At 44.2% G+C, this 72,089-nt stretch overlaps 1 protein-coding gene across 1 annotated transcript; it reads right to left on the reverse strand.

The window, feature by feature from the left end:
• Positions 1 to 11,034: 11,034 nt before the first annotated feature.
• DIPK2B (divergent protein kinase domain 2B) lies at positions 11,035 to 46,353 on the reverse strand. Its single transcript, XM_006213402.4, has 5 exons — positions 46,010 to 46,353; positions 37,333 to 37,597; positions 16,295 to 16,468; positions 13,212 to 13,500; positions 11,035 to 12,066 (listed from the first exon to the last, which is right to left on the reverse strand). The coding sequence occupies exons 1-5, from the start codon at positions 46,240 to 46,242 to the stop codon at positions 11,726 to 11,728; spliced, it is 1,302 nt and encodes a 433-aa protein (XP_006213464.1). The 5' UTR covers positions 46,243 to 46,353; the 3' UTR covers positions 11,035 to 11,725.
• Between the last annotated feature and the right edge of the window lie 25,736 nt (positions 46,354 to 72,089).

Here is a 72,089-nt window from a genome sequence, read left to right on the forward strand (position 1 = left end):
GAGTTGCATCTTCCTGAAGGTATGACTCTTGAAGCCTTCCAGCCTGCTCTCCTGTGAATGCCTGGTCCTGTGCGTGGTGCACAGCTGTCTCTTGGGACCGTCCTTTGCCATCATCCAGGGACCTTTCTCCCTTTTCCCTGTACTAGATCCTTTGTTTTTATAGCTCAGGTCCCCTTTATCTTGGTCTATTGAGCCCTTTTGGTAGAACCCACCCTCCAATAGCTTCCTAAGGCAGAGTGCTTGAAAATGAAAAATTTTGAGAACTTGGATGTCTGAAATTGTTAGTTTGAATAGATGTAGGACTGACTGATAGTTGCTTGGGTAGAGAATTGAAGATGGGAAATAATTTTCTTTTGGAAATTTGAAGTCATTGTCTTCTGGCTTCTAATATTGTTGGGAAGAATGAGGCTGTTCTGACTCTTGACCCTCTGCATGTGACCATCTGCCTCGCTCTCTGACCACCAGAAACTTATAGGGTCTTTCCTTTGTCCCTAGAGCTCTGAACAGTCACCCATTGTAATGGGCACTCCCAAAGTTCTTCCAATGTAAACAGTAATGGCCTTTCATTCTGGGATTTGTAATTTTCTTGTTGATGATTTCCTCCTCTGTGTGTGTTTGTGTGTATTTCTCTTTGTGTATCTGTGGGTGTGTGTCCATGTTTGTGTCTGTATCTGTATTTGGATGTGTGTGTCTGTGTCACTGTATGGTGTCTGTTTCTATATGCATCTGTATCTTTGTGTATCTTCTCTTTGCAAGTCCTATCATTGGATGTTGGACCTCCTGGACTAATTCTATAATTCAATTTTTTTCTCCCATTTCTAGTTTGACTTTTTGCTCTAATTCTTGAGAGTTTTTCCACTGGCCCAACCTGGGAAAATTTCGATCACCAAAATAAATGATAATAATCAATTACAATCACTGAATAAAATAAGAATCCCCAAGTCCACATGTATTTATTTAAATGTATGAATAAGTAAGTAAAAGGGAAGAAAAGTTTTTTTTTTTACAATAGAGTGCCAACTAATAAATACAAAAGGAATAATAAAATTACAAAATCACCACTTGGCAACCATCATAGTAATAATTGATTCAGGCAAGAATCATCAATGGATGCTAAAATGAGTGGGTGTGAGTTTGATGAATACAAGACATTTACACAGACTCAAAGTATTTCCACTCCAACTACATAGTAAATGTACAGTGGAGAAATGTAGTGGACCTCACCCTAACCAACTGAATATTACCAATAATGGGACAAACAGACCTCGTGTGTCTTCTGATAGGCTGCAGTGAAGAGCTCACAGCATCACTTCTGAGGCATGCCTGCCAAAAATGAAAAAAAAAAAAAAACAAACCCAAAAAATCTAAATTGAATTATGAGGGAACAACAGACAAACTCAAATTGAGGGAAATTCTACAAAATACCCAGTCTTTCCTCTTCAAAGATGTCAAAGTGGTGAAACGCACACAGAGGCTGAGAAACTGTTCCACATTACAGGGGACTAGAGAAACATGCCAACTAAATGCAATATATGATCCTGAATTGAATCCTGGGCCAGAAAAAAAAGTTTTCTTTGAAAGACATTATTGGAGAAATTGGCAAAATTTGAATATGGCCTGTAGCTAAATAATAGTATTGTATTAATGTTAATCTGATTTTCAGAATTGTACTGTGGTTCTGTAAGCCTTTATTTAATTTTTAGGCTATATATATATACTTTGAAGCATTTAGGGGCACATCTGCAACTTATTCTAAAAGTGTTCCGAAAAAAATGGAGAAGGTGGGTGAGGGCTGGGAGAGAGAGAAATGGAGAGGGAGAAAATGGTAAAGCAAACACAGGGAACAATTTAACAGTTGGGAATGTGGCTACAGGGTATATGGGAGTTATCTGTACTATTTCTCAGCTTTTCTGAAAGTCTTAAAATATTTTAAAATGATATTAGAAAAAAAAGAAAAGAAATAAGGAACTAAAAATGACTGGATGCTCTGGACAGCCAGTGGGGCTTGCCAGCTGTGACCTTACGTGGCTGGGTGGGGTCGTTGAGGGGCTCCCGATGTTGGGATCTTTTAGTCTTTTCCCAGGAGGCTCAGTCTTCAGTTCTCCTGCCTCGAGGTGGGGGCGAGGGGTGGGGAGGCTAGGCTATCAATGCAGGGGAGGGCAGGGAGCTGGCAGCCACTGTGCACACGTGCCCTTGATCCTCCAGTTTTCAATGTGACTTGCTGCCCCATTCTCTGTGTTGTCCATGAAGACCCTTGGATTGACTCTCCAGGGGAGAAGGTTCTACTCTTCTGTTGGGTCTTGAAGGGCCATCACCCGGCCACTCCCTGGCTATGAAGGGTGGAGGGTGAAGAGAAACCTAGGATCCAATTGCTTCTTAAAATGGCCTTCTAGGACTCACCCTTCTTTTTGCCTTTTCCCTCACTTCCTGAGGGCTCTAGTGCCGTCAATTCCTCAAACTTTTGAGAGATTTTTGTGGAATAATTTGGGATGTTTCTCAGCATCCTTCGCTGCCAGCTTAGAATTCACTTCTTTTGGTTCTGTCATCTGCTTTCCAGCTTTCAAAATTTTGTTTCTATTTTTCTCCTTTCTCATTTCCCCCTGTGTGATACTTTATGCCCATTAAAAATTCCACTTACTCTCATTTTAGGAGGGGTTACAAGTGTTCAACCCATGATTTTGAACAGTCAGTCTGTGCATAAATTGCTCTGCATTCTTGATTACTTCCTTTGGACAGTGTCCCAGAAGTGAAATGATTGGGTAGAAAATGCAATCCTTTTTGAGGCTCTTGATGAACATTGCCAAATTGCTTTTCCATAGGATTCTATATTCACCAAGTTTCCATGACTTGCCTCTTTTCCTGAAATTTTGCCTGCCTTGGGTAGGATTATTTTTTAAAAAATATACAAAACTATGTGTTTTGGCATAATTTCCCCCGAAGAGTGATTTTTTTTTCGGAGAGGAGCTCCAGGTAGGGGCATGAAGCAGAAAGGTGGATTCAGCCAAGTGAGGGTGGGGCTGGGAAGGGAGATTTCAACTCATGTGAGACGCCCTGTCTACATAAGACACCGTGGTTTGTATGTAGAAGGCAAGAAATCAGAAGTGAGCATGTGAGCCCCAGGTCTCTACTGCCTTCCAATGTGGTAGGGGCAGCCTGGTTCTAGTACGGCCCCATCCACTTGGGCAAATTGAATAAGAGACCAGGAGAGAAAGAGCAATAATAATGGAAATGGTGCAGTGGTGCTTTTATTCACTGAGCATCTCTCTGGAGTAAGCCCTAAATGGGAGACCCGAATCTTCCTTTTAATTCAACTCATGTATTTCTCATAGTCAGGACCATCTTGTCACACATGTAATGCTTTTGTGTTTTGGGATGTGTCTTTTGTTTTTTATATAGCACAGCCTCAGTGTGCAAGCCAGCTTCTTCACCTGGTAACGAACAATCTCTGCTTCATGCGCTGAGTTGCTTTTTTGACTTTTTATTTTGCAAGAATTTTAGACTTACAAAAAAGTTCCAAAATAGTATACAGAGTTCCTTCATCCAACTGCTCCTGACGTTAACATCTTACATAACCATAGTACAATGGTTGATACTAAGAAATTAACATGGATACAAAACTATGTGCTAATCTAATAGACCTTACTGGGATTCCACCAACTGTCCCACTGAGAAAGAGAAATGTGGACCACAGGAGCTGGGAACTGGCCTGGCATCATCAGGCCTCCCTCTTGGTGTTGCTCAGAGCTGGCCTGGCCCTCCCAGCGGGGTCTTTGCCTTCTCCTTGAACACAAACAATTTCTCAGCTCACTAACATTAAACAGGGTCACTCTGTGACCATGATGAGTCAAGACCAAGCAAGGCTACTCCGTACTCATGTATGGAGTACATGAATATTGTTTAAACAAAATGACCAAACACCACCCTCCCATCCTGTCTACTATGAGTGCCTCCTGCTTTACTAACTACAGTGTTAGCCTGCTTCATTCCTCCTGCTTGATAGATGAGATTTATTGAGATGGCCAATCACGGATTTACCCCCATTTCCTGACAGCATCGTACCTAGAGCAAAGCCCCGTTTCCTTGAACCCTCCCCCAAATCACCTAAAGCGCCCCCATCCTCCGTGAAGTCCTTTCAAACCCCCTCTTACTGAGACACCTCATGTTGCTCCATGGTGTGTGTTCTCCCTTGTTTCAATGAGCAATGAACCCAACTTGTTCAACTACAAGTGTGCTCCTGGTGAGTCTGGGCTGGTGGGTTGTGACATCACTGATGTCCTCTTCCTGGTCCAGGATCCAACTGAGAACCTTATGTTGCATGTAGTTCTCCTGTCTCCTTAGTCTCCTCCAGTCTGTGATAATTCCTTCGTCATTCTTTGTCTCTCATGACAAGTTGTAGCTTGTCCCTCAATTTGTCTGATGTTATCTCATGATTCAATTGAGGTTTTGCATTTGGGGGAAGAATAGCACAGAAGTCATGCTGTGCTCTTCTCGGTGCATTCTGTCAGCGGGTACATGATGTCTATGTGCCATACCATTGGTGATTTGACCGTGATCATTGGTTTAAAATTATCTGCCAGCTTTGTTTTGCAGAAATTTACTATTTTTCCCTTTGGGAGTAATGAGCATATTGTAGCGAGATAACTTTGAGACTATGCAAGCATCCTGTTTCTCATACTTTGATCTACTAGCTTTAGCCCCCACTGATGATTCTTTGCCTATAAAAATGATTGCTGTGGTGTTTGCCAAGTGGTGACTTTTCACTCCCATCATTTCTTCCACATTGATTAACTAGAATTCTACTGTAAGGACCAGCTCTTGCCTCCCCCATTTATTGACTTATTTTGTTGTTTGTTTATATCAGTGTGGTCTCATAAGAACTGGTTTTATTCTATAGGTTATAGTCCATTACTATCATTGTTTATTTTATAGCTATTTGGCTATTGGGAGCCCCTTCAAGTTGGCTACTGTGTCCTTCTGACATGCCCCTAGTTTTTTGAGCACTTCCTTCCTTTCTGGCTACACAAGATAATTCCAGGCTCGTCTTGTGCTTTTCCCTGTCTTAGTTGTGGAATCAGCCATTTCTCCAAAAAGCTCTGGCTCCTTTTACTGAAGAAACCAGGACCTGGGCACTGGGTACTGGGGCATCATTGCTTATAGACCCTCTCAGAGACAGAGCTAGGAAATATATTTCCATACACTCACATCTTTATCTATTCCTATATCTATCCATATCTGTGTATCAAAAATCCTGAGTTGATGATAGCTCCAATTCCAGTCTAACATCACAGGATTCAAAATTGGAGGTGACACTATTTTTTGAACCAGCACCTGGAGTGATGGAAATAAAGCAAAAATAAACAAATGGGATCTAGTTAAACTTAAAAGCCTTTGCACACCATAAACAAAACGAAAAGACAACCTACAGAATGGGAGAAAATGTTTGCAAATGATGAGACCAACAAGGGACTAATTTCCAAAATATACAAACAGCTCATACACCTTAATATCAAAAAAACAAGCAACCCAATCCAAAAATGCGCAGAAGACCTAAACAAGCAATTCTCCAATGAAGACATACAAATGGCCAATAGGCACATGAAAAAAATGCTCAGCACTGCTAATTGTCAAAGAAATGCAGATCAAAACTAGAATGAGGTATCACCTCACATCAGCCAGAATGGCCATCATTAAAAAATCTGCAAATGATAGATGCTGGAGAGGGTGTGGAGAAAAGGGAACCTTTCTAAACTGTTGGTGGGAATGTAGCTTGGTGCAGCCATTATGGAAAACAGTATGGAGATTCCTTAAAAAATTGAAAATAGACTTACCATATGATCCAGCAATCCCATTCCTGGGCATATATCCAGAGGGGACTCTAATTCAAAAAGATACATGCACCCCAATGTTCATAGCAGCACTATTTACAATAGCCAAGACATGAAACAACCCAAATGTCCATCAATAGATGACTGGATAAAGAAGATACGGTGTATATGCACAATGGAATACTATTCAGCCATAAAAACGACAACATAATGCCATTTGCAGCAACGTGGATGCTCCTGGAGGATGTCATTCTAAGTGAAGTAAGCCAGAAAGAGAAAGAAAAATGCCATGTGATATCAGTCATATGTGGAATCTAAAAAAAAAGACACAAATGAACTAATTATTTATAACTTAGATGATTGATTTCTTGAATATGTGTAAGCACATTTGACTGTCCTTTATGATTGGATTACCGCATTCCGTTGATTCTTATTTTGTGGTTTGCTTTATTTCTTTGATAACTATGTAAGTTTAAAAAGCAAAAGCTCTAATTTGTTCTTAGAAACAATGATCAGTACATATATGTAAACTAAAAAAAAATGTATATATGTGTTTACCTGCAATATAATGTATATCTGCAGTTGAACTGTAATAATTCTACCTAATAAAACTGAAAAAGGAAAAAAAATTAGAGGTGACACAAAATTCCCTCTTTCCTTCCTTGTAACTCCTTTCTCCAACGATGAGAAGCCTATCTGTCATTATCCACAATACATTTACTTACTTGCTCAAAATCTAAAGTAGTTTCAGAATTGCTAACCCAGATCCTCCTGGGAGAAATATTAACTAGAGCACAATCTTTGTATGTGGTTCTTTTTTCCTCTCTCTTTTGAAATTGAGGTGAAACCCACACAATATAAAATTAACCGTTTCAAAGTGTGGGTACAGTTCTTTTTGTTTTTAGTCTTATACTATGTAGTCAAAATGCTTCCTTTCCAAGTCACTGAGGTCTGTTCCTTGATGTACTTATTTTGTTCATTTGTAACACAGTTGGGTCCATTTGTTATTGTTTATATTTCATTTGAGTTCAAGCCACATCCTGGTTGATCTTAATTATTTACTTGTGCGTTATGGGGGAAATTCCCACGGTTCTAAGAGCCAGAGTTATACCAAAAAAATATACTCAGCAAAGTTCTACCCCCTCCTCATCCCTACTACTCCACTCCCATTCCTCCCTTTTTCCACCCCACTGACACCCATCCCCTGTAGGTAACCAATCTCATTAGCTTCTGGTTTATTCTTTATGTCTATATGACTTTATGTCTATATGTCTATATTTTGCATCATAGGTGAGCAGATCCATAAATATTCTCTTATATCTCCTTTCTTCCATGAAAGGTAGCATCCTATAAATACCCTTGTGTGCTTTGCTTTTTTGCCCTCACTTCACAGTATATCTTGCAAATCATTCCATACCAGTTCCTAGAGATCTTCCTTATTCATTTGTAGAGCTGCACAGCGCTCCACAGTGTGGATGTACTGCAGCTTATTTGACCACTCTCCGGTGTACGGGCATTTAGGTTGTTTCCAGCATCGGCAATGACCGACAATGCTGCAATCAATAACTGTGAAGCACTGACTTTGGTAAGATGGACTTGGCACAGGACCTGAAACGTGCCAATGGGCGGGCCACTTAGTCCTTCTTTGCCAGCCTATTCCTCCAAATTGCCTTCTTGAAGGGTCATTATATCTGCAAATTCGGGGCCCCTCGCCTGGGTGTTGACTCTTCCATGCAGCCTGCGGCCGCAGTCATTTTTCAATAATGACACAAAGAGCTGTGGGCAGAGCAGAGGAGACGTGTGTGCACGTGGGCTCAGCTGTGCCATTATATACGGGCAACAGGCCTGACGTGGGCAGAAAAGCCACATCGCATGCACAGGCAGTGAGCCAGGAGCTTTCCACCGGCCAAGCTGGATACTTGGATCTGTTGGACGCTGAGCACGGGTGGACTTCCCAGGGCTCCCAACGTTACCTGCTTGAGAAGGATCCCCTTCAAATCCTGGTGGAGGGCCAGGCTGGAGAGGCAAGTGTACTGGCTGCCCAGCTGTCATTGACAATCAACCCAGAGTCTGGATGGTGAGCGGGAAGAAAAATGGCCCCAGTCAGACCGTCTGGCAATCTGGTGGTTCCTCTGGGCTGGAGCAGAGCCTAGGGGCGAGGATCAGGGTCCCTCCCGAGAGGCTGCAGCAATCGCCTTGGCTGTGTCAGCAGACCTTCCTGCCGGGAAACCCTCTGCTCTTTCCTTGCATTCACTTTCAAATATAGAATGCCCAGATGTGCCAAGCTCTTAAAAGACAATGTATTATTTAAACAGGCCAATAACCCTGCCAGGGTAAATCTTTTTCTCATCACTTTATAGATGGAGGAAAGGGAGACTCAGAGAGGTTAAGCAACTTGCCCAAGGTTACACAGTAACCAGCTGAGTCATGATTTGAAATTGGGCCTGTCTGATTCCAGGCTTCTAGATCTTTCCAAAATGAACACAAATCCAACAAAGGATTTATTTTAACTCTGTAGAAGAAGCGTTCAGGCTTCTGCAGTCACTGGTAGGCAGAAATCAGATGCTACGAGGAGGGCTGGGAAAGCAGGAGACCTAAAAATTGTTGATTTCAGCAAATTGCTTGCACCAGGTTCCCCATTTGAAAAGCAGGACTCGACCTCAGGGCTCACTGCAGGCATTGGAGTGTGTTCTCCTATGTCAGATGGCAGTTATTAAATATTTTATATATCATCTCTGGCCCCACGGTTACTGCCCTTGGTTATGAAAGTCAGGTGAGTTCCCGGTAAACCCCAAGTACCGTCTCCGCAGAGGTGAATCAGGATTCTCGGGCACCCAGGGCTGGCTTCTCAGGCATGTAACCTAGACAGTTGCCTGCCCTTAGTTTAATGCTCTGCTGGGCCCCATGTTGCAAGTCTCGATGCCAGGAGGCCCCACTGTTTCATTTTGCACTGGGCCCTGCAAATCATGTAGCCAGTCCTGTAGGCGAAAAGACAGTGGCTGGCAAAACTCAGAAAAATAACCCTTCCAATCAGAGTCCAGGGGACTGAGAATATACTACAAGGATTGTGTTCTGGCTGAAGTCTCTTGGGTGTCAATTTACTTGTCTCCTGGCTACTGAAGGGAAAGAGCTGGGCTCCAGGACGTGGCTGTGTCCTGTACATGGCCAGCATGGTGTCTTTGTCCATTCGGGCTGCTGTAAGAATACCGTTGACGGGGTAGCTTAGAAGCAACAAACATTTATTTCTCATAGTTCTGGTGGCTGGGAAGTCCGAGATCACAGCACTGGCAGATCTGGTGTTTGCTGAGAGCAAGTTTCTTGGTCCCTAGCTAGGACCTTCTTGCTGTGTCCTCACATGGTGGCAGGAGTGAGGGAGTTCTCTGGGATTTCTTTTATAAGGGCACTAACTCTATTCACAAGGGCTCCATCGTCATGACCTAGTTACCTCCCAAAGTTCCCACCTCCAAATACCATCACATTGGGGATGAGGATTTCAACTTACGCATTTGGAAGGGACACAAGTGTTCAGTCTAGAGCATGTGGTGCATGAAAAACACCAAACAAAAAGGACTGAAGAACACAGTCGTTATTCTCAGCAAGAACGTTTTCCAAGCACCTGCTCTGTGCCCAGCCCTGTGCTGGCTGCTGCGGGGAACAAAAAGAGCTGGATAGGAAGGCACTGCACAGAGTCTCTGGAATACCCTTGGGATTAGCCTCAAATGGGCATAGGCCTGGGGCTCAGGGGTACAGACGTGGGATTCAGAAAGGGCTCGCTGGGGGCCGGGCTGTCAGGAAACGTTTTGGGTCAAGGCAGGACTCAGGGTCTTAAATGATGCCCGAGGCTTAATAAGTGGAGGAACAGAACCATCCAAGCCTCACCCCGGGTTTAGCTGCATAACACACTCCCTGCTGGCAGGTCTGGCGTTGGAATCCGTCACATTAGACTGAAGTAGGGGAGCATTGCAAGTGGGGTTCTCTGGAAGCAGACACTAAGATGGAGTTCGGGGTATGCGTTTGTTTCCTGTGGCTGCTACAACAAATTACTCCAAACTGAGAGGCTTCAAACAAGAGGAATTTATTTTCCCAGAGTTCTGAAGGCCAGAAGTCTAAGATCAGTTTCACTGGACTAAAAGCAAGGTGTTGGAAAGGGTGATCAATCCTTGTCTCCAGACCACACCGGTAGGCAACTGTCTCAGAGACACTGAGACAGCCCAAGCCTGCCCTTCCGGAAGCTTGGCCTGTCATCCTCACTTTCACAGTTGCCCCGGAAGTAGTTGGCCTGTAGCAATCCGAAGGGAAGCCCCAAAGGCAACGTAGCGCACCACAAAATTAGACTATTCTTTGCTCGTTTTTAAATGTGACCGAAGGGACCAGGATTGGACAGGACAAAGGCTGAAGGGGGAGGCAAGAGGAGCCTGGACTGGCAGCAGGAGTTCTGAAACTATCTCAGCAAGTCATTCTTTCTCCATGGGCCTCAGTTTCCCCGTCTGCAGCATGAGGCTTATGAAGCCAGACATCCGGACCTTAAAACTGATGATTCAGAGGTAGAAAAAAGGAGGCCAACTGACAGGTCCCAGCGGGTAGAGGACGGACAGGGAGGCCGGGCAAAGGTCCCAGGAACCCCCACTAGTGTTTGAGGGGCCCGGGCAAGGGTATACATGGAGGACCCACACACCACGTATTGCATAAAAGATGTTTTGTTGGCTGACCTGGAAAACACATTTTTAGAACGACCTGTAAGGCCAAGTTTGAACGAATATTCTCAGACTCGTAGTGTCCTACACTGGAGGCTGTGGTGGGGAGAGAGCTGGCCCTGGTCCCTGGCTGTGGCTGCGATCACAATGTCCTACTCATAGACCTCAGACTCTGGGGAGCAGAACTGGCTGAGCATCCTGTGCTGAGGTTTGAAATCTGTCCTTGCGGTTGGGCTGAGGCCACGCAGTTCCCTGCAGCAGGGATAGAAGGGCCATCCCTTCCTGGGTGGCCACTCTGATGGCTGGCTTTGCCCTGAGGACCCCTGACAGCCTTGCCGAGCCTTCCTTCGATTGCCTGCAGCGTGGCTTGATGGCGGGCCCAGTTGGCTCTGGCTCCCTCCTCCTTCCCTTCCAAACAGGCATCTTCCTTAATGCCATCAGTCCGGGCTTGACAGCTGGTTCTCAGAGGACCTGGACAGGCACATGGGACCCCCAGCCCACCCAGCCCACCCCTCTTCTCTTCTCACCCCTGGCTCCTTCTCACACCACGAAGTGCCTCTCTAGGGTCCCGGGCACCCAGGGTGTGGTCCTGTCCACACGTCCCCTTGGCCCGCAGTCTCCTCACCCCGTGGCAGTGTGGGGAGCGTGACAGAAGGGCTGAGCCCGGGGGCACAGGGAGCAGGGAGGGGGCTCCTCTTGTCCAGGTCTGAGGTGCTGCCGGCCTGGGGCCTCACCTTCCCATCGTCCTCCCTCCATGCCAGCCTTTTGACCTTTATGGCTCTGTCTCCTTTGCCCTGCATGTGCATGCTTCTGGAACATTCTTTGCAACCACGTGGGCTGGGGGGAGGGAGCACATGTCCCTGGCCCTTCATACCTCTGTCTTCTTTCACTAACTCCAGAGTCTGGTGGAGAAGAGAGAAAACTGGGGCTCAAAGAGGCCGAGTGAGGATGCACCCCCGGGGCCTTCTGATGCCCACCCCTGGGTTCTTCCATGATGTCCTGGCCTGTGGGGGTGATCACGCCACCCCGTGTCATGCAGCCGCCCTCCCCAGTCATTGGCCTGTTCTTCCGCCCCTGGGAAACGGATGCGCATGTCTGCCGATGTCTAAGCGGCTGCTACGGCTTTCATCCTTGCAGTCCAGCCAGTCGACCGGGTGATGGAAGGCCAAGGACGTGGTCCCCAGAGGCCAGCAGGGCTCCAGCCCCTCAGAACTTGTCATCATACTTGCAGTCTGGGTAGCGGTAGGCGAATCTGGGGTCACAGGTTCTCAGGGGCCTCAGGACGTCCTTCAGCTGCCTGGCAGCCCCGAGGACCTCCGAGTCAGGGCGGGCGCCCTCCCCACACCGAGCAAGCGCAGCGTCGATCTCCTCCTGCACCGGGGACGGGAACTTGGCCTGGAGAAGCCGAGGCAGCACCTGCCCGCACACCAGCACCAGGCTCTGCTTCTCAGGGACGGTGTCGCAGGAGGGCAGCTCCACCTGGCAGCCGGAGACCAGGCAGCTGAAGATGTCTTTATTCTCTTCTGCCCTGGTGGCTGCTTGGCTGCCTAGAAGAGAGATGGATGCTTTTACACACCCTACCACCTGTATTCCTTGGGAGGGGGGTGGGGTGCTGCTAATGAGAATTACTGGGCAAAGTGGTTTAGTCTCTTAGCATCTCCTGTCAGCAGGAGATGCAGGGCTCAGGGACACAATGGCCCCCTGTTGAGAGCCTGTGGGGAGCTCTCACTGCTACAGTAAGATGAGGCCCGGCACGGAAAACACACTTATCCCTCCCAGAAATTGGGCTTCTAATTGTAGGGCTCACACGCATAGTGTGATTATTACTGAATTAGGGAACTCAGGAAATTCCTAGGGCCAGTTGCATTTGCCCTTGTTAAATACAAAGTCCAGAGAAAGAACAGGGAATCCAGAATATGCATTCAACTGATATTCAATGGTTCACATATCCCAGATATTCTGGACTCAACCTCATTCCTTCTAATTTGAGCCTTCTTAGTAAAGGCAAATCAGATCATGAGTAAGTGTGGTTTAATTGGTCTATCTTTGGAGGCCTTCTCATGTAAACAAAATCAGAAATTGGAGGTGAAAAATCCTCTGTCCCATTCTCAGGCTAAGAAAAGTCTGGTCACCATTAGAGACTGGGATGTTTGAAGGGTTCTAGGACCCTGGATGCATCTGTGCACATCACGAGCAACACGATTCATTCATACACCTCATTCGGTGCCATGCTTTTCAATTTGAAACCTTTATAAAAAGCAAAGGTGTCAAAATGGGTTGTGAAATTAACCAGTGAAACAGCCAGATAGTTCAGATAAAGTCTAAAAGCATCTGATGAGAAAGGCTGGGAAGGGGGAGACGGATCTGGGGATGTACATGTGTGAGGAGGGCAGGCCAGGACCCCATGCCACCCAGACCCAACTGGACAACAGCAGTGCCCTTGGAGGGTGCAGTTGGGGCCACCATGATGCAAATCTCCCCCTACCCCATGGACAAGATCAAGTCCAGTTCCCCTTTGGAGCTGGAGCAGAGACTCCAAAGAGGGAGAGGGACCCCCCTCTTCCTCGAACTTGAGCTGCTCTCACTGTGACGCATGGAGACTGGTGAGGCCCAGTGGGGCCACCCCCTTGTCACCCCTCCCCAGCTCCTGTTCCCTTCCGGCAGCTGCTTAGCCAGAATCCATGCTGGGTACCTTCCTGCCTGTCGATGACGCCCAGTGCACTGGCATCCCGGATGAACAGATGTCCGTTGTTGAAGATACCAAACATGGCCGCATCAACGCGGGTGAAGTAGAAGAAGTAGTTCAAATCGTTGCTCCTCAGAGACTCCAGGACACCCAGGAGCTGGTAAGCCAGGTCGGCCGCCTGGTCTGGGGGCGCACCATAGAATTCCTGCAGCGGACTGGTGCTGGTGCTGACCAGTAACCGGCCACAGGAGCCCACGTACTTGGGCAGCGGCCATCCCTCAGCGCCTGGGAAGATCTGCCAAGCCGAGAGGAGGAGGCAGTAGAAGATCAGAGAGAAAAGAACTGAAGACAGCCCCCTCCGCACCCTCTCTCTCTCTGCCTCTCACCACGCGCAGACAGAAAGATCAGCCTTACACAGGTACCCTCCGTGTCAAGACACATCAGCAAAGCATCCTTTAACCTTGTTCACACCTCTTGGAATGCGGCAACACTCTGCTCCCCGCATCCTCTCCTGCCCCGCCGGCCAACCACAACTTGTTCATCCCATTGCTGATGGAGGGATTCGGAAAAGGAAGCTCTTCTTTCCATACAGCGGGTCACATTTCAACAGAGTTGCCCCAAGCCAGGTAAGAGAATGCCGATGTAGCACTTTCCGTGACTTTGGAAAGTATTCAGGATTCGGGGAATGTGTTTATTTTAAGAGTTGCATAGGTTGAAAAAAATAAGACCAGCATTTCAGATTTTGCAAATATCACTGCTTAGGAAGAGGTTATGGGGGCAAAAAAAAGAAGGTCAACTTCAGGCTAATTGATTGATTTATTTATATAACTATATGATTTTCTCTTTTTTGTAGGGGGGGAGAGGTAATGAGGTTTATTTACTTATTTACTTTTTAATGGAGGTACTGGGGGCTGAACCCAGGACCTTGTGCGTGCTAAGCACGTGTTCTACCACTGAGCTATACCCTCCCCTCTCAGTGCTGATTTAAAGAAAAAGATTTTCAAAAATAAAAGTGCAGGCATTAGGTTCTGGGAGAAGGCAAAAATCATGACGGTGGCCCTTGGGGGACTGAAGTTTCGGGGACCACTGCACTGGCCCGGGATGGATCTGCCTGGCCGGGCTAACTACATACTCACAGGTGCTCCCCCGCTGACTGGAATGTTCCAATAGCCTAACACGGGCCTAGGGAAGCACACAGCCCCAACCAGTCTCCTGTCTCCTTGTAAGAGCTCCAAACGTGTGGATTTGTGAGACGAAAAAGAGAAGAGGGAGTCCTGGCTGGTCTTTTTTTTTTTTTTTTTTTTTGACTAAAATAGTCAAATAGCGAGGCAGCTGTACCTAGAATGGCATTTCTTTAAACTATGGGAGAAGTGACAGGAATTATAAATACTTGGCACTTTTTTTTTTTATTTTCCTTCTTAAAAAAACAAAGTCATCCCCCTTTCTGATCATTGTTCTCTGGCTTTGTGCCATTTTAGCCCACTCGCCATGTTGGGAAAGAAGCTTTCTTGCTTCCCCTGCCCACTGGAACTGCTCCCACTGTGTGCTGTGCAGGGAGGCCCCTGGCCCCCCTGGTGACGTCTAAATGCAGCTACGAGTCCTCCCTGGGCTGGTGGCAGATGCAAGCCATGCCCTTTTTGGGCAGAGTTTAGGGTGGATGGAGGGTCCCAAACCAGGCCTCTCAGGAGCCAGGGCTAGAAGTAGCCAGGTCACCTGCCTTGGCCACCAAGGCTAGGACAGTGGGAGAAGAAGACCTCTGAGGGTGCAGGATAACCAGCGATTCCTTCTCCTCTAGGATTTAAAATGCCCGCATTACTGGGCAGGTTTTAGCAGAAAGAGCATGTGGACCTTGGGTCAGACAGCTCTGGGTTTAGGTTCCATCGCTGATAACTGGCTAAGGGACTGTGGCCAAGTCACTTCACATCTCTGAGCGCCACTTACCTCATCTGGAAAAGGGGACAATAATAATATTCCTCTGAGGTTGTCGAGTTGTTGTAAGCATTAAATGAGATCATGATGTAAAACATTTAACACAATGCCTGGCACATAGCAGGTGCTCAGTAAATGACTTGTTATACAATTAGTATATCATAAATTAAAAAATATAATAATATATTATAAATAATTATAATACATTATAAATCATTATAATACTATAATACATTATAAATCATTATAATACATATAAGTAATTATAATACATTGTAAATATAATACATTATAAATAATTATGATATAAAGTATAATCATTACTATATTATAAATAATTATAATATAGTTAATAATAATTATTAAGTGCCATCATATGGTTTCTTCCCCTTCCTCTACCTGCACCTTCTCTCTCTTCTCTTCCTTCTGTTTTCCTCTTTCCCCTTTCTCTCCTCTCTCTCTTCCTCTTATTCATCTTCCTCCTCCTTCTCCTCCTCTCCTTTCTCTTCCTCCCTCCTCCTTTTTCTGCTCCTCCCTCCCACTTCCCAGTTTCCTTTGTGCCCATTATATAGTGTCCTGAATATTGGGACCTGGGGAAACCAGTGTGATTAGACTCCGGGTGTTCTATGGATGCTGGCCGACTTATTAAGCGGCTGTCTCTACTGACTGATGCAAAGGTGCATGAAGGCAGGGGCCACTATGCCTGTCTTGCTGACTAGTGTATCCTCAAGTTTCAGTGCATCCTTGCTGATTTGACCGTTACCTTATTGATGGGCTTTTAGGTTACTTCCATTTTTTTCTTCTTTCTAAGCACAGCTGCAGAGCACATCTCCGGGTGGGCCATTCTTTGGTTATTTCCTCACCTCCTGAGCTTGCTCAAATCTTACTGATCTTCGAGGCACACAGGTCAAAGCCCTTTTGGGCAGGGCTGCCTCTGGCAGCAAAAGTGGCCATTCTCTGCGGACCCGGCTCCCCAGCTCCGACACCTCTTTCCTCTACAGCAACCACAGCCTTCTCCCACTGCGGAAGCCAACACATATTTACTGAATGCCACAAAGGTACTAACGTGGGCTGGTGGCCCCAAGGTGTACAGTGAAAGGAGAGAGGGCTCAATCCAAGGCCCGCCCCCTTGAAGTCCGACGTGAACCCCCTCCCCGTACCTGCAGGAGGATGGGATGCGCGTTGACAGAGAGCGTGTAGAGCAGACGCAGCTTGTCGCGGTCTGTGAAGTGGTCCATAAAGATGCTGCCGGCGTCGGCCACCTCGGCATAGCGCCGGACCACACGGTCCAGGAGTCGCTGCGATGGGCAGCGCAAGAAAGGGCTGGGCAGACCCTGCAGGAGGGGTTGGGAGAGACCCCGGGAGGGGGAGAGGGTGCTGAGCGCTCATGTTGGACCCGGCTAACTCACCGTCTTCCAATGAAAGGCAAAAGGAAAACCAAACCCTGGTCTTCTGTTGCCCCTCCCCCTCTCATGGCCGGTTTCCTCATCTTTGTGTTTCCTGTCTGATGCCATCCTTAGGGAACCAGCCAGCCGGGCAAGGCCTTCCTGGTGTGGTCCCAGTGACTGGGCTTTTGCTCTGTTGCACTATCACTGAACAGGGGGCTTCTGCACAGGGTGGTACCCAAGAGTGATTGTCACGCTTCTCCACAGTCCCTAATAGCTGGTAAAACAGTCAATGAAATTTAACAGGTTTGTCATTGCTCTGGTCAGTTTTCTGTGTCAACCCGGCCAGGCTATGGTGCCCAGCTATTCAATCAAACACTAACCTAGGTGTTGCTGTGAACATATTTTGTAGAGGTGGTTACCAGCCAGTCAGTTGACTTTAAGTGAAGGAGATTATCTTTGATGACGTGGGTGGGCCTGATCCAAGAAGTTGAAAGGCTTTATGAGCAAAACTAAGGTTTCCTTGAGGAGGAAGAAATTCCACCTGTGGACTGTAATGTCAGGTCCTGCACAAGGGTCTCCAGCCTGCTGGCCTGTCCTGTGGATTTTGGACTTGCCAGTCCCCAAATCTCAGAAACCAATTCTTTGAAATAAATCTGTTTATAAATACACATGTACATAAAATATAACATAATATTATATGTTATATATAATTATATATTATTTACATGCAATTATTTTATATTTTTGTATTTTATTAATTATATTATACTAAATTAATAATATATTTATTAATATTGCTTAATACATTAATGGTATATATTTATATAATATATAAAATATAATATATGCATTACATATATGTAATACACATATATATACACTGGCATCAGGGGAAAAGCACTTGTTCTTTGAGGAAACCACAGCAACTGAGATGGAAATCTAGACTTGCTTTCGCTTTTGAAGCCTCTAGTAAAATCTGAGTACACAAGACGTAACTTCCCCAGTGACCTTCGGTTGGCTTTTATCCACATCCTCCAATGTGTTTGCTCAAAAAACAGCACCAGCTATCAGCAGTGTCCTCATTTAAAGGGTCCTTACCAGAAGGGAAGCATGAAAGTTACATTGTCTGGACAAATGATTTTGTAACTCTCAAGTTACTTAAAAAGTAAAAGAGCTATGCTGGTTTTTCCTCCCTAGAAGCTAGAGATGAGAGAGTCCACGAGAGGAGGAAGGAGGTCTCCTCAGAGCAGACCACAACTTCAAAGTTATGTGGATCTTCAATAATCTTGCCAGAATTGCCCTAGGCCTTCTCAGGTTCCATGCCATGGGTGAGATCTGCCCAGTTGGAGGGTCCCATCGGAAGGTTTGTTAGCGCTAGACCTTTCTCTTCTCCCTTCGTTCTGGAAGAGCATCTGATAATCTGTAAATTCTGTAAATTCACTAAAAGTAAAAACTCATTTGTTGAAGATTTCCCTTGGCCTTTCAAATTGAGCTGACCAGGGCACCCTTCTTTCTGGGAAAGCTGACTTCTGATTTTTTTATTTTCCTCCTGGTGTCACTACGTGTGTGTTCATACATTTCCACATGTAACAATGGTGGCCTGTAGGGGCAGCGACATAAGCTTTTTTTTTTTTTCTCTTTTACATTGTACAATTTCATAGTGTTTGTTTTTTGGGGGGAAGGTAATTAGGTTTATTTACTTATTTATTTTTAGAGTAGCTGTCGGGGATTGAACCTCGTGCATGCTAAGCATGCACTCTACCACTGAGCTCTACCCTCCCCTGCTACAATTCCATAGCGTTTGACTATCTCACAGTGAACATGTCCAGGATGGCCATTTTCTCTTGGTGCATGAAACCTCTGTCCTCTTGGTGAACTCATGTAGTGATAACCAGGAAAAAAAAAAGTGTTGCACACCTCAACACTTTTCACGTGATTTAGTTGTTAAATATGCTTGTGAAGCAGGCTTTAGGTTAATTGCGTCTCATAGTTAATCGTGTCATACTTAGAACAATGACGAGTCAATAACTGTATTAATTGTAGATAATGAAGCCCCAGATTACTCAACATTTTTCCTTCAAGCTGCATCGTATTCAAAACCATGAAAAGCCCTGTTTGGTTTATGTTATGAAGAGAAACAGCTCACAGTTCTTTTTCTACTTCAGTAGATGGATTCTTCCCCCTGCTCTTTTATTAAAATTCTTTCCAATCTTTTTTTTTTTTTTAATCTGAAACATAGACTCAAAGTGAGGTTTCTTGGTTTGTTAACTTTTCATTCTACAAGTGCCGGCCGCCACAGTGATAACCTTGGAGAAACCATTTGGATGCTTTTAAAAGTTTAGACGTCTAAGAATGTCCTCGTAACTCTTAGTTCATGTTACTTTATGACGCAGATCATCCCAGCAGGTGTTAATGGTACTGGAGAAGGGAGGGAAATTTGGACAATAGATGGTCCCCAAATTATTTCAATTTTGCTTTGGAATCCATAAGATATGGTAGATTTATGATAGGCCCCTTCCCCCATTAGGAAGTTTCTCACTGCTACTGTTTGCCTCATCTGATCAATTCAGTCATGAATGGAAATTTAGTCACAAAGGGTAGAAACAAGGATAGGAAGTCAGCCAAGAGTGGGTCTAAAATTTGGAGTTGGCCTTGGACCATCTGAGAGTGGCTGTAACATGCCCAGGAGGGTTGAATGGCTGTTAAAATAACATTAGATCACAAACTAAATAGACTTGGTTGGGTGGGGAGAGGGATGTAAAATGCTTTCCTTGCACTGGAAGGCCTGTCTCTGACAGAACTCCTGTATCCATGTAAAATAGAGCCTCTAACTCTGGTTGCCATCTTTTCCTTGGGTATGGCTTCCGTTTGTTTAGATTTTTTTTAATTCAAGTATAGTTGATTACAATGTTGTGTTAATTTCAGGTGTACAGCATAGCGATTCATTTATGTATATATGTATTCCTTTTCATATTCTTTTTCATTATAGGCCATTACAAAGTATCGAATGTATTTCCCTGTGCTATACAGTAGGACCTTGTTATTTATCTATTTTATATATAGTGCTTAGTATGTGCAAATTCTGCATTCTTGATACTCTGCAGAGTTTTTGGGTTGAGCCCTGATGGAATGTTCGAGAAGTTCTGTTTAAATTGATGGGGAGGGTTCCAGGACGGGAGTAATGAAGATTCCCCACCCCCTGAACTGGTGGAGTCATATGGCTTTATCCTTTTTCCTGCCTCCTGGTGGCTCTTCCCCATATCTGTCCACTGCCTGCTCCCCCCTCTTCCATCTTGGAATCCATCGGCCTAGGGAGGGGGTGTTTGCCTAGAAGGGTGGGCATCCTTCACCTCCAACTGCAAAGGTGAAAAACTGGATTCGATACTACCTTTGAGAGGCACTGCGATGTAGTTACAAGCCTGTCATGTAGAAGCAAGCTGCTTGGGTTCAAATCCCAGCTCTGTCACTTAACAGCGGCATGACCTGGGGCAAGCCCTTTAATTAATCTGTACCTCGGGTTCCTCCTGTGTAACTGAAAGATAGTAATTAAGGGGACTATATGACTTACGTTCTGAACCTGGATATTTTTGAGAGTGAAAGGGATGCTATTAATAATTAAATCAGGACAGCTGGCATATGCTGGGACTGTCTCAGGCAAATCTGAATGTATGGTTACCCTAGTACTTATGGTACCCATCTCATCAGGGCATGGGGCAGGGGTGAAATCTGCGGGAAAAGTGTCTGGTGCACGGGGAGGGCTCTGTGGGTATGTGCTATTATTTGTCCCAAAGACAGCACCTTTCCCACGTGTCCCACTTCTGTAAGTGACCCTACTATTCTCCCAGTCTTCCAGGTTAGAATCTCTGGAGCTGTTTTTGACTTCCTTGTCTTAATGGCCGATCTCTCCCATCTTTGATTCCCCGTGTCAAGTTGTGCTGTCATCATTGTGACTGCTAACATGCCTTAACTTGTGTCCATTTGTGACCTCAGTCACCTCTCCCCCAGCTTGCGATCCCTCTGCGCTGAGCTGGCCCCGGGGTGTGCCTTTAGGCAAGTCCCTTTCCCTTTCTGAGGCTCTTTCCTCATCTTTCATGCAGGCTTGAGATTGATGCCTGGCTTACACCAGGGACATCACTCCATTGACCGGCTCTAGCTGGGTGTCTGGACGCCGTAGGCACCTGCTACAGTTTTCCTGAACGCATGGTAAACGTCTCACTGTGCTTTACTGACTGTGGAGTGCTTTGTAAACACACGGTACTGTTGTCAATTCCAAGGCTCAATGGGGTCAATGATAATCTGCCCCCTCCCCAAATTTCACAATAAATTGGATCTCTGAGTAGGAAACAAAGTTGCCTTTGGAGGGTCAAACAAATGAACTTCACACTGTGACTAGGGCTGACCCAGGATTGTCTTTAAATTTGGAAAAAAAATAGTTGGGAACCCCAGGAAGCCCTATTCGGGAAACTGGAGGTAACGTCAGAGAAAAGGGTTGGGGGGTGAGTGTTATCATCTTGTCCCCTATTTGGAGTGGCCACGTAGACATAAGAGATTGCTGAGATTGGGCACTCAGATGGGAAATCCCGAGAGTCAGGAGTTGACCTCGGGGCCTGGGGAAGAGGGTACCCAGCCCATGGCCTCCAGCAGTGCAGCCCGTGGGCAGGTGGCCAGGCCACTGAGGATCACTTGGCTGACTTCCCTCTCGGATCAGCCCACCCGACAGGCTTCTGATATGAGTTGTCTTCCACTGAGGAACCCTACTGGGTGGTGGAGCCAGGATTTGACCCCAGGCCTGTCTGAGCTCTGCTTTCTTGCATTGAACCTCAGCCTCCTTGTTGGGCTTTCTGTCTGGCATCCTGCCAGGTGGTCTGGTCTCAAATGCAGGACCTCGATCCTGTGTGTCCTCATTTCTCCAGGAACCCCGAGCATCGGTGGGGACACAATATGGCGGATGTCACACCTCTTGGATGTGCCTCTCCCCCCTGCTTTCTTCTCCAGCAGCTGTGTTTTTTGGGGGGATCCTGCCTTACTTTTGCCTCCCTGACCTCGCTCCTTTGCCCGTCCCTCCCTGCATACCACTTCTAGGTCCCGTTTGTGGAAAGATCCATGATCTTCAAATCACTTTTCTTTAGAAACGCAAATTCTCGGAGCCTGCCCCAGACCTGCTGAATCAGAAGCGCTGGGGCTGGGACCCAGCAATGCGAGTGTTAGGCAGCCCTCTAGGGGATTCTGATGTCCGCTCAAGTGAGAGAACCACTGTCTTATAGAATAAAGTTTAGTCCCCCCACCCCGCTGCCCAGTCCTACCACTGCAACATTTACCCACTGCTCTTGACACATACTGTGATCAGGGGTCATGACACTTGCTACTTCCCACAATTGCATCTTATTCTCACTTTCGTGGCTTTGCTCAGCATGCTCTTTTGTTCTCTGGAAGATCTGCCCTGGTCAGGGCTACCTCCCCTTGAATACCTGTGCCCCTAATGTCAAAGCTTTGGCAGCTGAAGCCTTACTTGGTGGTGATCATGGCCCCTTCTTCCATGGTGCAGTGCGCATCTTGGATGACCCTGCTGGTGGAAGTGTTGACTAGCTTCCTCCTTCTATTGGAGTCTGTCTCTGTCTTCCCACCTTGTCCTCTATCCTCCTCCATTCCAGGACCCTAGAGGCTTTGCCACAGAAGCATTTGTGGGCTGCTCCAAGATTTTCACTGTGGTGGATGAAATAATCATTGTGGCAGGCAATTCAGCTGATAGTTGGGACAGGCAGGGAAGCTGACACAGAGTAAAACGCATTATTTCATGGTCTGTCATTTTGATTCAGGTATACCAAAGCTGGTCATAATTCTCCACTGGGCCATTTCATTTTATAGGCTGCTGTTTTTTTCCTTCTCTCTCTTTCTTTCTTTTTAAATCAAAAGACAGGAAGCCAGTGCTTATGACAACTCATTTGTGCACGCAAACTTGCAGAAACTTCCGTAGAAGCTCAGTGGCTTTTGCTGTGCAAAGGTCCTGTGGTCCAGGAAGCCAAGACAGAATTCTGATTGTCAGGAAAACCTTCAAACCAGCCTTGAGTCTGCCTGAGGGAAGGGCTTCCAGGCTTCTTTTTACTCCCTCCCCTTCCATTGAGGTTGTACCATCTGGATCAGTCAGGATTCAATCAGAGAAGCAGAATCACTAGATTTTTTTTAAAAGCAGGATTTGAGCTTATACACTTATACAAGCAGGTTGAGTCGTCTCTGTAAGGCTGTTGTTCTCCCAGATGATGCTACAGCTTGAAGTCCATAGGCAGGCAGTTGGGAAGGGAAGACAGATGCAAAATGGGGGGAGATTAAGGACAAGGTTGAACCCACAAGCACAAGATGGAGTTCATGAGGATGGACTGAAATCCATGCCAGTTCTTACCGCCCCTGAACTTGATGGTGTGGAGACCTGCAGAAACTGGGGCCCTTGGGTGTGGTGGTAAACCTAGCCCGGGAGTCAGAGAAACTGAAGGAAGAGCCAAGGGAGAGGCTGAGTTGCAGACCTGGCTGCTGCCTCACCCCCAAGGGGAGCCAGAGCACACAGGCCACACTGTGTGTCAACCACAAAATGGCCACTGTTGCCCTTCTGCCCTTCCAAACCCTCAGTAGAATCTTCTCTATGGCTTGCTGTAACCGGAAACATAAGGGAAGGGAATTCTGGGAAATGTAGTTCAGCCTGGCCACTTTGCCACATTACAAAGCCACCACAAGCCCTTTGGCTTCTTTACTTTTCTCTTGGTGACTTTTCTCTTCTTTGAAAAGTCTCTCACTGGGCTCTGACCACCGTAAGTGTATATTTGGGGCATGGAGGCTTACCGTCCTGGGAAAAGCTTGACTAGAGGAGCAGGCTTGGATAGGCAGCTCTGGGTCGGGGTGGCGGGTGAGGAGCACTCCATCGGACAGAGCTCGGATCGGAGCCGGTGATGGTGATGCACTGTCTGGTTGGTTCCTGATCGGCTGAGCCTCCTTTCTGTCTCCAATCCCAACCCCTATTTCCAGCTCCCCCTCTTTACTGCCCTCACTCCCCTGCAGCCTGTGCTCAGGCAATCTGATGGCTTCCTGAGGTATGAGGGCTGGGGACATTAAGGCGAAACAGACAACAAAAAGGGGAGGCCATAGATTGTTCACCATTGGGTAATGGGCAGGACTTCAAGGAGGATGGAGAGAGCAGATGGACCCAAGGACAATGAATGTCAAGAATGAAGTAAGCCCCGTGACTGCAGCTGTCTGATCCTACAAAAAGCAGGTAGCTGCACGTACAGAGTTCTTTAGACCCAGAACCCTGAGGAAAGGATGATAGTTTTAGGTTGAAAAGAAGGTACCAATCTCAAGGTGCTATAAGGCAGTTATATTTACTGGTTAATTAACAAATCATTTATTGTCTAGAGACCTCTTCCACCAATGGCATACATGCTGCCCACTGTCTTGTCCCCAGAACTGGAAAGTGCCACAGATAAATGATCACCTGCTGAATCTGAGTAAGCGACAGTGTGCAGAAAGTCTCCACCACAGCCGGTGCCATTTTGGGGGCCCCTGGATGCAGGGTCACCCTGAACCACTGACCTTCCCAGAAGCCTCTTGGTAGGAGGCAGTGCTGACCTAGAGAAAGTGATTGAAGGGCACTTGGTCCTTGCCCTTCACCTTTCCATTTGGTGTCTTATCTTCTCTTTGAGGCACTGTCCTCAGAAGTGCTTGGGTCAGCTTACCAGGCAAGCCCCTGGAGGAACAAACCACCCCTTGTCCTCCTGAGCAAGAGCCCTGCCACCATCTGTTTCTTCCTCCCCTGCCCTGGCTCAAAATGCGTCAGTTATCTCTCTTCCGAAATAACTATGGAGAGATCAAGCCCTTGAAAGGCTAATGGAAAAATGTGTCACCATCCCTCCTTACCCAAATTAGGTGGACCTTTCTGGTATCAAGACTCATATTCCAAGGAGTAGGAGCCATGGGATTTTCAGGCTTGTTAACACCTGAGTCACGCCAGTAAAGATGCTCTCTTGGGGAAAGACAGGACTTTCAGAGACTCTGAAATCTCTAGATGATGACTGGGGTGTTAGCACTGATTGGATCGAGAGTCACCCTGAAGCCATGACTAGTGAGTGGTGAATGATGTCCTATTCGTTCATGACTTCGATCACTCCTTCATTTCCCAAACAATTAGAAAGCATCTACTCCATGTCAGATGTGTGTGAGGAAAGATATTGATGGATGAGATGCAGTTCCTGCCCTCAAGCACCTTCCTGTCTGGTCAGAGAGGCAAAAACAGAAAAGAAAGGAAGAAAGGAAGGAAGGAAGGAAGGAAGAAAGGAAGAAAGGAAGAAAGGAAGAAAGAAAGAAAGAAAGAGGAAGGGAGGGAGGGGAGGAAACCAATGCCATGTACTCTATAAAGAGTGCTTTTCTGGTCTGCTGTAAGTATGTTATTAATTCAGATTCTCCTCTGGCTGCCATGCCAGGCTTGATTCCTTTCATATGTACTGGGCTGAAAGCCACAGGTATTCCCCACACTTTCTTCAGCCTTGAAATCCTTGAAATAGTATCCAAAATGCCAAAGCCTTTTAGAATAAGGTGAGATTTTCAAAAGCAAGAAAGACGGCTTTCAGAGCTATACTTAGGATTTGGATATATGAATGCAATAGCACCATTTTTTTTTCTCTCCTAGAGAGTAGATTAGTTTGAGATTTTTAGTTCTGGACAAAGTAACTGGTATCAGGCTTAGCTTTCTGATGTAAATAGCTCTAAAACCTGGACACAATACATAAAACAACTTGTTTGCGGGCATTGGACCACGACCAACAGAGGGCAATGATCCTTGAGAGAAAGGATGCGCGCGAGCTGAGTCCCACACTTGTGGGATCTCTTCCTCTGAGGGCATTTTCCAAGCTGCAGTGAAGGGTCTGGCGAGGTAAGGGAAACCGTGATCAGAATCTGGGGGCTGCCTGAGTAGCTGGGATTTGGGAGAGCAGGGTCCTGTAAAGGAAAAGCCACAGAGAAGAAGCAATGAAAATATATGTAAAAGTTCCCCTCAGATCTTTGGCCAACTCCCAAGTGGCACAGGAACAGGGTGGGACTCTCGAGCCCTACAGAGGACCACCCCAGAAGGCGAGGTCACTGAGCAGAGATTTTAGAAGCCACATGGTGCTGGCGAGATGGAGGCTGGAGTTTGGGCTAGACAGCTCAGTTAGCATCCTGGGCTTTTGATGGGACCTCAGGAAGTCCACAGTCCAGTAGTAAGGCTCATGTCTTACCAGCAAGGACCACATCCTAGGAGTCAGGGCAAAACTGCAAGAGACCCTCACTAACGCAGCCCAAAACCCAGCATCAACAGGATTAAGGCAGTGGTTCTCAGCTACGGGGCAATTTTGCTCCCCCAGGGGTTGTTTGACAACATTTGGATACAGTTTGGGTTGTCACAACTGGGGGTTGTGATGCTACTGGCATCTAGTGGGGAGGGGCTAGGTACGTTGCTAAACATCTTACAATGCACAAAACAGCCTCACCTCCATACCCCCAGCAAATAATGATCCATCTCAACGGGGAGGAGACCGAGAAACTCTGGGTTTAGGTGAGCAATTTAATTGGCTGCCAGAACAAAACTCAACAATCTTTAGGAGATGATAACACTACTGAGAACCTCTACAATGTATTATCTCCTTAAAATCCAGGAAACAACCCGAAATTACCCAAAAATGGGAAGAAGCAAGAAAAACTATTGATAATCAAGAAAGTAGAAAACCACCAACAAACACAGAAGTAGAATCAGAGAGAATCCAGATGTTAGAGTTAGCAAGTAGAGAATTTAAAGTAACTATGATTGAGATTTTAAGAAAATAGAAGAAAAAGACAGACGAAATTAATGAAAGGGAGAGAATTTCGACAGAGAATTGGAATGTATAAAGAAATTAAATAGACATTTGGAAATACAAAATGCAATATCTGAAATTAAGAACTTATTGACTGGATTTAACACCAAACTGGGTACAGCAGAACATAAGATCAGTGCGCTATATACGAGAGACAATACATGGAAGCTTCTAGAAGTAAACAGGGGGCTACCTTTGTAACCATGGGATAATCATTGAAAATAAAACAATTAATAAATTGGACTTCACTGAAATTAAGAATTTCAACTCATCAAAAGATACCACTAAGACAATGAAAAGGCAAGCCACGGACTGGGAGAAGATATTTGTAATATACATATCCAACAAAGAACTCATAACCAGAATATAAATATAACTTTTACAAGTCAGTAAGGCAGACAGCCCAATAGAAATGACTCACTTATGCCCGCACTTTACATAAGATGAAGTCAAAGCCACCAATAAATATATGAAAAAGGTCTTTATATTGTAAGTACTGAGAAAGATACAAACTCAAACCACATGAGATATTGCTAGACACCCACCAAGGTGATTAGAATGAAAAACTAAAAATATCAAGGGTTGATGAAGATATGAAACAATGGAACTCTCCCTTCCATTGTTAGCAGGAGGAAATCAGTACAACCACTTTGGAAAACTGCTTGGCTATGTTGACTAAATCTGTCCATATATACATGCTCTGCCCAGAAGCTTCACTTTTGTAAACTTAACACTCTCCAACTGACATAGACAAAAATGTTCACAGCAGCCTTAATTTACAATAGCCCAAATTAAATACAACCCAAACGTTCATCAACGGTGGAATGATAAATTGTGACATCATCAGACAGAGGAATATTCTACTGCAATGAAAAAGCAAACTACCGATTCTTGCTGCAATATGGATAAATAGCATGGCAACACATTGAGTATATACTGTGTGATTCCATTTAAATGAAGGTCAAAACTAGGTAAAATTAATTTGTGGTGATTTAGGTCAGAATAGTGGTTACCATTGATTGGGAAGCAGTAGGGTGATCCCAGTTTGCCTGGGACTAAGGGATTTCCCAGGATGTGGGACTTCCAGTGCCAAAGTAAGGATAGTCTTAAGAAACTCAGATGGCTGGTCACCCTAGAAGGGGTATTTTTAGGGAGGGGACATGAATGAGCCTTCTGAGGGGCTGGAAATATTCAGTAGCTTGATGTGGATGGTGGTTACGTGAATGAACACATGTAAAAATTTATCTAGCTGTACAAGAAAGGTTGATGCATTTAAGTATGCCATTTATACTTTGATTTAAAAAGTTTGAAAAATGCTGTATTTTACAAAGCATAGGGTGCAAAGACACTAAAGGCCTTTTGAAAGGGCTCATGGGGAGAATTTTGGTGGGTAACAGAATGAAGGTCCAATTTTCATTCTTTTTTTTTTCTTCAGTTTTGTTTTGTATTTTGTAATTTTATTGCTATCTCCTATTTTTAAATTATGAATTATTATTGAATGCTTTTTACTTCTGAATCAAAAGAGATAATCATTACGGCTTTTCTTCTTTTTTAATTATTTAATTTTATTATTATCTGGGGGGTAAGGAGGTAATTAAGCTTGTCTATTTATTTATTTACTTTAATGGCGGTGCCGGGGATGGAACCCAGGACCTTGTACATGCTAAGCATGCACTCTACCACTTGAGCTACAACCTCCCCCACCGGCTTTTCGTCTTCAAATCTGTTAATATTATAAATCATTATTCACTTTTCAAATGTTAAATCAATCTCTCATTTCTGAGCTAAACCAAACTCAATCATAATCACTTCATATAGGCTATTGAATTTGTCGTAGGAATATTTGAAGGGAGAATTTTGCATTGATGTTAATGAGTGAGAGATTGGCCTCTGAGTCTACCCTTCATACACTGGTTTTATTCATTTTGGAATCAGCATCCAGCAAGCTTCTTAAAATGCATCGTTGAGTTATATTTCCAGTGTATGTACTATAAAAATAAGGATTACCTTTTTCTTCGATGTTTGGTAGAATTCACTTGTTAAGCCACCTGGGACCAATGTTTTCTTTCTAGTAATATTTTTAACTTCTAATTCAATAGTACTAAGATTTTCCACTGCCTCTGAAGTTGACCTTGGTACCAGTTTTCATTCTTAATGTTTGCTTGTGTACTTTGACAGGTATTGGACCTTTGATTTGAAAAGAGTGGAGCAAACAAGTGGCGAACAGGAATGGGACATCAGACTGCAGAAAGCAAGCCTTCATTGTTCGGAATGAGTTTCCCCACCTGGAATAGTCACAGAGACCTTGTGAACGATACTTCTGAATCTTGGGCAGTGAAAGCAGAGAATAGAAAAGGCATGAAAATCCATTGCTGATATTCAGAGGAGCAAGAGGTTAGATTTTTTTTTTACCAGTTATTGGATCATAGGAAATACTCTAAGACACGGTATTAATAGGATGATTTTCCTCTCTAGGAAACAAAACGTGATGCTCTTAAGTACTTACTGAGGATTCATTTAACCAAATCATTCTAGACTAACTTAACTTTTTTTCTTTGAGCTGGTTATTTGACTTTTTATCAGACATGCAATCGACTTAAGGACTATATAACTTTAGTGAGGCATTCAATGGTAACTCTAGTGATAACTCTTAAAGGAGATGTGGAAGTAAGATTTTGACTGCGTAGAAAATTAAGATGATTACTAGTTGGTTAACTGAGTTTACCTAACAATGAATGGCCTAATCCTTACAGAGCAAGAAGGTTTTCTCTTTGGCCCTGTTCTTTTTTTAAAAAAATTTTTTATTGAAGTATAGTTGATGTACAATGTTAGTTTCAGGTGGCCCTGTTCTGTTTAATGTTTTTATTAATGTCTACGACCTAGATAAAACTTGTGTTCATCAAAATTGAACATGATGTGTAGTTGGGTTGACAGTAACTATCAGTAGCACATTCAAGTTGACAGGCTGCTGTGATGGATTTAATCTAAGAAGATCATATTTAATGGGATAAATAAATGGTTCTGTCCCTGAAAACTAAAATCTCGCTGTAGAAGGGGTTTTAGCTGACATAACTTTTAGTATGTATCAATGTGAGGGGGATGACCAAGATGGGAAAGAGAACTGGGAATATTTCGATTGGGAAGTCAGAATTTTAGGAGGTGAATATATGGGAGGGGTAAATGTCATATGTAACTCCAAGGAGGAGGAATGATTTGATAATTTACATGAGTGAAAGCTACAAGAAGACAGATCTGAGATGAACTTCCTAACGATCCATTTGGTTCAAAGAAGGAATAGACTGTTTCTGAAGGCAGTAAGTTTTCTGTAGGGCAAAGGATGCAAATATTTTGAGAGTTTGAACTGGTGAGCTTTCAAGATTCTGTCAACTCCAAGAATCTATGATATATGTATGGTTTAGTGGGTAGAAACCTTTCTTGATCTTTAACAGATTGATACATTGCTCTGTGGTCTGCTGTCTTATGTTAGGACCAAATTGACATGCAATTCCCCATTTTGATATCTTTTTGTATTATCCCTCCCCATTAACGACCAAACTTATATTGATAGCTGCCTAACACAACACTGAATTGACTTCCAGTTTTCCTCTGAGCAGCGATTTGGCAAAGGTAAATCATAGATTGTGGATAGATAGAGTTTCAATCATTGTTACTTTCTTGATATGATTACAATTTCAGTTATTTGCTCTGTGGTTCAAAAGATAATGTTTTTAAATTCCTGGTTTGGTAGGTTCTGGGGATTTCTCCCCTCTGCTTTTTTTTTTTAAATTATTGTTAATGTCTGATTTTATTGCCTTTTAATCAGAGAAAATGGTCTTTGATATTTCTACTTTTTAAAATATATTGGCTGTTTTTGTGGTCCGATAAACAATTTTTAGAATGTAACCAATATATCAATTATTTCTATCATTAATTTTTCAAGTCAATATCTTTATAAATATGTTATATACTATATAGTTTAACCTCTGTTTACTTCATATTATGTGGACACACATAGAGGCATCGCCGATCCCCAGGACACTGAGCCAAGTCATGCTCTAGCAAAACCACTTGTTCCCGAGTGCATCGCAATAGCAAGGAAAACAATCATAGAAAGAACAAAGGATGGCTTGATTTATTTAAGAAGGAGCTTGGTTGGCTAACATCTAAGTTCAGGGAAAGCTAAAGCCCCATGAAGACACAGTTGGCTCTGGATGGTCCGTCTTGGTGATTAACCAGGCTTCAGTGATGCTTTGGCTGGGGGCTGCCTCTATTCTGCATTTGAGACTCATTTGGAGGACCCACTGGCAAACTCATCTCACGTATACCTTCCCTCGGTCATCTCTTGCCTCCTTTTTCTTTCCCAACTTGCCTGTGTCAAGGCTGGGGAAACCTTTCACTATCTCCTTTTCACTCATGAGATCCATCAAGAATAATTTAGGAGTCATTTTAGAGGACAGTCTGGATGATCTATGAATCCTTTTTCCTTGAGTTTATGATACAATGGAGATCGGGAGATGAATAATTCAGTCACTGTCCCATTCCAAATAATCCCTTTGCCACAAATGCCAGTGATGACAAAGTCTCTGTGGTTTTAATCCTAAACAAATCCCACGATTTCAAGTCTTAGTTGTTTCAACTCTCAACAATTCTATGATTGGAAGGAGAAATGGACTGGAGGTTGGGGGATGGTTCACATCCCTGCCGTAACCTCTTTCCAGTTGACTCCTGAAACTCCCATGACAACAAAAGAGATGCACCGTGACTATTTGCCAAGGGTCTCGGGGAGCAAAGTCTCATGAGCTCACAGTCACAGTGTACCTCTGAAGGGGCTCTATTTTCTGGAGACCTTTCAGCCCAAGGATGTGCACTGATGTCCTGGGAATATTGCCCTGTGTGAGGGCCCCTTTAGTTGCTTAAATTTCCTTTTCCACCAATAGTCATTTCCTCTTTGACTCCAGCATTAGATAAGTGTGAAAATGTTACAGTTACCAATCAGCTGTTTTCCTTTCAGCATCGTTATAACCATGTTATTATTTTTAAAACAAATGCAACTCTTTCGAAGGGTCCTTGACCTGGTAGTTTGTGAAGGATTAAAATACTTATAGTCTGAAAACTAGTTGTGACTTCAATATAAAATTTCCATCTTCATTCAAACACTTTATCATAACCTGTCTTGGTATCACAGGATGAGTTGAATACGGTCTGTCTCCCTCACTGGGGTGTCATCTCCAAGATCAGGGACCTTGTCTCGAAACCCTTATACCCTCCTAGAACCTAGCATATATCTTGCAAATACCCCTTACGTATTTTTGAATTAAATTTAAACAAAAGTGTATTTTATTTGTTTCACAGTTACCTCTAAAGCTGTATTCTGATTAAAATGCTTAACGTGCATTTTGGTTAATTTGCTTATTTTCCTTATTGTATCTATGTTAAAAAAAAAAAATCGAGCCTGAGGAAGTAAAATTACTAGCTATCCTCGTTTAAACAAAGCTGCGTAACACTCTCTACCACCATCTAGTGGGACGAAAGTCTTCAGGGCCATCCAGCCGGTTCCGCGTGAGGAAGAAACAGGGTCTGGATATTAACAACGTCAGTAGCGCGTCAATATCGCGTCAGTAGCGGCTGGCAGTTGAGGGGGTGGGAGGGGGACTCGACCGAGGATATCTGTTTTCCTCTGATTAGCCACGTGCTGCTGAGGGTGGTGGCCTTTTTGCGTTTGGCAGAGGAAACCCTCTTTGTGATTTTGTGAACAAGCACATCGTGATAAACTCTGGGTGCTGTTCTTGGCCGTGACTGTGTCTGTGGGCTAGTAATTTAGGCTGGTGGGATATTCCCATCAGAACAATGCAGCTTTTAGAGGAGAAAAGTCATGGTTTTATTAGCATTAGGGGGACACACACATACACACACACACATAAGCAATACACACTGCACTGTTCCACCCTCTTGCTGATACCTGGTCCTGTCCCGTCTCCTCAGCAGCCCTTTACTTGCGGCTCAAGAGCAGGTTCTTAATACAAAGCCGCACTTGGCTTTGCAGGAGGCAGGCCCCAGACTCGCTGGCTCAGCCTTTGCTGGCGATCACGGAGGCTTTTCATCCAAGGACTGCCAATCAAGGTTGTGAGGCCCCTGCACAAGTCAGATCCCTCCTGCCTTTGATTTTCTTTTATTTCTTTGATGGTTTCTCCCCTCTTCTGCCTTGCCAGTTCTCCGAGCCAACCTGTGAGTTTTTTGTGGCCCCTTCTGCCTCCTCCAAACACACATCATCACATCCACGCTCAAAGACTCACACTTGAGGGCCTTGGCCTAGATCCCTGATGGAAAATGGCTCTTGAGGAAATCAAAGAAAACCCACTTAAGTCACGAGCCGAGAGGATTCCCCGGGGGCTGGTGCAGCTGGTAGGCTGAGTTGGCATTGGGCTATTTGTTATGAGTTGAGGGATGAGGCGAGTCTCTGTACGGTCCATCCTACAATCTCTCTCCACTGGGTTCCTGAAACTCCCATATTGATAGAGAAATATCAATTTCCAAATTAGAAACGAGGACTTCATGTCTGAGAGGTTATCAGAAAAATAGGGTAATCAGAAAAAAATGTGGCCAAATCTGGGATGAATAGTCACTCAGAAATCGATTTTGCTTCATAGCTTAGTTGCAATCATGGCAGAGGCTGCTTGCTTGGAATGCTGTTGAAAAGGAATCTGGGGCCACATCTGGGTTTAGCGGGGGGAATAATGCAGGGATGTATTAGGAAAGTCTGAGACAGTCATGGGATGGGTTAGTGGGAGCGTGACAATATTGGCTTTACACACAAATGGCTTCATGGAGGGCTAACAGTGAAATGCTATTAGCTTTTAACATCTTGGCATGAATTAAATGATTAAATTAGCTGCTCATCCCCTCCCAGGGCTCTACGAGAATGGAGTCACAGGGTTGGTGATGTTTCTTTTAATGGCTTATTTTTCCCTTTTTTAATTAAGTTAACATTTGCATCACATAAAATTCACCATCTTGACCATTAAAGGTGTAAAATTCAGCGGTTTTTAGTACACTCACGAGGTTGGGCAACTATCACCACTATCTAATTTCAGAATTTTTCATCATCCCCAAAAGATATCCTGTATCCGTTAAACAGTCACTCCTAATTTTCCCCTCCCCTCAGCCCCTGGCAGCCACTAATCTGCTCTTTGTCTCTGTGGACTTGCCTATGCTGAATATTTCCTATAAATGGAATCATACAATATTTGTCCTTTTGCATCTGGCTTCTTTCACTTAGCATGATGTTTTCAAGGTTCATTCATGCTGTAGCATGTATCCTTTCTTTTCATGGCCGAATAGTATTCCATTGTGTGGCTATAACATATTATGTGTATTCATTCATCCGTTGATGGACATCTGGGTTTTTACCTTTTGGCTATTGTGAATAATAACATAATAAACACCCACATCCAAGTTTTTGTTCACACACCTGTTTTCACCTCTCTCTTTTAAAATTAAAATTAAAAATTAAAAATTTTTGTTTTCATCTCTCTTGATTGAATAGGTGAAGTTTTTTTTTCCCTCCCCCCCCCCCTTTGGTGATGATGGACCCATTCAAAACTGTTTGATAGGTGAGTTTTGCTAAGAAGAAACGAGCAGGAGTTTGGGTGCTGCCTGGCTGAGGTCCGGGAGGGAAAAGGTGTAGAGCATCTTGCATATGCTCTGGGATCCTAAGGACAGAGGGTCTCTGGAAAGGAGGACAGGAGAGGGAGGAGACGTTGCCAAAATGGGACAGCAATGACCTTGAGCTTGGTGGATGGAAGAAGAAGGGGTTTGTCCAAAATTTATAGAATGACTGCTGATATTTTTCTGGGTTTTAGAAGGAAAGGAAAAATCTCTGGTGGGGATGAAAAGATGGGCTAAGAGAGGCCTCCCCCTACACCCTGCAAAAAAAAAAAAAAAGAAGAGAAAAGAAAGAACATGGTTATGGCTTTGGCTATGTTTAACAGCATGCTGTTAATGGATGCTTTTTTTTTTTACCAGAAAGAAGGAAAGCTTGGCAGGGAGGTTATAGCTCAGTGGTAGAGTGCCTGGTTAGCTTGTACGAGGTCCTGGGTTCAATCCCCACTACCTCTGCTGAAAAAATTAAATTAAAAAAATAAATAAACCTAATTACCTCCCCATAAAAAATAAATTAAAAAAATTTTTTAAGTTAGAAAAGAAAAGAAAGAAGGAGAGCTTGTTTCACTGTATGTTAATGCAAGATGACAAAATCCATAGAGCAAGTTTTAGCGCAACAAACTGAAGAAAGGGACTTGCTGATGACAATAGCACTGCCATGCATTTCTCTGGTGCTGGACTTTTTCTAAAGCATCTTCATATCGATAAGCCCACTAGGATGAGTGGAGCAAGATAAAGCAGGCACTGCTTCCTGCCTTTTGAGAAACAGGAAATCAAGGCACCCAGCACAGTGCCTGGTGATAGGATTAGGGTTCCTTAAATAAGTGAAACAGAGTCATACCAAGTCAAAGAATGTCAGAACTGGGAGGCCCTTTGAGATTATCCAGCTGCCTTCCCCCCAACACAGGGTGTCGCGGCAGAGTGGGGAAGTCCTAGGCTTACATGCAAGGTCAACTGGTCAGTGAGTGAAGGACCCAAGTCAATAGTCTGTCCTTTGTCCCTGTATAGGCTGTTGTCACAACATCCACTACAACACTTCGCTGTGCTTTGTGTTCTTGTCCGTACTCATCACTGGACCACATGCTCTTGGAGGGGGCGGAGCTTGCACCTGATTCCTCTTTGTGTCCCTAGGATAGAGTGCAGCATTGGAACTTGTTGCATGGGTGAACAGGAACCAGAAGCTCTTTGCTCCTCCTGGATCACTGCTCCTTTGTGTTCTGCCACAGCTTTTAGTGGCTGAGCCAGGACTCAACCACGGTTTCCAGGCTCCGGGGACCTTTTGCCTCTATCACAATGTCTCTACTCATCAAGGTAGGTGACACTAGATGTACCCGGCAGGTTGCTTTGGACTTTCTAGGCCCCCTGGGATAATCCCTACTGTATTATGGAAGTGTCTAGAAAATGAAGGAAAGGGGGAGGTTCCCTTAGCTCAAAGCCCAAGGCCGGTCTAGCCACTTTCTGTAAAATCTCAAGTGTATCTTGTGCACCAACCAGTAAGTTCTGTCCTTTGGTACATGGTCCAGGTCCCAGGTGGAGGGAGTCTGGGGCCAGGGCCTTGGGAGAACTGTGCCCTCCAGGGTGGGACCTGATAACAGTGGGGGAAAGAAGAGGTGATGGGATTTTCAAGGGGTTCTGAAACAGTGCCTTGTGTATATCTTGTTTTGCTCTTCCTGAAGACTTCTCTTTATTCCTGAGCACGTGTTTGAAGCAAAGCAGAGGAGGTCTCTTATTGCTCCTTCTCATGCCTCAGGACTAGTTGTGGGCAGCCTAAGAATGGCAGATGCTGGGTACCCAGGCCAGTGCATGGAGGGTCGTCTGTCTGCAGGTGCAGGAAGAGAGGCGTAAAGGCATTACACCTAGGCTGTGTACCACGGTGCGGGCTTTGATATCTGTCTCTGTCCTCTGGTTCTGCCCAGGGTTTTGCAGCCCCCATAGGGTTCCTCCCACCGGAACCTCCACTTCCTATCTCCCATACCAACTCAGAGACCCTTAAGTTGGGTCCTGCCACCATCTCCCCAGCCTGGGAGTAGCTTGACTTCCCCTGGCTCATCTTCTCCCCACTTCATGCCAGTGAGATTCATAGAGTGCAAAGTACAAAAGGACCACCCTGGAAAGCTCAATGTCAGATGATGACCATGTCACCGGCAGCTCGATTCCTCTTGGTTTCAAAGCAGTTTCCACACAAACTTAGAGCAAAGCCACATGGTCGAGATATCTAGGGACCAGTGATTTTTCTTTGTTCTGCATTACTCATCTTGAAGAGGCCAAGGGGAAGGTCTGTTAGTGCTCAGAAGTTACCTGGGCGGCCTTACGTGCATATGTGAAGGGGCGAGTGGCCTAGGAAGTTCAAGAAATGGCCTTGGCATGCCCCTGAGGGATGCCAAATCCTCCAGCCTCATCATGGCAGGGAGATTGAGGTGAGCCTCTCCTTTCTCATCTTCGCTGAAGGTGAGCAGCTCCTCAATCCTCTGAGGTGACATCTTCTGTCCCAAGGGGCCCAGCTGGATATGTGTGGAGGTACATGATGGTTTGGATGAAAGACAGATGATACTGGCAACACGCTGAAGTTCTGAAGGCAGCCTACTCGTGGGAGTGGGTGGGAGCTCTCCGATGGGCAGAGGGCGCCATGTTATCAGAGTCTGCTTCTGCAATGACTGAAGTTTGGCTCTACTTTTTTTTTTTTCAATTGAAGTATAGTTGATTTATAATGTTGTGTTAGTTTCAGGTGTACAGAATAGTGATAGTGATTCAGTTATACATATATATACATATACAGAGTCTTTCCCTTTTTCCTATTCTTTTTCATTATAGGTTATTACGAGATACTGAATGGTTCTTCTTTATGGTGGGAGATCAAAGAAGCAGCCGGTTTTCAAAGTGGGGTCTCTATTGTGAAACAGGAGGTATATGGGAGCTTATGAGAGTGGGCACAGTTGAGGGGTTGGCAAAGCTCCCCCCTCCCCCAGAATGTCATAGATGAGCTAAGCCTTGTGGAAGGGGGAGGGCAAGGGGAAGGCGGGTGAGGATCATCCATTAGATCTTCAGACCAGAGGTGGCAGCTAGGAATTGTTCCCCAACGAGTCGCCGAGAGAATGGAGAATGACAGTAGGAAGGGTCCCTATCTCTAAACCTGTTTGGTCCCCGTCTTGTCACAAGCCACTCTGTTTCACGGCATCGTTTTGTCCCACTGAAGACAGGCTACAACTCCTTTTCCCCAGACAGACTGAGCCCGGAGCCGGGAGTGGATCTCACCCCCCCTCCGGCGACCGGGACACTCACCTGCACCAGGTCCGGTGTGAGGCGCTTGGCCTGCAGCCATTTCTGGAACCTCCCTGTTTTCCGCAGGACGCGCTCGATGCTGCAGGTCTTGGGGGCAGCTGCGGAGTCACAGATCCTCTGGTCCGAGATCTCGTTTTGGTGTTTGCTGACCAGCCTCGAGACCTCCACAGGGCGCCAGGTTTTGGAATCATCGGAGTAGTTGGCAGGGTAAGACGGCAAGTCATCCGGACGCAATCCGAGGTGGGAGTCCAGCCGCTCATCAAACCTGGAAGAATAGCCCTTTGCGGATCAGCCTGGGAGCCAGAGAGAGGGAGCAGGGACTCAGCAGGGCCCAGCCACAGTGCCGGAGCCAGCACAGCCCAGGGATGGGGAGACGGGGGACAACATCTGGTCTGATCCATTTTTTTCTCTTTAGATGGGGGTGGTCCAAACTCTTTTTGTGAGGTCTTAAAACCATAGCTCTTTTTTTTTTTCTTTAATAAAGATTCAGGTAACAATTCTGTTTTTTTTGGGGAGGGGAGGGAGGGTTATTTATTTATTTATTTATTTATTTATTTTTAACGGAGGTACTGGAGATTGAACCTGGGACTTCGTGCATGCTAAACATGGGCTCTACCACTGAGCTATATACCCTCCCCCCAAAACCCTGGTTCTTGAAGATGCTTATCGGCCTGCACTGGGGAGAGTTCTGCCTCTCCGTATCCGAACCCAAACAGCCCCATCAATTTTACTTTCGGCCCAAAGATTTAAGTGATCAGTACCAACCAAGTCTCAGGGAACAGTGGCTGTCAAAGGGTCGCCGAATTCAAAGCTATCTGGGATCCAGGGGATGTTTAATTCCACCCAATAGCCCGGCCAGGGGAGAGGTACTGCCTATTAGCATCTGATGATTTTTCTAAGCTCCACCTTGACCCTTTTCTCCAGTCTTTCCTTCAGCTGTGCACTGAAATTTCCATCAGGGAAGAATGCCGAATCTTCTGATTCATGTATGAAAAATTACTAAGAAAATGTTTATCTGCATTATTATTAATAACTGAGGGTTAGAGTGCAAATGAACATTAGGCTCATAAGATATATTGTGTATTTAGTTTCAATAAGATTCTTTAAATTCTTGGGGGAGGGTATAGCTCAGTGGTAGAGCGCATGCTTAGCATGCACAAGGTCCTGGCTTCAATCCCCCGTGCCTCCATTAAAATAAATAAATGAAAAATTTAAAAATAAACCTAATTGCCTCCCCCTCAATTAAAAAAAAAGGGATCTTTAAATTCCTATCATTGGGCATTACTGGGCAAGCTGGTAATAATGAGTTTTATAAGAATGAGCATTTTGATTATTTCTAAGCCCTAGATGGTCTCTTGTCCTCGCTTCTATGACACGGTTACCCTAAGAGACTGTAAGCTTTTCAAAGAAAGGGCTCTCACAGAAGCTGTCAGTAAGCACCTTCTGCAATGCAGGACTGTTCAAACCGCAGTGGAAGGAAGCACAAAGAATTCTGTTCAAGGACATGGCCACAGATCTGTTTAAAAAGACCAAACGCGGAAAACTTGCAAGGAGGCAATTTTACTGCAGTTTTTAGGATAACCATGGGAAATGATCCTCCCCCACCCCAGGAGGGTAAGGAAGGGCCTAGGGCCTCCAGGAGGGCCTGTCTGTTTCCTCCATCTGCTCTTGTTCATGGGGTTCAACCTCCCCGTCACCACCACCCTGCCTCAGGGCCCGAGACTAAGGATTTGTAATAGAGAATAACCTTTGTTTTGTTGGAGGTTTGCAGGGACACCATGACCTGCCCACGTGGGCGGCTGCAAGAACAAAGAATGCCTGCAGCAAGAAGTTTACAACAACCAACCACACCCCCTCCCTTGTTTTTTGTATAAAAGGAGCCTGTATTCTGACTAGAGCAGGATGGTTCTCCAAGACATCAGTCTGCCGTCCTCTCGGTCTGCCGGCTTTCCGAATAAAGTCGCTACTCCTTGCGCCAACAGCTCGTCTCCCGATTTATTGGCCTGTCGTGAGGCAAGCCGAATGAGTTTGGAGTCGGCAACAGATTTACAACTAGGGGGCTTTCTTAGATAAAAATAATAGCAATACACGTTTCTGAATCACTTTAGCAGCCACTTTGCTAAACACTTCATGTGCATCAATTCAGTTAAACATTTCAACCAACCTACGAGGTCAGTGCCGTTATTAAATACCACGCAGATGAGGAAACCGAGGCACAGAGAACTTCAGCAATCTGCTCAACGTCACACAGCCAGGAACCGAAGGAAGTGGCATTCAAGGCTCCAGAGGCTGTACCCTACACCATTTTGCTGCATCTTAGTCCTCTATCATCCATTTTATGAATAGCTTGTGGGAACATATTGGTAACATCATGAGGGGTTATAGCTAGCAGGGTCCTTAAGGATTCTTTTGTCCCTGTCCCTTGCTCCAGGGTCTTTTCAGGATGAGAACATTGAAGATGACTTGTCTGAAGAATCATAAACAACATAGTGACAGAGGACCCGATCTCAGGGATCTTTGTTTCCCAGTGGGTGGGGGTGGGACGGGGGGGGGGACTTCCTGCCCTGTAGGGTACGCTTTTTTCCCCCAAAATAGATTAGATTTGGTTTTTATTGTAGAGCACATGTATCAGGGAAAAGGGCTGCACACACAACTACAAATCATTTTGGGGGGAAAAAAGCTGTAAAAGAAATCAAAACTCTGCAACTGCTTTATTTAGTTAACGCAGTCCTGCTTGCGGAATCTACGCTGGCTAAGGAGTTCTGGCCCCTGAGAGGGGCTTCCTGCTGGTGGGCACCCCAGCTGTCTGCAGCCTCTGTAAGGCTAGGCCCCCAGCCCCGGGGTGGTGGCAGCCTGGGGGCTGGGAGGGCCTCTGCGCTCAGCAGGTCTGAGTCTTGACCCCAGGCTGGCAAGGAAACTTTCCTCCTGAACCCAGATCAGCAAAACCTTGCAAACCCTTTGAGGATCTGAATGGGTGGAAACTGCCAAAGACTTGGCTTTTTTTCATTCATTTTTTAAAAAAAATTTAAGTTTATTTTTTGTGGGAGGAGGTAATAAAGTGTACTTATTTATTTTTTTAATGAAGGTACTGGGGATTGAAACAAGCATGCGCTCTACCACTGAGCTATACCCTCCCCTCTCGTTATTATTATTTTTAAAACCCCTTCCCTGTCACTGAAACCTCGTCTGCGGGCCTGAGCTCTTGCCTCGGAGGCATGCTGTAAGCGGATGGAAGAGGTGGGGGCCCTGTTATGGGGATGATGCGGGGACAAGGCCTGAGCTGGCCTGTGGAGGAGAAAAGAAGGGGAAAGGAAAAAGCCAGAAGACCAAAGGAATAAAGGAAAACTCCGAACAAAAGAAAAAAACCCTCCTATTACACCTTTTCCTGTCTTCTTTTCTTGTCCCCTCTCCCGAGGAGGCTCCACCAAGAGGACAGAACTGACTTGGCAGGTGAGCTGTGCACGTTCAGGGGATGCTCGGTGCGTGTTCAGCAGTGGCTCAAGGCATCCCATCAGGACCAGTTGAGGACAAAGAAGCGGGTTCACAGGCCACATTTCGCTCCCATTCCAAATAGTAATAAATTTATGGTGCTCAATGAGAAAAAATGAATATTCCTACAACTCTGAGTACCTCCTTGATTGAATGCCAGTGAGAAAATGGGCCCTGGTTTTAGTCACCAAAATGTGAATATCCTGGCATTTGGAAAACCACAAAACAGAGACGGAGTTCTGTTCCTCCTTTCTGAACTGAGATCATGGGCACGTTCGAAGTGAGGCCGGCTGAGTTTCTTATTGGTTGGAAAAATGCACGAGCAAGAATATAGGTTCCCAGAGGTGGAAGGAAGCATGAAGGTCACGTGATCCCTTCCCCCAAAACCCTTCAACATGGAGATGGGGGTGGAGTGACAGTGTTGGAATAAAAATAAAATACTCTCTTCTTTTGTCTACTTTGCATGCTTGCATCCAGTCAAACATTAAGTTTGGAGCTATGCCTTCCTAAATATTTCATGCCTCTCTTCCCTCTCCCTCATCCCTCAGCTCTGCCCAGGACCCTTAAAACATCCAGCATCTTCCCCAAACTCTCCAGACACAATTCATACTTCTTAGAGCAGTTCACACTGCTTTTCTTAGGCCCATCACCTCCTGCTCCCCTTACAAGCTTGCTTTGGTCTCACCAAACCACTGACCATCCTTGGCTAAGCCATATCGTTTTGGGCCTCCAAGCCTTCACTCACCTTGTCCTATGCTGATCCCTTTGTCTGAGACATTTTTGTCTTCTTTCTCGCCTGGATAATTCCTCCCCAACCCATTAAAACCCAGACAGGCATTATCTCTTCTGATTCTTACTCCGTCGTCCCTGCGGCTGAGATAGGTTCCCTCTTACCCTGTGTAGGACATTTTATATAGTCCTCATGTACTGCTTTAATCATTGGTTCATGGCTCTTGTCTTCTCAGTAGAAAGTAAACGCCTTCAGGGCCAGGATTGGGCCTCTTTCAACTTTGTAACTCAGTACCTAGCAGGGTGCTTCGTATTGAGTTAGTACCCAACACATTTTAGTTGGATGGATGGGTATTTGAATGAATAAATGGATAAATGAGTAGAGGGATACAGGGAGGGCTGGATGGGATGGACAGAGTAGTGGTTGGGTGAAAAAATGCATGGAAGAATACCTGGATGAACAGGTGGATGGATGGATGCATGTTTGGATGACTGCTGTGTAGACGGATATTTTTGCCTTAAGCTCTGGGACCCTGAAGGTCCCAAGACCTCTGAATTGATTTGAGAAAGTGAATTAAAGGTATAATTACTATCACCTTCTGTGGTGAAGGAGACAGACAAGGGCAAGGGAGAAGGGAAGGCAAAATCAAGCCTGATGGTTTAATTCTTTTGCTGTGAGTCCTCCACCACTCAGATGTGTTTAAACATTCTTTAAGATCTTGGGAGTAGGCGGTGGGGCTGTAAGTTCAAGTGGATACAGTAAAGAAGGCAAAGTAAGGTATCCATCCTGGAAGAGCCCAGGAATCCTTTGGAGTGATTCTGATCAGAAATACTGCCATAAAGTACTCCATCCTCCACCCTTTCCCCCTACTTGTTACCTGCATATCCCAAGTCCTGATCAATCAGACCCTGGTAGATCTTACCAGTTTAAGTGGCCCTTTAGGATTTTCTATATAGGGATATTTTCAGGAGGAAGAATCTGTCAATCAGGTTGACTCATTTTTCCAGCTTCCCTTAATTTTTTCATTGAGGATTTGAAAGTCAACATGGAACGCATGGGGAAAAAAAGGTACTGAAAATATTCAAATGGTCAAAGATCATTGGCTGAGTACCAGAAGCCTCCAAATCATCTTTAGCATTCTTACCAAAGAAAAGATAGGGAAAGAAGGAAAGGTGACATCTATCTCCCAGTCACGTGTCTTCCGTCTACCCAACCACGCCGGGAAGCTCAAACTCTCTTGTTTGTTGCTGAGCAACAAGCATTGGCCAGTCCTTAAGGAGGACAAGCTAATGCTTGCCTGGCTATAGCATTTCAGTCTAACACCTGAAAGTTTCGGATGAGCTTTTTTCTTAAGGTCTCATCATGATCATTTACAAAAGTGGAGACATGTTTGGAGATGAACAAGAACAAGACAAACAAACACACAACTGGAAAGCGCGGCAAAGGATGTGAACTTAGAGACAAAGAAGAAATACAAATGGCCAAGAAGCCTGAAAAAAGGGCTCAGCTCAGACATACTGAGAAGGAAGACAAAGTAAACATGGCCGTCATATTCAACATTTCGGAGTATGCAAAAAGTAAGTTCTATGGGTAGAGGTCTCCATTTGGCTATATCTCACAATCCTAAAGATTTGCTATTATTTTTTTGCCCTGGAAATTTCACTTTTAGGAATTTGTTATAGGAATTAGTCACTGATGTGCATAAAAGTCTAGCCACGGGGATGTTCAACATGGCTCTGTTTATAATAATGAAAAGTGAAAAAAAAATCTAGCTGTCTCACAGGAGTGGATTAGTTAAATAAATTCTGATTGATTGATACAATTGAATACCACGAAACCACTAAAACTCAAACTACGGCAAAGAATAGTTAATGTGAACGGGGAGGGTGTAGCTCAGTGGTAGAGTGCATACTTAGCATGCACGAGGTCCTGGGTTCAAATAAAAATTTAAAAAATTAAAATAAATAAACCTAATTATCTCCTCAATAAACCAACCAAACAACAACAACAACAAAAAAGGTACTGTGGAAAAGTTTTCCTGATATACTGTTACATAAAAGTTTACAAAGGAGTATGCATAGTATGATCATATTTTTGTTGAAAAAATTTTTAATCGACACTTAGAAAAAAAGGTGGTAAGGATCATACACCAACATGTTCACTAAGGAGTGATCTTTAGGTGAAGAATTTTTATTTTGTGTTTTCTTTAATCAATATTTCCTGAAAATTTGAAAATAAAGAGATACCACTTTTAAAATAAGGAAAATGGTATTTACAGTGTAGACAATAGAACTATAAACAAATCCACGTTCCCAGACCTGCTCACTGCCCCTCTCTGCTTCCTTGCCCTGAGGATGTGACTTCTCAGCATAAAGCACTCCAAACCCCCACCTGCCCCGCCTGGTCTTTTCCTGCTGGTATCTGACACTTCCCTTTCAGGCAGGCGCACATGGAAAATCAATTCTGAGGGAGCTGAAGTAATATCCTGAACTCGACTGGAACACAAACCTATTTGGGGGAATGCTTCCTGCATTTGGCCAATATTTGCCTGGAAAGAAAAACCTCATTGATTTCCACGTGGTAAAAAGTCCACTGTAAGATTCAAATACGCGTGTTTACTTATCTGGAGGAGGATGTGAACTCGGAGCTCTTTCTCAGTCAAATCCCTTGATTTCCCTCCCTCCTATCTTAAAATATGTCCGTATTCTCACTGCCTTCTTCCCCCAAGGAATCAGTCCCACTTCATGTGTGTTTTCGGTCCTCTCCATCCCAGTTTCTTAGGTGGGCAATCTTGCGTTCATTTTCAACATCTCCATTTTTATTTCCTCTCCCAAAATTGAATTGGTCCACAAAATGATGCTCTAGCTGAACCCACTTGCACCCTTCCTGCCCTGCTTTGTTCCCAAAGACCTTTCTCTTGGACCAGGAGACCTGGTCTGGCCACCCCTTCCAACATCACCACGCCATTCTCATACGACTTTCCGTAAGATCTTGGTCCCCACCCTACTTAACACCCTCACCATTGCCTGCAACAGAGCCTCCCCAGTTGGAGATCTTTCAACTTTTCAACGTTCAAAATACCTTAAGAAATGGTCTCATGGGAAAAGTTCACATCAACTTCATATACTATCTACCATCTCACAAAAGAAGTTCAGCATTTTTATTGGTATTTTTCCATTTGTTATTTCTGTTTAGTAACTTAGTTAAATAGTCAAATGTGTCTTTGGTTTATACAGATTGGAAACAAAATTATTGTAAATTAATTTTCTTTGGTCACCAAATCTCACAAGCCAGAGGCAGGTCGTTGGGGGAGAGCATAGGAGAAGGGGCCTACTATAAATGGTCTTTACTATGGAAAACACTGGGAACCACAGGCCCCCAGATTAAGATCCCAATTCCTTGGTACGGCATTCAAGGCCCCCTGCCCCATCTGCCGCTTCCAGCCTCCTCCTTTGGCCACGCCTCCACATGTGCCCCATATTCCAGCCACCAAGTACTCCCCAACTCTTCCCACACCTCTGGGCCTTTGCTTAAGCTGATCCTTCTACCTTAAGCCCCTCTCCTCCCCCTACATTTCAGCTCATCCTTCAAGGCCTTGCTCAGAACCCCTCCCCAGGGAGAAGCCTTTTCCCAGTCCCCATTTGGAATTAACGTCCTCTCCCTGGAGCTCCCTGAGGTCCTTTACACTTCGCTCCCGGCCTGCGTTGAATCAGGCTTTATTATTATTATTTGTCACACTGTTCCCCACCCCTGAGCCCCTGGAGGGCAGTGACCAGAGTGACAGCAATGTCATTACAGCACGTGCTGGGTCTTGGCCGTAGGAAAGGCTCATTGACCATGTGTTCCAAAATGTGGGACCATTTTTTTGGTGAGAGCCACGTGCATGGAGATTTCCTCAACTTAGGATTTCCTCTGATCAAGGCAACATCTCACAACAGAAACCTGGTGCAGAAGCTTTGGAGCAAACCGCGTGGGTTTGCACCCCAGATCTGCCACTGATTAAGTGGTGACCTGGGGCCAGTCATTGAACCTTACCGTGTCTCAGTTCACTCTCAGAATCATGGGTGCAAAACACTAACTCCCAGGATTGTTGTGGGGAGAAAAATCAAAATAGCTTTCAAATGCCTGTCACATAGCCAGCTTTCTATAAACTTGATTTCCCTCCCACTATGAGAAATGAACTTGATAAACTTAATCATCCCAGGCTACTCCAGTCATAAAGAAGAAACAGTTAAGCTCCCATTTCAAAAGGAAACGTTGGATTTAGCATTTAGAGCTGGAATTTGGCTTCACACCTTACCACCCCCCACACCCCAACTTTAACCCATTACCACTATCTGATTCAATGGCCTCCCACCCATAAATTACAACCTGCCTTGTTTTCCAGAAACTCCTGGACGTTGTCACGTGAAGGGAACGGAACTGTGCCCCTCAGAGTTATCTGATTGAGATTCTGACCTTATTTCTTCTTTAAAGAACTTCTTGCAAATAGATGTCCCGATGCAGGCATTACATTTATCAAGACCGAGGAAAGTCCTTCCAAAATTGTAGCTGATTCGGACTCGGGGCACCAGAGAAGGAGCGAGAGAAGCCGGCGAGGAGGCAGAATAGCTCAGGCTGGAGACCCACAACAGCAGGGCCGGCCAGCCCAGGCGGAGGCCGGCAGCCTCAGGCCCCAGCCAGGGCTCCATCACCGGCTCAGGACTCCAGCTGCAGCCCTCGGCTGCCCACTTAGGGCTGCACAGAGGCAGGTCTTGGCAAAAGAGAGAGGGCTGGCTTCAGGGCGTTGACCCCATCCCAGCTTCCCGGGTTTCTGTTGGAGGATGCTGAGGAGCTCGGGGCTACCGAGGCTGGGGAGGAGGTGAGGAAGTCCATGGAGGATGCTGATAACACAGTTTCCAGAGTTATTCTTCCTCTGCCCTGGGGCCGCTGCCGCAGGCTGGGGAGGGGCCGACTGGCAGATTTCAGAGAGGACAATGGCCAGGGCTTCCCTGTGCTGTCCTTTTGACAAACACAGGATATCCTGGCTGGGCAGAAAAGGTCCATGCAGGATGTATGTCTGACCTGGTTTCCACCTGGGAGTTTCAAAGAATCCTGAAGGCCTCCGCCTTCCACTGTTTTAATCATGGGTGTACCTGTCCCTGTGGGTCATACACACACACCTCCCCCTCCCCCTCCCCACAGTGGATAACTTGGCCTACCCCTTAACCAGCCATATTTGGCCATAAAATAACTAGAAGTCACTTGGCTGGCCATTAAGTGGTACATTTGATACTGATTTAAAAGGTGAAGCCTTTTTACTGCTTGGGGAGTCGAAAAACTCAAGTTTGCTTCCGCTGATCTGAGAAGAAAGGGGAGGAAAGGTCCCGGTGGCCTCTGGTGTGATGAGAACACACCGGAAAGATCCTTCTGCCTGCACCCAGCTGTGTCCATCCCTCTCCCCCATGCCTCAAAGTCCCTCTTTACCACCCTGCCACACTTGTCAGTGGCTGGCTTGACTTGGTGGAGATACACTGCCTCGGGGTTGCCTTCCTCCTGACACCAAGATAAGATCTGATACCAAGCAAGACCTTGGGGGCATCCCCACCCCCTGCCTCTTGTTTATAGAGGAGCTGGCGTCTCCCAGGCCTCCCTGAGTCGCAGAAGAGCAGGCTCAGACAGTTGATTAGGATAGGCCTCCAGGCACTAGGGGATGGCCACGACTCTGACCACCTAGCTCAACGATTAACTGAGATTACTCCCCCATTTCCTTTTAAAACTTTCATGGCTGAACAGAATGTTTGGAGATGGTTTTTTTGGAGGGTGGGCGGGATGCTGAGTCCACCGGATTGCAGGCATTCTGATTGAAAGCAAACTTTCTTTTTCTTACCAAGGCTGTTGTCCCCAGGATCATACCCCTGCCCCTCCCTCAAATAGAAACCAATTACTCTTATCTAAGTCCCAGGAGGCAGCTGCCAGGAGAAGAAACAAGAACTGGTTAGAACCAACGCCCAAGAAGGTGGAGGATTTGACTTCCAGTGGACCTTGAGCCTCATTGTAATATATTAGCACCAGCACCATGACAGTTGACGATTGCCATGACAACCACCAGCAAAGCCTGTACAAGGACTGATTGGCTCCATCACTCCCGGAAGGAGGACGCGATGACAGAAGCCTCCCATAAAAGTCCACATGTCCTGACCCAGATGGGAGCTGTCTCTACCGGCCATCTTGGCTGACAGCTCCCTCCTTGAGTACTTCCTTTCTCTGCTCAAGTGCTTTTCTTCCATTTTCCCTTCTGAGCAAATAAAGTGGCTGTTCATTTCATCCCTCTGCCTCCGTTTCTCGAATTATTTCACAGCCAGTGGCAAGGACCCACACTTTGGTAGGCTTCCTAATTTAGGGGTCCCTCCATCTGCTAACAGGTCCATAGCATGGAGCAGATGGAAGTGCCAATTTAAGAATATGTAGTGAGAGCTTATGAGGACCAAATCAGGGAAGGCAGGCTTGGGTTGGGAGAGGGGGAAACGGAGGTAAAAGTAGGGGCTGGGGAGGGCCTTTGAAGAGCTGGGGAGTTTTGCTAAGATTCATGGGAAGAGTAGGGTAAGGGCAGGTCTCTGATGGTTAAATGTACTTAGTAGTTAATTGTGTATCCTCGGTGAAATGTGGCGTTTGTTTTTTATTGTGGAGTTGTGAGGATTCCTTATAAATTTTAGATTCTATTTCTTTGTTGGCTATGTGGCTTGCAAATATTTTCTCCCAGGTGGTGACTTGTCCTCCATCTCAATAGGGTCTTTTGCAGAGTGAAAGTTTTTAATTTGGTTAAGGCCAGCTTGTTAATTTTTCCTTCTATGGACCATGCTTCTAGTGTTAAGTATAAGGACTCTTCACCTAGCTCTTGGTCCCAAAGATTTTCTCCTATGGTTTCTTAGAAAAATTTCATAATTTTACATTGACGTCTATGATTCATTTTGAGTTAATTTTTATATAGGAGATGATTAGGTCAAAGTTCTTATTTTTCTTGAAGGGTGTCCAACCCCTCCAGCATCATTTGTTAAAAAGACTAGCCTTCTTCCATTGAAGTACTTTTGTGACTGTCAAAAATCAGTTTCTCCGCTAATTAGTGACGTTGAGCATCTTTTCATGTGCCTATTGGCCATCTGTATGTGTTCTTTGGAGAAATGTCTATGTAGGTCTTAGGCCCATTTTTTGATTGGGTTGCTTTTTTGATATTAAGCTGTATGAGCTGTTTGTATACTTTGGAAATTAAGCCCTTGTCAGTCACATTGTTTGCAAATATTTTCTCCCATTCTGTAGGTTGTCTTTTCGTTTTGTTCCTAGTTTCCGTCTTTAATTTTCCTGACCAGGACTTCAAAATCACTAGTAATACTTTACAATGCGGAGACCTCTGTAGTTTCATGAAGTGCTTTCACATTTATTGTCCATAAGAATCTTGTAAGAAACTTGTGAAGGAAGACTCAAAGCTAACTGAAGAAACTGAGGTGTAGAGATGCGTAATGGACAACTGAAGTCACTCCAACTGAAGTAAATGCCAGACCTGAGGCTTGAACTCAGCTCCTCTGAAGCATAATAACAGCGCACCATCTGCTCTACCACAGCGCCTCTCAAGACGTGGCTTGAGTTTGTACTGGTGGTTTCAGGGAGTCTAACTTGCCTTCCCAGATGTGCAGAAGTGGCGCTGGGTTCTCAGAAGGCTTTCCACGCATTTTGACAACATACCCAAGGAACACGGTGAACTTCAGAATCAGCCACGTGGGACTAGCCTGTGCCCTCTCTGCTCTACCCATCGGGGACTACTATGCAAATTGCTGACACCTGTGAAGATCTGTATGATGTCACGAAGTGTCAGCGACTTCAGATGTCCCGGACTCACCATAAGAGAGGTTGCCATTGGGCTTCTTAATACGGTTTCTCTTCCTTCTTCCATCGTGTGTTATTTTTCTCCATTCACCATCACTGTCATGAGGCTGATTTTAATTTCTCTCTGCTTTCTTATCCTGCCTTCCCTTTTGAAGTTTTCCCTTCCATCCTGCAAAGACAAAAACAAAACAAGGTAAAAACAAGAACAAAAATAAAAATGCTATTTCCTCTCCAGTAAACTAGCTCTTAGAAGATGTTCCTCAAAGCCTGCCACCTCTCCTGAGACCAGGAGACCAGTTTGTATCTATAGTATTCCCAGTGATGCGTGGCTCAGGCAGGAACGCAAACCTAGACACGCCCATCAGGCTGTTGGAAGCCTTCCTACGTTGCCCATAACCTTTAAGTAGGAAGAGACATGGTTGTGGCTTCCATGACAACTCTGCCCTGAACAGCTCATAAAGCTGACCTTTTGAAACTTAGGTTGCTGTAGAATCCAGGCCACCTTCTGCCTCTAGGTTTGTCCTTTGATGGTGGACACTTGGTTCTTTCCCAGAGAGGGAGGAAAGAGAAGGAACACTTGAAGAGCTTGGGTTACTTTTTCAAAAATTGTGTCCCTTTTTTTTTTCAAGTATAAAACAATACACCTTCAACAACTTCCTTCTGTATAGCGCAGGGAACTATATTCAATATCTTGTCATAACCTATAATGAAAAAGAACATGAAAATGAATATATGTATGTACATGTATGACTGAAGCATTACGCTGTACACCAGAAATGGACACATTGTAAACTGACTATCCGTCAATAAAAAAAAGCAACACATCTTCTTAATAGAAAACTTGGTAGATGGAAAAAATTAAAGTAAATGTTAACAGTTATAGGTATGAACTTGAACATTTTTTTTCAATGCATTTATACCTAACTTGCTTTTTAACTTAAAAATACACTGAAATTTCTGTGTCATGAAACATTTTTCCTAAAGGTAGATTTTTCATGGGTGTATAGTATGGGCCATAATTTATTGAACCAGTCCTGATTATTAAGACAGCTGTTAAAAATGACACAGGGTTAAAACAATTATACAGGATTTGATTTCTCAAGCTGCAAAGTTTCAAAACAAACATTTTATTTTCATTCTTGAAATCCTTGGGAAGGTATATCAGATAGAGTATCTTTAACTGGAAGTAACAGAATATTGCTACTAATATTTGCCCTAATATTACAAAATACATTATCTATGTGAGAAGTCCGGAGATTAAGCGGGCTCCAGCAGCTCAAATATGTCATTGAGGAGATAGGATCTTATCATCTCTCCACTTTACATGTTAGGTGTGTCCGTTTTCCGACCAGGTTGGCTCCCTTGCTCATAAGGTTTTGTAGTTTGGGGCATCACATTCATACATGTCAACTTCCAGCAGAAGAATAGGAGACACCTCTCTTTTTCTTGGAGCAAGGAGCTGTTTCCCAGAATTCTCCCTTCAGATCTCATTGGCTAGAACTGGATCAAATCCTACCCCATCACTGTGAAGAGGACTGAGATTACCATGTGGGAGAACATTTTTTTTTTTGCAGAGTGGGCAGCTAATCCCAAACAAGGTGTGGTTAGGAAGGAAAGAAGTAGGGGAAATGAATGCTGGCTAGTGTCTTGGTTTGGGTGCCCTAAGAACAAACTTTGAAACGAGAATCTGAGGATTGAGAGGTGACCTCAGGAAACACTGATAGGGGAGGAGAGAGCTAAGATAGGGAAATAAATTTAGAAAAAAAAAAAAGAACCGAAAAGAAAAAAAAAAGGTGGGAGGGTAGAGCTCAGTGGTTGAGCACATGCTTAGCATGCATGAGGTCCTGGGTTCAATTCCCAGAACCTCCATAAAAGAAAAAAGAAAGATCTGGGAAGTGAAAGAAGCCAGAAGAGTACATTGCCAAGCCAGCTACCACTGTGGACAACCAGGGTTCAGTCCTGCTGGGGAATTCTGGGAGATAGTGGAGAGCGTACACCTCAGCGTTATTCTGATTGAGGAGCAGGGAGCTGGGATTTTTCCAGACCAACTCTCATCCGCCATTGGTTGAGGGCTGCTCTAGCGGGTATTAACTCCATGGTAGTTCCAGCCTGCCCCACATAGGCTGTCAGTAGTTGGAGGAAGGTCTCAGGCTAAGTGTTGCAGTGTCTGAGGTTGGAAGCCACCAGTTAGGATGGGAAGGAGAGAAGTGCCAAGGGCAGGTGGGCTGGGCATCCAGTTTCCACCAAGGTGAGAAGTCAACAGTGTGTACGACCGACCGTAGGCACGGAGGGGATTACCTCAGGAAAGCCTTTCATCTTGCAGTGTCAGGGGTTAATACAGCAGGAGGAATCACAGAACTTCAGAGCTGGAAGTCATTTTAGCAATCCCGTGCCACTTTAACTGGGGCCAAGAGAAGTCAGTTGATGAGCAGATCCTGGGATAGGAATGCAAGGGGATACTAGTGTTTAGAGCACTGGCAGAGCCGGAGTATTAATTTTTTGGCAAGAATTTGAGATTTCAAATGTTGAAGTTGTTATTAAGGGAACCACTCAGAATTCTGTTATACTTCCTTAGATCTGTTTTTACAATTTGAGTTGGGTTTATTTTGAATTATAGTATACATAGGTAGGATATTTAATAATTTTAGGACTCTGGGCTTCTTCTGAAGTTCTTGACCTAGACTTAAACCCAGGGCTCAGTCTAGTGAACACCCCCTACACCAAAGGGAGGACTTGACTCCTCTGCCCCCGTGGCTGCTGTCAACACCAGGCTCAAATGGGCCTGGGGCCACCTTGTTCTTCTGAGAGTCGTGTCTTCCAGACTGACTCAGCGTCAAGAACTGAGCTGCTGAGTGGGAAGATGCATGTGGAGGAGCCTCGGTGTTTCTTGAAGTGTGCTCTGTGAAAAAGGTCTGCAAGAATGCTCATAGGTTTTACAAGAATAAAGACTTCTATGGTTGCACAAATGTGGTTTTTGCTGCTGTTGTATTTAACTGCAGGGCTTTTTAGAGCTCTTGAAATGTCAAAATGGTCTAAGAAATTCCAAGAGAAGGGACTAGGGGACTAGTATGCAATGTTTCCTCCAAGTTTTTTTTTTTAAATTGAAGTATAGTTGGTTTACAATGTTGTGTTAATTTCTGGTGTACAGCATAGTGATTCGGTTATACATTTTATATATATTCCTTTTCATTAGAGGCTATTACAAGGTATTGCGTATAATTCCTTCTGCTATACAGTAGGACCTTGTTGTTTATCTATTTTTTGTTTTTTAAATTTTAAAAATTATTTTTTATTGAAGTATAGTCAGTTACAAAGTGTCAATTTCTGGTGTACAGCATCGTATTTCAGTCATACATATACATACCAGCCAGAATGGCCATCATTGAAAAGTCTACAAATGGTAGATGCTGGAGAGGGTGTGGAGAAAAGGGAACCCTCCTACACTGTTGGTAGGAATGTAGTTTGGTGCAGCCACTATGGAGGACAGTATGGAGGTTCCTTAAAAAACTGAAAATAGACTTACCACGTGATCCAGCAATCCCACTCCTGGGCATATATCCAGAGAAAAATAAAATTCAAAAAGACACATGCACCCCAATGTTCATAGCAGCACTAAGTACGATAGCCAAGACATGGAAACAGCCTAAATGTCCATCAACAGGTGACTGGGTAAAGAAGATGTGGTATATTTATACAATGGAATACTACTCAGCCATAAAAAAGAATAAAATAATGCCATTTGCAGCAATATAGATAGACCTGAAGACTGTCATTCAAAGTGAAGTGGGCCAGAAAGAGAAAGAAAAATGCCATATGACATCATTTATATGAAGAATCTAAAAAGTAATAATAATAATAAAGACACAAATGAACTGATTATTATTTTGATTTCTTGAATATGTGTAAGCACATTTGACTGTCCTTTATGATTGTATTATTGCATTCTGTTGATTCTTATTTAGTAGTTGGCTTTATTCCTTTGATAACGATGTAAGTTTAAAAAGCTAAAGATCTAATCTGTTCTTAGAAACAATAATCAGTACATATACGTAAACTAAAAAAATGTGCAGTATACTGTATATATGTATTTACATGCAATATAATGTGTCTGTGTAGTTGAACTGTAATAATTCTACCTAATAAAACTGGAAAAAAATTTATTATTTTTTAGTGAAGTATAGTCAGTTTGCAAGGTTGTATCAATTTCTGGTGTACAGCATCATGTTTCAGTCATACATATACATACATATATTTCTTTTCATATTCTTTTTCATTATAGGTTACTACAAGATATTGAATATAGTTCCCTGTGCTCTATGTAGAACCTTGCTGTTTATCTATTTTATATATAGTAGTTTGTATCTGCAAATCCCAAACTCCCAGTTTATCCCTCCACCCCCTTTTCCCCTCTGATAACCATCAGGTTTTTTTTCCTATGTCTGTGAGTCTGTCTCTGGTTTGTAAATAAGTTTTTGAACAAGGAACTCTTTTTAGAAGAAACTTTCCAGGCTCATGTTGCTCATACCCCTTCAGAAATGCTAAGATAGTTCCTACCTGACCAGGCTGCCTGTGAAAATCTTAGGTTGCCTGATTCCTCCCATAGTAGGGAAAGCTCTGGATGGGGAATTGAGGTCTGGGCTGTGCTCTCTTTTCCAGCAGGACACGGCGTTACTGACCGCTGTTATAAAGTATATTTGTGCTAAGTTTTCTAGGAGCGGTTGAGGGTTTGTATCAGTCCAGCTATAGTTGCTTACTCTGCTTGTCTTATGATCAAAACCAGATGACTTGTACCAGGCAGAATGTGAAATCTGATGAGCCACAGAGGTTATGGTCCAACGAGTGGAACAAACTTCAATGGCCCCTGAGGACCTGAGACTGGGGACAATCCTTTCGGCTTCTTTTAATTGTTTCCTAACTGCCTTCTCTTGGAAAAAGCTTCTGGCTCTGCATGAGATCAACCAATTAGCGTCTTCTAGTTGCCAGGCCTTTTGCTCGGCAAAGAGATGAGCGCCAACAGGCAGACTCTTTGCAAAGTTGCCAAGGATGGTTGGAATGTGATCTTAGCAGCAGACCATCAGGCTGGGATGGGCCCTCGGTGCTTTTCTTTACAAACTTCTCATTCCCAAACCATTTCCAGACTGCAGTTTCCTTTCCTTACTTGTGACACAGTCAGAAGAGGCAGCTTTTCGCTGTAGGGGAACGAATCTGAGTTCTGTGCCTTGATTCTTTGTTGGATGAGAAAGAGTTGGAATGGATTGGGCTGCCCCAGCCAGCTCCTCACAGGTTTGAACTATCAGATACACAAACTACGTAGGGGTCCCCTGGCTAATGGTCACAGGTACATCCTCTGGACGTGGCTTACCATCATTTGTAGAGTTGGCCAATATGATAGCTGGAAAGAACTTTGTAGCCCATGACACTTGCATTAGTCATGGGCCTTCAACTTGGCAAAAAGATTCTTCAACATGAGAGAAGGGAGATGTGACATTTCATAAGGCAGCTTTGGTTCTTTCTTTTTTATGATGTACAATATAATGATTTGACTTACATACATCATGAAATGGTTACCATAATAGGTTTGGTGAGCATCCATCATCTCATAAAGATACAACATTAAAGAAATAGAGTAGTATTCCATTGAATAAATATACCACATCTTCTTTATCCAGTCACCTGCTGATGTACATTTATACAATGAAATACCACTCAGCCATAAAAACCGACAACATAACACCATTTGCAGCAACATGGATGCTCTTGGAGAATGTCATTCTAAGTGAACTAAGCCAGAAAGAGAAAGAAAAATACCATATGAGATCGCTCATATGTGGAATCTAAAAAACAAAAACAAACAAACAAAAACAAAGCATAAATACAGGACAGAAATAGACTCATAGACAGAGAATACAGACTTGTGGTTGCCAGGGGGGTGGAGGGTGGGAAGGGATAGACTGGGATTTCAAAATTGTAGACTAGATAAACAAGATTATACTGTAGAGCACAGGAAAATATACACAAAATCTTACGGTAGCTCACAGAGAAAAAAATGTGACAATGAATATATATATGTTCATGCATAACTGAAAAATTGTGCTGAACACTGGAATTTGACACAACATTGTAAAATGATTATAAATCAATAAAAAATGTTAAAAAAGTAAAGAAATAGAAAAAAACCACTTTTTTCTCCTTTGTGATGAGAACTCTTACGATTTACTCTCTTAACTTTCATATATAACATACCACAGTGTTAATTACCTTTATCATGTTGTACATTACATCCCTAGTACTTATTTGTCTTATATCTGGAAGTCTGTACCATTTGACTAACTTCATCTAATTCCCTCTCCCCACCACCTTCTGCCTCTGATAGCCACAAAGCTAATCTATTTTTCTATGTGTTTGTTTTTCGAAGTAAAATTGACCTACAATACAACATTAGTTCTTGGTACAAACACTACTGATTTGATACATCTACACATTTCAAATGACCAGCATGATACGTCTAGTTATCGTCTGTCACCATGCAGAGATACTACATCTGACTATATTCCCCACTCTGTACATTTCATACCTCCAACTCATTTATTTTGTAACTGAAAGTTTGTACCTCTTAATCTCCCTCACCTATTTCACTCATCCCCCCACCTCCTCCCCTCTGGCAACCACCAGTTTGTTTTCTGTATCTATGAATCTGTTTCTGTTTAGTTATATTTGTTCATTTGTTTTGGTTTTTGTAGATCCTACATGTAAGTGAAATGATACAGTGTTTGTTTTTCTCTGTCTGACTTATTTCACTTGGCATGATGCCCTTGAGGGCCAACCATGTTGTTGCAAATGGCAAGATTTCATTTTTTTATGGCTGAGTAGTATTCCACTATATATATATATAATAGCTTCTTTATCCATTCATCTATTGATGGGCACTTAGGATGCTTCCTATTGTAAATAATGCTGTAGCTATGCATGTATCTTTTCAAAATACTGTTTCCATTTTCTTCAGATAAATATTCAGAAGGGAAATTGTTGGATCATATGGTAGTTCCAGTTTTAATTTTATGAAGAATGTTCATACTGTTTTCCACAGTGGCTGCACCAATTTACATTCCTAACAGTGAATGAGGGTTCCCTTTTCTCCACATCCTCGCCAACACTTATTTCTTGTATTTTTGATAATAGCCATTCTGACAGGTGTCAGGTGATATCTCATTGTGGTTCTGATTTACATTTCCTTGATAATTAGTGATGGTGAACATCTTTTTATATGCCTGTTGGCCACCTGTATGTCTTCTTTGGAAAAATGTCCATTCAGGCCCTCTGTCCATTTTTTAAGACCCAGGTTTGTTTTTTTTTTTTTGATGTTGAGTTGTATGAGTTCTTTGCATATTTTTGATATTAACCCTTTTTTGGATATATCACTTGCAAATATCTTCTCCCATTCAGTAGGCAGCCTTTTCATTTTGTTGATAGCTTTCTTCACTGCGCAATAATATTTTAGTTTGATGTAATCCCATTTGTTTATTTTTGCTTTTGTTTCTCTTGCGTGAGAAGACATATTCCAAAAAATATTGCTAAGGCCAATGTCAAAAAACATACTGCCTTTGTTTCCCTCTAGAAGTTTTATGGTTTCAGGCCTTACATTTAAGGCTTTGATCTATTTTGAGTTTATTTTTGTATATGGTGTGAGGAAATGTTCTAATCTCATTATTTTGTATGTAGCTGTCCAGTTTTCCCAGCACCACATATTGAAGAGACTGTCTTTTATCCATTGTGTATTCTTGCCTCTTTGTCGTGGGTTAATTGACCATAGCCACATGGGTTTATTTCTGCGCTCTCTAGTCTGCTCCATCGATCTAGGTGTCTGCTTCTATGCCAGTACTATGCTAGTTTTTTCCTTCTCTATTCCTTCATCCTTTTTCTTTTTTTAATTGAAACACAATGTTGTATTAGTTTCTGGTGAACTGCATAGTGAATCATTTACACATATATAAATATAGTCCTTTTCATATTCTTTCTTATTATAAGCTATTACAAGGTACTGAATATGGTTCCCTGTGCTATACAGTAGGACCTTGTTGTTCATGTATTTTCTATATAGTAGTTAGTATCTGCAAATCTTGAACTTCCAATTTATCCCTTCTCACCCCCTTTACCTGCTGGTAACCATAAATTTGTTTTCTATGTCTGAGTCTGTTTCTGTTTTGCAAATGAGTTCATTTGTGTCCTTTTCTTGGATTCCACATATAAGTGATATCATATGGTATTTTCCTTTCTCTCTCTGGCTCACTTAGTATGATAATCTCTAGGTCCATCCATGTTGCTGCAAATGGTGTTATTTTATTATTTTTTATGACTGAGTATTGTTCCATTGTATAAATATACCACATCTTCTTTATCCAGTCATCTGTCAGTGGACATCTAGGTTGCTTCCATGTCTTGGTTATTGTAAATAGTGCTGCTCTGATCACTGGGGTGCATGAGTCTTTTTAAATTAGACATTTCTCCAGATATATGCCCAGGAATAGGATTGCAGGATCATATGGCAACTCTATTTTTAGTTTTTAAAGGAATTTCCATACAGTTTTCCAAGGAACTTCCAGACAGTTCTCCACAGTGGCTGCACCAATTTACATTCCCACCAACAGTGTTAGAGGGTTTCCTTTTCTCCACACCCTCTCCAGCATTTATTATTTGTAGACTTTTGATGATGGCCATTTTGACTGGTGTGAGGTGGTACTTCACTGTAGTTTTGATTTGCCTTTCTCTGATAATTAGTTATATTGAGCATTTTTTTTCATGTGCCTATTGGCCATCTCTATGTCTTCATTGGAAAGATGTCTGTTTAGAAAGTCTTCTGCCCACTTTGCCATTAGGTTGTTTTTATTGTTGCTGTTGTTATTGAGTTGAATGAGCATAAAACCTTTCTTTGTCTTTTGTTGTAGACTTCATTTTAAAGTCCATTTTGTCTGATGTGAGTATTGCTACCCTTGCTTTCTTGTGGTTTCTGTTTGCATGAAGTATCTTTTTTCATCCCCTCACTTTCGGTCTCTGTATGTCTTTAGCTCTGCAGTGAGTAAGCAGCTTATAGATGGGTCTTGTTTTCTTTTTTTTTTTCCCTCAGGGAAATTTATTTTTATTTTTTTAAAACATTTTTTAAATTGAGTCATAGTCATTTTACAATGTTGTGTCTGGGTCGTGTTTTCTTTTCTTTTTTTTTTTTAAACATTTTTTATTGATTTATAATCATTTTACAATGTTGTGTCAATGGGTCGTGTTTTCTTAATCCAATCAGCCATCACATGTCTTTTGATTGGAGCATTTAGTCCATTGACATTGAAAATAATTATCGATGAGTATGATGATTTTCTCTATTAGTATGCTCGTGTTTCTTTCTTTCTAGTTTTTGTGTATCTGTTGTAGGTTTTTAGCTTGTGGTTCTCATGGGTTTCATATATGTTGACTGATAACTCAGTCTGCTTGTTTTAAACTGGAAATTTAAGTTCAAACACATTCTAAAAGTTCTATCTTTTTCACTTCCCTCCCCTACATTTTCTGTTTTTGGTGTTCTATTTTACATCTTTATGTTTCTCCCTTCACTCTTTATTGTAGTCATGGTTGCTTTTACAATTTTTTTCTGTCTTTTAATCTTCTTTTTTTTAAAAAAAAAATTTTCACATGCATTTTATTTATTTTTGCTCTTTGAGGGAGTGCAATTATGTTTATTTTTTTACATATATGTTTTTTAGTGGAGGTAGTGGGGATTGAACCCAGGACCCTGTGCATGCTAAGCACACACTCTACCACTGAGCTATACCCTCCTCCCTCTCTTTTAACCTTCTTACTAGCTTATTTAAGTGGCTGATCCTCATCCCTTACTGTATATTTGCCTTTCCTTGTGGGATTTTTCCTCTCCTATAGATTCTTACTTCTTCTTATAGCCTTTGTCTTCCACTTAGAAAAGACCCTTTAACACCTTTTTTTAGAGTAGGTCTAGTTTTGACGAACTCTTTTAGTTTTTGCTTGTCTGTGAAGTTCTTTATCTCTCCTTCTATTCTAAATGATAATCTTGCTGGATAGAATATCTTAGGTTTCAAGTGTTTCCATTTCAGCACTTTGAATACATCATGCCACTCCCTTTTGTCCTGCCAAGTTTCTGTAGAAAAATCAGCTGATAGCCTTATGGGGAATACCCTTGTGTTTGACTCTTTGTGTTTCCCTTGCTCTTTAGCATTCTCTCTTTATATTTAACTTGTGTCATTTTAATGATACATCTTGGTGTGAGTCTGTTTGGGTTCATCTTGTTTGGGACCCACTTTGCTTCCTGTACCTGGATTATCTGTTTCCTTCTTCAGGTTTTGGAAATTTCCAGCCATAATTCCATCAAATATATTTTTGACCCTCTTCTCTCTCTCTTCCCCTTCTGGGAAGCCTACAGTGCAAACGTTGGTATGCTTGAAGTTTTCCCAAGGATCTCTTAAACCGTTCTCATTTTTTAAAATTTGTTTTCCTTTCTGCTGTTTTGATTGGGTGAGTTCCTTTATTCCATCTTCCAGATCACTTATGTGCTCTTCTGCATCACTTAGTCTGATATTCATTCCTTCTAGTATAATTTTCATTTTAGTTATTGTATTCTTCAGTTTTGACTGATTCTTTTTTATATTTTCTAGTTCCTCATTAAAATTCTCATTGTTTATCTATTCTTTTTCTAATTCAGTTAGCATTCTTGTTACTGATGCTTTGAATTCTTTATCTGGTAAGTTGTTTATTTCTGTTTTATTACTTATTTTTTTCAGGATTTTTCCTCTTGCTCTTTCAATTGAGACCAGTTTCACTGTCTTCCTTTTTGCTTAATTTTCTCTAGCTGTATAAATTTTGGTGAAACAGTTATCAATCCTGGTCTTGAAGGGATGTCCTTATGTGGGAGCATCCCTGTATAGTTTGTGTATGCCCAGTGCTTTTGGTGGAAGAGCAGTATTTGAAGTGAGCAAAAGTCACATCTTTCCTCAGGGTGTACTGGTAGCCATCACGTTGGTAGGACTTGGGGTTAAAGATGGAGGGGCTAGAGCAGAGCCAGATATGAGGCAGGGCTTCCCCTCTGCTCAGTGGCTGTCACTGCCCTATCAGGGTTGGAGTCAGAGCCCAAACTGATGGAGCAGAGGCCTTGATTGTCCAATCTGATCTGACTGTGTTCCCTTTAAGTGTCTCCTCTCTCTTCTCCCAGCACTGGCCCCTAGCCCCAGAGGGAAGCATGCTGGAGCAAGAGGGGCCTGTGGGCTCTCAGCTCCTGACAGGACACTGGCTACGGTGGACCAGCTGAAGACAGAGGTCTGGGCTGCCTTTGATGTGCCTCAAGTTCCAGTAATGGCAGCCCCCATTGTGTCTGAGTGTCCTTTGTCCCTCGCAGCCAATCACTAACCCCAGTTTCCACTGCTCCATTGTGGACCCACACCACAGAGCTGGTGCAGCCCAAGTGGGCTCTCAGTATGCATCACAGTGTGGGATGTGGCAGTCCAGCTGCCATGAGAGATTGGGACCACCCCAATGCACTGCTTGTGTAAGTACCAGCTGTGACCGCTCCACCCTGCTCAGGCACTATCCCGGGTCAGAGTTGCCTCTGTGTCCCATGGCAGAGCTCTCTCCCTGGTTGTGGCAGCCCTCACTTCAGTGCAGTGCTGGGAAGTCAAGTAAGCAGGTGGGAGCATTTGCTCGGCTCAGGCTGGGTCATGATGTAAAATATATTTCTTACTCAGAGTCATGGTTTCAAAAGTTGAGAAACACACTTCTAGGATATCAGTCCAAAAGCCTGGGGGACACTTGTGAGGATGAAAGGAGATGATTCAGGCCAAGTGCCAAGAGCTCAACATATTCAGCTGTTGTCAGGATTGGCTTCAGAATTCGTGGGGCCCGGTGCAAAAAGAAAATGTGAGACATCTTGTTCAAGAAACAGGAGGAAAGTGCCATGAAAGATATCAAAATATAAAGCCTTTTCTCTTCTTCCATGCTCTCTCTCCTCCTGTCATGTTGCTTATATTTGCTGTTTAAAGCCCTGCTCCCTGGGGTATGTGTCCTGTGGGTAAATGCACACCTTCACAGGCACCCTGGGGCTTTGCCCTGAGACCGAGTACATGTGGTTCCCTCTACCCTCCAGCTACCAGACTGACAAACAGGGTGATGTGGTGGGGAAGTCTATTGGACAACTCCTCTTCCAATGTGCCCACTGCTGCAACCCACAGCAGATGAAAAGGAGCGAGTCCCAAAGGACTTCAAACTCTGTGCCTGGAGGTGCTCAGTCTCTGGATTGGTGGTGGGTGAGAGGTTTGGCCCCACCTCCACCCCCTGAATCACTCACTAAGTGTTCCGAGGAGCTGTTAGCCCTGGCAAGGACACAGCCACCGTCCCCCACCCAGAGACACCACAGGGCCCATGCGCAGGACAGTATACCTGTGTCTAGGTCCTTGCTGGGGGCAGAGTGCAGCAGCAATGGTCGGGGGTGGGAAGTGGGCAGGAACTGAGATAGGAGGGAAGGGGGCAGGGCACATTCATTAAAAGAATGACACAGCAATTAGCACCAAAAGGGTGGAAGATCCAACTTCCAGTAGACTTTGAGCTTCAGCGTACGCTCATTGAAATACAATAGCTTGTTAATGGCACTCCCACAAGGGCCATGACAGTTTCAAGGCTGACCGTAAAAAGTCAAAAAGTGGGTGATGGCCCAGTTCCTGGGAATCTCAGCCCTTACCCCAAAGTAGTTGGAATAATCCTCTCACTTGTTAGCACATGAAGTTACCAAGCCCATAAAAACTTAACAACCCGCATGCCTCGGGACCAGTCTCATTTTTCCTAGCCAATCCCATGGTCTGAGGCGTCCCCTCTCCCTTCTGAGTAAGATGGCCCACATTCTGCCTATGAAATGCTATCTCCTAGGCCTTTCTCTTGCCTTTTGATACAGCCTGCACTCTGTCTATGAAGAGTGTATCTCTCTGAATAAATCTACTTTTACTCAACTGTGGCTGGCTCTTGAATTCTTTCCTGCATGAAGCCAAGGACCCACACTTGGCAGGGCATGTCCCAGGCACTCGCCTGGAACCCGGGAGATGGCCATCCTCTTGTGCCTCACATTTTTCCTGTATCAGAACCATCCCAGTAAGATGGGAGGGCCCAAGCCTCTGGCGCATGCTCTGTTGTCCTGTCTGATTTCACTTAGGAAACACCAATGCAAAGGTAAAATTACTAAGAATGTCAAGCTGGTGACCGCAGAGCTTTAAATCTCAAAGTGTGAGGCTGGATCGGGGGTCCCCAAGCTCACCCCCAGGTTTGATGATGCATGGGAGGGCTTACAGGACTTGGCGTATGGTTGTACTCAGGGTGAAGACAGACTTATTACAGTGTAAAGGGCACCAAATACAATCAGCATAGGGAGAAGGCACACAGGGAGAGGTCCAGGGGAGACCAGGAGCAGCTTTCCCAGAGTCCTCTCCTGGTGTAGTTATAAATGAGTTATGAAAACACATGTGAAATGTTTCCAACCACGAGAGCTTATTAGAGACTCAGCACTCAGTGTTTTTACTGGGCACTGGCCACACGAGCATCCCTTGCTTGGCACGACCATGCATGAGCACAACCATCCTTATCAGCTGGAATGATGGGAAACTCCCCAACATCCAAGTTGCCAGACTCCAGCCAAGGGTCAGCCTTGAAAACAGGCCTCTCCAAGGATAAGCCTACTGTGTTAAGTCTTTCCAGCATGGGGGCCCTTCTGAATGTGGGCCCTGTGCAACCTCACAGAAGCTGGCTTCTGAATGCTGTCCTTCTGCTGCAGGAATGGAGCCTTGTTCCAGGAAAGGACACAGGAGAGTGAGGAGGGCAGGCTTCTCTCTGAGGATGGTGGACACAGAGAAGAGCCTTTGAAGTCTTCAGGGCCAGTGGCTGTGAGGGCAGAGAGCTCTGGCCCCTTGGCTGCTGTGCCCTTTAGTGCTGGGTGGAAAACAGAGGCTGAAGAATGCCTGTTTTCACATTCTGTCCCTTAAGCACTGACAAAGAGTCTCTCCTTGACCAAACTTAAGTCAGGCAGGCTTTTCTGAATCCTCTCCCCAACTAGACCTTTACTTTTGGGCTTCTGGGTTCATCTCTGCATTGTTTAATTTTGGCAAGAATCTCTCTAAGCCAGAATCTTCCATCCTTCATACCTGATGGGGTTCTTGCTACCCCAGCTTCCCTCAGGTGATGTCTGATCCCTCTGGCCTGACCTCAACAAGAAGCCTCTGAGGATTCTTAGTAATTTTCCATCCTCTGACCCTTCCCCCCTGCCTCCACCCTCTCTGAACCTGCCTCTGCTCCTTGGTTATAAATTCCAACTTTTCTTTGTTGTATTTAGAGTTGAGCCCAATTCCTCTCCCCTACTGCAAATCCCCATTGCAGGGCCCTACACCTCTAGCAATGGCCCTGAATAACATTTGCCTCACCGTTCCTTAACAAGTGTCATGAATAATTTTTTCTTTGCCACTGCCAGTCACACCCTCCACTTAGCCTACCCCTACCAACAAGAGGAAAATACATTTTTAAAAATTTTTTTTCTTTTTTTTCCTGGCAGGGAGGTAATTAGGTTTATTTTATTATTATTACTACTATTATTTAGAGGAAGTACTGGGGATTGAACCCAGGACCTCATGCATGCTAGGCATGCGCTCTACCACTTGAGCTATACCCTCCACTAATGGAAAATGTTTTAAAAATCAAAAGTGATAGCAATTACTTGTATAATAAGATTAAGTGGACACGATTATTTCTTGATACACGTGCCCTTTGTTACCTCTCTTACTAAGACGATCACCTTCTAGATTTTAAAGGAAACAAAAACTTGAGAGTCTATGTGTGTTAGTTCACCACTGCTGTGTAACAAACCACTCCAAAACATAGTGAGTGGCTTAACACACCAGCCACCTACTTAGCTCACAAGCCGGTAATTTGATCTGGGTTCAGTTGGGCAAATTCTTCTGTTGGTCTCAGCTGGGCTCCCTCATACACCTGCAACTGGCACTCCATCCGCTGGTGGCTCTACTTCTAGGGTTTGGATGGCATTGGTGTGGCAACATGGCTGACTGGGTCATGTGTCTCTCAGGCCAGAGCATGTTTACATAGAGGTGGGTAGGTTTTCAAGAGAAGCAGGAGATAGCAAGTTCCAATACACACATGCTTTTGAAGTCGCCCCTTGTGTCACATACGCTAATGTCCCATTGGTCAAAGCAAGTCAGGTGGCTGACCCAGATTCAACAGGTGGAAAAACAGACTCCATCGCTGGACGCAAGGATCTGTAATGCCCCTTTCAGGGGCATGCATGCTGGGAGCAGAAAAATTCACAGCCCTCTTTCTAACCTACACACCATGCCATTGACTCACTGGAGCCCCATGATGGGAAGCAAAGAAATCAGCAGAGAGAGAGAGACTGGTATAATCTTGAAATCGGATTCCAATTTACTCTAGGATTGGGTGTTCATTTATTCTTTGATAAAAGCCTGAATCAAATATAAAGGCGAGCAAACAGCTCATTTTTAGGGGCCTAAACAGTCTGACAACAAAGACCATAATAACAAAATGCACAGGTACAACCATTTTCTTTTTACTTTTCAATATAGGAAAACACATAAAAATATAAATTCTGTCTGAAAATTGATAGATGTACCAGCAGACCACACTGGAATGGAACTGTTTCCACTCTTTCTGCCCAGACTGAAACCATTCATAAAGCCTGTTTATCTGTTTTGTACTCTTCTCTTTTAGTTGGCTATAATTATATTATATTATGAGGTTTGGGGGACAGGAGGAGGAGGTAATTAGGTTTATTTACTTATTTCTTTCTTTCTTAAAAATTTTTTAATGGAGGCGCTAGGGATGGAACCCAGGACCTTGAGCATGTTAAGCACATGCTCTACCACTGAGCTATACCTTCCCCCAATATACCATCTTATGAGTTGTTCTCTCTCCTTACTACTCAGACTTGAAATGTTGAGCAAAAAAGTAGCTTTGTTCTGCTCCTTCGTCTTTTTTTACAGCTTTCACAGAAGAATTACAGTCACACAGGATGTGTGCTGTCCCTGTTTTTAAAAAAGCAGAGCTTCACGTCTCTAAAATTGCCCTCAAGGATCTTAATTTGGCCTTGAAAACACTCACACAATGAGATTTTGATGCTTTTCCTGTCAGTAAACTTTAAAAAATATGTCTTCCAATTCAAGTAAGGCTTTTCTTTCTTCCTACAAATTAGGTATATTCAAAGGCATGAGGTCTATGCTTAGCATTCGCAAGGTCCTGGGTTCAATCCCCAGTACCTCCTCTAAAAATAAATGAATGATTAAACCTAATTACCTCCCCCTACAAAAATTTTAAAAGATAAAAAAATAAGTAAATTAATTTAAAAATTAAAAAATATAAAAACAAATAAACAAAAAAACCCCCACAAAGGCATGCAATCTAGCTCTTATAAACATTTAACAGCCAGGTGCAGCCCAGGCCTTGGCACAGAAGGCTAGGGAGAACACTAAGGGGACAGAAGACCCTGAGCTTCTGCCCTCTCCAAGGCAGAAACTACCCTAGAAGGGTGTTTCCACCCAAGGGCTTGGGCAACCAGGCTTGTATTTCCTGTGACCAGTAGCTGGTGGCTCTGGGGTCCTTCCCAGGGGTTGGCGGCCATATTGAATTGGAGGTCAGAGGGAGGGCACCACCTTTTGGTACAGACACTGCTGTAGGCCCTTTGTGAGAGGACTCACACATGCATTTACTTTAGTCCCTTGAGCATGAGCCCTGTGGAAGAAATTGTTTTAGTCTCCTCAGGCTGATGTAATAAAATACCGCGGACTTTTCTTACAGTTCTGGAGGCTAGACATCTTGGTGCATGCACGGGGAGAGAGAGCATTTTCATATCTCTGCCTCTTCTTATAAAGGCACTAATTCTATTCACAAGGGTGCCACCCTTATGATTTCATCTAAACCTAATTATCTCCCAAAGGCCCCACCTCTAAATACTGTCAGATTGGAGGTTAGGGCTTCAACATAGGAATTCTGGGGAGGGACACAATCCAGTCTGTAACAGAAGTGTCAATCTAGGGGTGGAGTAGGGAGGGATCAGAGCTCTTGGGGGCTAGAAATCCTCACTGCACAGAACAATAGTTGGCTCCTGGTACCCACCTCCCAGTTTAGGTACCCAGGACCAGCCTAAGGGACCTCAGGACTGCTGGCCCCTCCTCCTGTGCAGACTTCTATTCCTGTGCCCCTCCATGGCACCTCCAGGGCAGCTACCCAGGAGCCTCGGGGAGGCTGGAAGCCATGCTGAGCACAGTAGACCCTCCACATTCTCTCTCACTTCCTCTGGAGACACCCCATTACCCATGTGACAGTGGTAGATGGCATTTTCCAAAGATGGCTCGAGCCACGCCTTCCATCCCATATGCTCTTCTACACCTGTGCCACTCCCACACGAAGAGGTAGAATCTCTGTCCTGTCCCCTTGAAGCTGGTGGATTTTTTGATGGCTTCAACCAATAGAATGTGAAGAAAGTGATGCTCTGTGACTTCTGAGGTGTGATTATCAAACTGCACTACCATCTCAGTCTCCTGGCATGCTCACTCTTGGAACCAAACATACTCTTAGTAAACTCAAACTAGCTCATACAGAGAAGTCACATGGCGGCCCATGGAGACGAGTTCTGGATGACAGCCCAGCTGAGGTGCCAGCCAATAGTCAAGTAACCCTCAGCCTTTGAATCTTCCCAGTGGAGGCTTCAGAAACTGGAGAGTAGAGGCAAGCTGTCTCTGCTGTCTTCTGTTCGAATTCCTGACCCATAGACTCCATGAGCAGAACAAAATATTTCTTGGTTTACATCACCATGTTTGCGGAGGTTTGTTATGCACAAATAGTGGTTGGACCAGGGATTCTTTCCTGGGGTCCTCAGAATCAGAAGAAAAGGCAAGATCTAGCCTAGAGAAGCAGCATTACAAGCAGGGTGACCAGCTGTCATGGTTGCCTGAGCTTGAGCAGTTTTCTGAGATGCGGGACTTGCAGTGCTAAATCCTAGAAAGTCCTGGGGCAAACTGGGATGAACTGATTATCTTAACTGAGGGATAAACCCTTCCAGGAAGGAATGGCCAGTGGAGGAGCTGGGTCTTCCCAGGGGCTGGAGGATTTTTTCCCCAGCTTTACTGAGATATTTGTGTAAGGTTAAAGTGTACAAGGCGATGATCTGATACACATATATATTGCGAAATGTTTACCACAATAAGGTTTGTTAACATCTGTTTCACTTCACACAATTGCCACTTTGTTGTCGTTGTTGTGGTAAGAACATTTCAGATCTGCTTTCATAGAAACTTTCAGGTCTATGATACAGTATTGTTCAGTATAATCACTGTCCATTACTTCTCTGGAACTTATTTCTTTTATAACTGAAAGTTTGTACCTTCTGATCAACTTCTCATTTTCTCCCAACCCTGGAGGACTTTAAAATGCACAAAAAGAGCATTTGGAGCCTTATATGCTTCCTGGAAAATATTTTTTAAATAATAAGGAGCTCATGTTGGGTGCAAAATTAAAGGAGTTGCCAAAACACTCAGCAATTAAGATATATAGTATTTGAATGCAATATTTTTTTAAAAAAGTCAAATTGGCAAACTACAGCCCACAGGGCAGCTGCCTGTTATTATAAATAAAGAACCAGGGCCAGGATGAGGGTGAGATAAGTGAGGCAGAATCGAATCCTGTCTTCATGCAAAATGTTGCTATTTTCTTCATCATGGATTTTTTTTTGCAGTAATTGTGATTTTTGACATTTTTCCAAAGAAGACATACAGATGGCCAATAGGTACGTGAAAATTTGCTCAGCATCAATCATCAGGAAAATGCCAATCTAAACCATGATGAGATATCACCTGACACTTGTTAGAACGGCTGTCACCAAGGTGACAAGAAATAACAAGTGTCCACAAGGATGTGGAGAAAAGGGAACCTTCCTGCACTGTTGGTGGGAATGTTAAATTGGTGCAACCACTGTGGAAAACAGTATGGAAGTTCCTCAAAAAATTAAAAATAGAACTACTATATGATCCAGCAATCCCACTTCTGGGCATTTATCAAAAGAAAATGAAAACACTAACTTGGAAAGACATATGCACCCCCATGTCCACTGCAGCCTTATTTACCATAGCCAAGCTATGGAGACAACCTAAGTGTCCATTGATGGATGAATGGATAAAGAATATGTAGTATATTTATACAGTGGAATATTATTCCACCATGAAAAAGAATCAAATCTTGCCATTTTCAACAAATTGGATAGCCCAACGAGGGCATTATGCTAAGTGAGATAAGTCAGACAGGGAAAGACAGATATGTATGATCTCTTTTATATGTGGAATAAAAAAAAATAACTCCACCAAACTCACAGATACAGAGAATGGATTGGTGATGGTTTCCAGAGGCAGGGGTAGTGGGTGGGAAAAATGGGTGAATAGGGTTTTTGGTTTTTTTTAGTTGAAATTAATTGAATAATTTATAATAATAAATAAGAGTCAGACTAGTGGTTACTTTTGGGGTAGTATAGACTTTTGGGAGTGTTTGGGGGTGTAAAAATATTGCATCAAACTCTTATTTATCTTAATTTCGGAGATTTTAGCACTGCCTTCAATTTTGTGCCCAAGGTGAGTGCCTCACATCCCTCACCCACGTTCTCCCACCTTGTTTAGAAAACCCCACTTTCTACCAGGAGCCAGAAGTTGTTGGGGCCCTCTTGAAGGTCTAAGACCCCCTTTGCTGGTGCAATGCATCTCTCTCCCACCTTCTGTGGGTTTTGCTGCTAGTGGCCAGCGCGTTCGACCTTCTGCAGAGGTGTCTCCTTGGGCTACTGGGGCTAGAAGTGCCTGGAGATTTCTTGTCCTTGGGGTGATGACCCTTAGCCAATGTCTGACAGATGCAGAAGTACAAAAGTCCGGCTCCCTTGCCTCCAGACCTACCAAACCCTGAAGAGCAGTTTTTACCTTGGAACTCCCTGCAGTATCAGCTGAGCCTGGGGCATCATCTAAACTCCCAGCCTGGCTTGGCACTGTCCCCTGTTCCCTTTCCAGTTTCTCTCGGAGCACGTTCTGCCTGAATCACTTCTGCCTGAGTCTCCATCCCAGAGGCTGCTTCTGGAAGAATCCCACCACTCAGTAAAACTTAAGGGCCCGAACTTAAGAGCCCTGCAGAACTCTTTTATCCCCCCCAGGTTCTGCTTATGAAATTAGGTTTCCTTAGCAACCAGATTCATCACTATAGCAACTACGAGTCATGGTTACCAAGGGAAACTTGACTTTCTGAAAAGAGAGATCAGCACTCATCGCTTATCTTGGTGTTGTTTTTTTTCCCCCTCAATTCTACTTTTTCCTCTCCGTGGCAGTTTTGTGTGGGCTGTAGGGTCCTTTGCTTCTCTTAAAATGGTTCCTTTTTAATAAAACTTGCTTGAACTGGATCCAGCACGTGACCAGAGAGACCGCTGCTTGACTGCCCCTGGGGTTGCTTAGGAGGGGGCTCCCCTCAGTGCCCAGCTAGATGCTAAGGGGCAGGGCACCCACAGATGTGGTTGGTCCATGGAGTGAGGTCAAGATGCGAAACAGAACTCAGCGCTCCATAGCCAGTCTACTCTGCCAGCCTCTCCCCGGAAGTGCCCAGGAAAGTGGGTGGTGGAGGGCAGGTGCAATTGTGGCCCCTTAATACATCAAGCTTTACCATTATTTCAAAATGATGTTCCAGGGAGGGATGTGGGTACATATATCATTTTTTTTTAAGTCAAAAGGACCTATAAAAAGCAGCTAGCTCTTTGCATAAGGCTTTGTTCTCCATGGTGCTAAACTGTTTTTGTTTTTTATCCTGAACGGCTCTCTTCAGGGCTGACCTTGCGCGTGGTCTCCTGCTAGCTCAGGTTGCCTTGGCAGGTGAGGCGGCTTGGCGGCCAGGCAGGTGCCCTCTTGCCATCTTGTCTTGCTGTCTCCTGGCTTCTCGGGAGAGCAGTGCAGGGGTCAGGGCTGAGAGAATAGAGGCACCTTGCTGGCTTAAAAAAAAAAAAAACACAACTCACAACACAAAACCCTCTATTATTCTAAAAAGCCTTTCTCTTTCCCTTTCTGCTGTGTTTCCATGGAAATGGAACTAGTATCAGCCAGTAAGTCAATGGTTGCAATGGTTGTGTATTGTTCTTTGTTCTCTTCTTCGTGGAAGAAAACCGCTTTGACTTCCATTTGTCATCTTCATCAGTGGCAAGGGACTGTCCTTGTAAAGCCCTGGATCAGACACTGAGTCATGAATGGGGCCAAGGAGAGGAGAAAGCACAGGCTTTCAGAAGAAAGACACTCTTCTTCCTCTTTGCCACCAAGCTCTGGAATAATGTTTCCGGGGGAGAGAGCGGGTGGGGGGCAGAGTTGATCTAGTCCCACTAAACTCCATGTTCAGCCTGGAAACTCAGTGATGGAGGGGTTCCCTGGTTTGACCCAGAATTTTAGCTATATGGCCTGTTGTTCCCTCGGGGAAGAAATAACTCAAGGCAAGCCCGCATCGAGGCTGAGTAGCTTAGTGCTGGTGTAGCAAACACTGCTGGCGTCCCACCCAGACCCCTTCCATTCCTTTGACAAATGCTGTGTGCCCATCCCCTGGCACGTGACTGGCACCTGGGACCTTCCGAGACTTGTCCCGGGGCACAAGAGTCACCTCATCTCTACAGAGTTAGTAAATGTTTAGCAACCAGCTTGATAAAGAAATCAACCAACCCCCAAACCAAAGTCAGATTTGTAGCATTTACCATTTTTCCGTGGTGTAAATATTCCCGCTAGGGCCGATCTCCAGCTCCCGATGTGATGTTACTGAATTCGGAGTGGGGAATAATTGCCTCTTGAGAGCCAGTACCAACGGGCTCCAGCACATCACTAGTTGGAAGGGCCTGGGGGTTCCAGTCCCACTTCTGCCTGGGTAGTAGCCAATGACAGATCGGTCCGGGAATACAAAATCCAACCGCCTTTTCTCCGGGCAGAATACACTCTGAGGTGTAACTGACACTCCAGAGCTCCTTTGCCTGGTTTTCTCCCCTGCTTATCCTGCTTCCTCAATTCCCTACTGGTTTCTTCTGGGAGTATTTCCTTCATGAGTTATTTGCATACAAATTCTCATCTCAGGGTCTGCTTCTAGGAGAAACTGATCTAAGACAGCCAATTACACCATGTGCAGCCAAGGGCAGAGAGAGACAGAGAGACTTTTTTTTTTTTAAATAAGTTGAGCTTAAAAGGTGGACAGTGACAGAAAATTATGGTAACTTTGGAGACTTGTATTTTTTTGCATTTCAGGGTTCTGTGGACGAGGAACTGGAGGATATAAAATAAAAAAGCAAAGACTCGTGATCCTTCCTTGATAATTCTCCGAGTGAATCTGGCCATTTTGAAGAAGGGATAGTGGAGACAATCAGAGGACTGATGACTGGTGGGTTAGGGAGTTCTATGTGAAGAGGAACACGTATCTGAGGAAAGGGATTTAGTGAGAATGCTAAGATTATTATCATTTACTGACAGCTTAGCGTGTACCAAGCATGTGTTTAGTGCTCTAGTGATGCTATTCAGTAATCTGTTTACATCACTTCTTTCTTGAGCATTTACTATGTCCCAGGCACTGTACTAAA

This window comes from Vicugna pacos, chromosome X (assembly GCF_048564905.1).
Source record: "Vicugna pacos chromosome X, VicPac4, whole genome shotgun sequence".
Taxonomy (NCBI): domain Eukaryota; kingdom Metazoa; phylum Chordata; class Mammalia; order Artiodactyla; family Camelidae; genus Vicugna; species Vicugna pacos.

Coding starts and splice junctions, on each gene's coding strand:
- DIPK2B (XM_006213402.4), bottom strand. CDS start 46,242: ATGGAGCCCTGGCTGGGGCCTGAGGCTGCCGGCCTCCGCCTGGGCTGG. Junction 16,469..37,332: donor TCACACCGGACCTGGTGCAG/GTGAGTGTCCCG, acceptor CCCCTCCTGCAG/GGTCTGCCCAGCCCTTTCTT. Junction 12,067..13,211: donor CGTCATCGACAGGCAGGAAG/GTACCCAGCATG, acceptor TCTCTCTTCTAG/GCAGCCAAGCAGCCACCAGG.